This window comes from Taudactylus pleione, unplaced genomic scaffold (assembly GCF_031769625.1).
Source record: "Taudactylus pleione unplaced genomic scaffold, aTauple2 ptg000113l, whole genome shotgun sequence".
NCBI lineage: Eukaryota > Metazoa > Chordata > Amphibia > Anura > Myobatrachidae > Taudactylus > Taudactylus pleione.
Genome location: NW_028284515.1, coordinates 12,124,805 through 12,196,893, shown reverse-complemented (window position 1 = coordinate 12,196,893; position 72,089 = coordinate 12,124,805).

Genomic DNA, 72,089 nt, shown 5'->3' with positions numbered 1-72,089 from the left:
AACATAAATTTATCTCATATATGTACACAAACTTTGCTTGAGCCACAAAATTATTGAAAACATTGTGTAAAATGACCTGCAGGCTTGGTGTATAAGGTGTATATAACACATAAATGCATTCTATGTGTATATTGGGATCCCATTCCCAAGATATTTCATTATGAAATGCAATTATTCCAAAATACGGAATATTCCGTTATCCAAAATACCCCTGGTCCCAAGCATTTTGGATATGGGAGACTCAACCTGTATTCATTTAATTTGACTTTGTAACTGGTTTGATGACTGGCTCTGAGTGACCATAGAGTTTATTTATAATTTTATGTTTATGTATAATTCCTTATCGCCGTATATTGCATTAAAAATGATTTTTCGGGCTATTGATCAAAATTGTCTTACGTTCAGCTATTGTTAAGCATTCTCATACTAAATCATTAGGAAACAGCTGTTTCCTTATGCTTTTGGCTTAGTAAGTAGGCCCACGTTTTTACAGTTCTTTGTAGAGGGGACCTAAATATCCTTCCGTCCATTCAACAAACATATCCAATATACAAAAACACGGAACAGCTAAATAACAGCATTTTTGTACTCACAGATAAAACCTTTTTCTCCGATTCCAAAACATAAGCTTGAGGGAAAACTGCCATATGAAAATGGGCGATGGACTGTTTGGAAGCTGGCCAGCTGCTTTTATTAGCATCATAAAGGACAAACAGGTCCTTTTGTTTTGTAAGGCGTAAGTCCTATCCGCATAGCTCTGGAGCACACTTACTATACCTATCCGATCGGTTTCCGGTAAGGAAGGAGCCACAATTTCCCGATTGATATGGTAATGGAAAACCAGCTTTGGTTGAAATAAAAGTTTTGTTTGTAACATTGCTCCATCATCGTGGTAGATTAAGAAGAGTGATAGACAATAACCCCCAAGCATGTACACCCTACTGCCCAAAGAGAGGGTGGAAAACTGCTTTCCATGTTAACATTTTAAGCTCTACTGATTCCAATGGTTTAAAGGGGTGGGACTGGAGGTTGGATTTAAAGCAATCCATATAAAAATGCCTGAAAGCCTGATTCAGGTTTGGATGCAAATCCCGTCGTGACTGTGATTCCGTATGCAGCGTTACTGCAGAAATATACAAATGTTGCAGCCACTGGGATTTGTACAGAAAAGTCCATTGGTGGTGTCTCCGATCAGCTGCTTGCATACAAAGATGCAACATATGTCGCACCATCCATCCTCCGAACAACCATATGGAGCCACCAGAGTCATTGCAACTGTTGCTTGCCAAGACACACCTCTGAAACAGGCATGATATGTCTGCGTTTGGCTCATCACCCCCCCTCATTACCTCCCACAAATGCTTACTGATGATTAGTAACTCTGCGTCCGAATCCTCACTGTGACCACCATTGCTAATGAAACCTGGCGCATGAGCAGTGCGACTCTGACACATGTGCAGTACAAAAACATTTACTCAAATTCGCAAACATCAGCATTGCATTCACCTCTGAATCAGGCGTTGAGCTACTGGCATTACTGCAATTCTCTTCCAAAAGAAAACAAAGAACAGACACTGGCCTATACATTTATTTGCACACCCAATTCTAAACCGGTCTGAAGAAATAACAGAATCCTTGAAAGGTGAAATTCAGAAGGACTAAAGCCTCTCTCCTTGCACCAAGAAATCTAGGTTTTCCAAACCCTATGATATATCTTTACCAATCTCTGTTTCCTCACTTTTAACATCATCTGGGCCATACTATCGGCAAACCCCTTAGCCTTCAGGATAGTGGCCTCAATAGCCATCCCATTTAAGTCAACTGAGGCAGGTCCTTGTGAGGGAAGGGGCACTGACTGAGAAGAGGGTGTGGCACCATGGTGGGACTACCACCATCCTGACTGGATCCGCATACCAAGAGCTGTAGGGCCAGTCTGTAGCTATTAGAATTGAGAACACCCTTTCTTTATTTAGTTTTTATAGAACTCACAAAAGCATTGCTATTGGCGGGAAACTGTAAATAAGGGAGAAGGACCATGGTAATATCATCTAAGAGAAACACTGAGGGATCTCTTGTTCTGGTACAGTGCCTGGTCACCTTGGGGTTTACCCTGGAAGCCATCATGTTGCCTTCTGGCTGACTCCAGGGTTCCTCTCACTACTGGAAGACCATGGAATGGAGAGACTACTCCCCTGGGTGGATATCCAGGAGACATCCACCCAGGTAGTCCGCCTCCCAGTTCTCCTCTCCCAGAATAAAAAGACTGCTGAGAGAGCATAAAGGAACTTCTCCGCCCATCTCATAATTCTGTTTGTCTCACTCATTCCCTGGGAACTACTTTTGCCATCCTTGTGGTTTATATAAGTGACTACAGTCTCATTGTCGAACTGTACCTTCACAGGAAAACGCTGCAGGAGGAGCTGAGACTGAGTATGGGTCAAAAATACAGCTCAAGGACATTGATAGGGAGCTTTGAGTCCCTGGCCATCCAATGGCCCTGAAAGCTGCAATGAAGAACCAACGTTACTGCTGATTTTGCGCACCAGAACACCATGTGAATGACATTGTGAAGCACATGCATGGGACATAAAGTTAAAATTCAGTGCACACTGAGGGCCTGATTCAGAGTTGGGAATAGAGAGAGAGATAGCATTTAACTGTGTACCTGGACAAACCATGTTGCAATGCAAGGGGTGTAAATACATAATTTTGTTTTTGCATGTTGGGTAAATACTGGCTGCTTTTACATGTAACCCACAAATACTGCACAGCTTTATTATTACTCTACAATTTAGATGTCAGTTTGGACACCTCCCTACCAAATCTAAATCTCTCTGCACATTTGAAATCTGCCCCACCTGCAGTGCAGCATGGTTTCATCAAGATGATCAGTTGAGAGAGATATCTCACTCTATTCCCAAGTCTGAATCAGGCCCTAAGGGCAGAGAGCAGCTGTGGACTAGAGATCAGTCTCCCTTGTGGCCTACTCTGCATGATGGGCGGGGAAGAGGTAAGTACACTGGAGGAGGGGAAACTATATCCACAGGGAAGGGAATCAATAGTCATAGAGTAGGTGGAGGAGGGGGCAAATCTCTGCAGGGGTTTATTGTACTGGGGGGTTGGGGGTCCTGTCGAGAAAGGGTGGGGGTTAAAGCCACTGGGGGATCTATCACCACTTGTGTTGGAGCTAATATCATATTGGGGACCTATAGACCTTGGGGGTTGGGGGTGTTAGACTCACATTGGTGTACTTATTTCACTAAACTACTTAAATATGTTTTTAAAAAGATGTTATTGACTTAATTGACATAATTAAAGAAAAATATTGAATTTTTTATGTACTTTGTAAAACTAAAATAATGTTTAACCATTGCCTACAGACATTGAGGCCATCTATTTTAATTTAAGCCATGATATTTCTCATAGTCAGTTTTAAAGTCAGGGACAAATGCAGGATTTTTAAAGAGGGTCCCATATGAGTATACATATATGTATCTTATATATAAAATTCATTGGCCTATTTGTTTGTTTATCGGTCTGTCCGGTTATGCATTAGGACACCCCTGCACCAATTGGGATAAACTAATGCGAGGTGGTGTAATTGAATCCTGGCCAGGTTTTGGGGTGGTTAGGGTCCCGGTCGGACCTCTCGTAGGTATACGCTGGGCAGAACTTTGACCCCGGGGAGCCTGTTCTGAGCCTTCCACTGGATGGATTTTAACAAAACCTTCACAGAGTGGTAATATTGGATACCAGATGACATACTTGGGGGTTGAGGTCCTAGTCGGACCTCCCGTTGGTTTACGCTGGCAGAACTTTGACCCGGGGACACTGGGTAGAACTATGACCCGGGGAGCCTGTTCTGGGCCTTCTACTGGATGAATTAGGATGAAACTTCACAGAGGGGTAGCAATTGATCTGGGATGCCTAATGGAGTGGTTCCGGATGGACCTCAAGGCGGAGTTCATCGGGCAGAACTTGGACCCAGGAAGCCTTCCACTGGATGGATTTGGACGACATCACATAATTTGGATGAAATCTTGACCAATGGTAACTTTGGATCCCAGAAGACATACTAGGGGTTTGAGGTCCCAGTCGAACCTCCCGTTGATGTATGCTGGGCAGAACTTTGTCCTGTGAAGCCTGTGCTGACCCTTCCACTGGATGGATTTGGACGAAAAGTTCACAGAGTGGTAAAATTGGATCCCAGAAGACATACTAGGGGGGTTGAGGTCCTGGTCAGACCTCTTGTTGGTATACGTTTGGCAGAACTTTGACCCAGGGAGTCTATTCTGGGTCTTCCACTTTATTGGATTTGGATGAAAACTTCACAGAGGTGTGGCAATTGATCTGGGATTCCTAAGGGAGTGGTTAGGGTACCGGTCGGACCTCATGGTGGTGTGTGCTGGGAAGAACTGAGAGAGAGAGAGAGAGAGAGAGAGAGAGAGAGAGAGAGAGAGAGAAAGAGAGAGATTTAATTCAAATTAATTTATGCTGATGAAGAATTCTTGCTGTTTTGAAGGCAAAGGGTCATCGCACCTAATATTGAATTTAGATTTCTCTTCAGTTCATTCACTTTGCATTTTGTTAATTTATAAAAATAAACTATTAACACTTCTATTTTTGAAAGCATTCTTACTTTGCAGCATTTTTTCCACTCCTGCCTAAAACGTTTGCACTGTACTATATATGGGTTAGATACTGGATGCCGGCACTCGGGATCCCGAAGGTCAAATCCTGATGCTGGCATCCCGACAGGGCTAGGTTAGCGACACTTGCCGGTCAGTATCCTAACCCTCCTCCCCTCCCTCCTTAGTGCTTAAACCTAACCTCCCCTCCTATTGCCTAAACCTAGCCTCCCCCTCCCCGCACTCTAAACCTAACCCTCCCCCCCATAGTGCCTAACCTTAACCCTCCCCATAGTGCTTAACCCTAACCCCAGTATTTACCACCGGATTTCTGATAGGTGTTGGGATTCTGGTACCGGCATTCTAAGCGCCGGCATCCCAACTGTGTGGATTATGACCTGATCCCATATATATATGTGTATATATATATATATATTATATATATATATATATATATAGAGAGAGAGAGAACAGAGTAGGCACGGGCAGCACTCCTCCACATACAGCAACAATGGCAAGTAATCGCAGGTGCCCACCGTTGCAGCCAGAAAACAATCAGACAGCAAACTATAAACAGCAGCAGGATGGCGGCACTCAATGCAAAAAAAATGATTCTGCAGGCAGGTTGTTCACCAACGTTTCAATACGTGTTGTATTTTCGTCAGGGTGCCCTGTTGTCCTGAGGAAGGGGCGGAAGACCCCGAAACGTTGACTGAATAAAGTCCCTCAGTTGAGGGTGTTATATGGTTCACCAGTCTCCGAGTGCCGCCTATGTTTTTGGTGTATTATATATATTTCGACCAGAAAACCAAATGTATCCACACAACATTCAAAAAAACCCGCCGCTGATGTGCTCCACATGGCAGTGTTGTAAGCAACTAGTGATTGCTGTACAACACTGCCTCTCTGTTGAGCTACAGTGTGTGTATATATATATATATATATATATATATATATGTATATATATACACCTCACTTCATACTAGGGGTGTGCACCGGCCACTTTTCATGTTTTGGTTTTGGATCTGGATCTTTCTTCGTGTTTTGGATCTGGATTGGTTTTGCCAAAACCACCCTTCCATGTTTTGGGTTCTGTGTTTTGTGTTTTGGATCTGTATTTTTTTGAAAAAAAGCATAAAAACAGCTTAAATCACAGAATTTGTGGGTTTTTCTGCTCCTATGCAATTATTAACCTCAATAACCTTCACTTCCACTCATTTCCAGTCTATTCTGAACACCTCACACCTCACAATATTGTTTTTATGGCCAAAAGATTGCACCGAGGTAGCTGGATGACTATGCTAAGCGACACGAGTGGGCGGCACAAACACGTGGCCCATCTAGGAGTGACACCGCAGTGGCAGACAGGATGGCAGTTTGAAAAACTAGGCCCCAAACAGTACATAATGTAAAGAAAAAAAAGAGGTGCAAGATGGAATTGTCCTTGGGCCCTCCCACCCACCCTTATGTTGTATAAATAGGACATGCACACTTTAACAAACCAATCATTTCTGCGCTAGGGTCTGCCACATGACTGTGGCTGAAATGATTGGTTCGTTTGGGCCCCCACAAAACAAGCTGGCAATTAATGTGTCCCTGCACAAACTGGCTCTACGGAGGCAAGATGTCGTCCTCATCCTCCTCATCCACCGATTCCTTGGATAAAACAGGAAAAAGGGATTTAGGTGTCCCTGGACTGCTTACAGTCTTAGCCAAAGTTTCTGAACTTGACAGTAACTTTTTATGAACGCGCTGCAGGTGCCGTATAAGGGAGGATGTTCCTAGGTGGTTAACGTCCCTACCCCTACTTATTTCACCTTTAAGTATGGTACATATGGCAAGACAGTTGTTGTCCGGATTTGGATAGAAATATTGCCAGACCAAAGAGGTGGAATGTTTGGTCTTCTGCCCAGGCATGACCGTGATGGGCTTTTTCAACCCACGGACAGCAACTGTCTCCCCCGGAGCCTGATTTAAACAAACCACATCACCATCAGAATCCTCCTCGGCAACTTCCTCCTCAGTGCCAGCTACTCCAGTATCCTCATCCTGTTGTACTTCAACAGTGACATCTTCAATTTGCATATCAGCAAGTGGACTGTGGGTGCTCCTTTCAGCACTTGCAGGGGGCGTGCAAATGGTGGAAAGAGCCACCTCTTCCCGTCCAGTGCTGGGAAGGTCAGGCATCGCAACCGCCACCACACTTGGACTCTCCTTGGGGATTTGTGATATCTTCTTAGAACGCATAGTTCTTCGCTGTGCTTTTGCCAGCTTAGCTCTTTTGATTTTTTTAGCGGGAGGAGGGCTTCCATCGTCATGTGAAGCTGAACCACTAGTCATGAACATAGGGAAAGACCTTAGCCGTTCCTTGCCACTCCGTGTCGTAAATGGCATATTGGCAAGTTTACGTTTCTCTTCAGATGATTTAAATGTTTTTTTCAAGGTCATTTTCCTGAACTTTGTCATTTGGGATTGTATGTGCCCTCTACTATGACATTGGGCATCGGCCTTGGCAGATGACGTTGATGGCATGTTATCGTCTATGTCATGACTAGTGGCAGCAGCTTCAGCACTAGGAGGAAGTGGTTCTTGATCTTTCCCTATTTTATTTTTATCGGAGAAAGTTTGGTCCTCCATTTATGTTATATTGATATATACGTGCGGCTAAGGCGCACACAAACACAGAAAATATTTTTTTATTTTTGTTGAAGACTAGTGCACTTTGTGGGTTGCACCACCCTTTAAGAAATGAGCCAGCCGGCCCTTTACTTATGGGACACAGGCGCACGCTTGGCGCTGCTCCTTCGTTGATGCACGTGCAGCCACAGTGCACACAATTCACAAACACACAAAATTTTTTTAAATTTGGATTGGAGTGCCCTTTGGGGGTTACAGCACCCTTTAGCGGTTAATCCAGCCGGCCCTTTATTTATGGGACACAGGCGCACGCTTGGCACTACTTTGTTGATGCACGTGCGGCTACTGCGCACACAATTCACAAACACAAAAAAATATATTTTTTTATTTTGTTTGGAATGCCCTTTGGGGGTTACAGCACCCTTTAACGGACAAGCCAGCTGGCTCTTTATTTATGGGACACAGGCGCACGCTTGGCACTACTTTGTTTATGCATGTGCGGCTACTGCGCACACAATTCACAAACACAAAAAAATATATTTTTTTATTTTGTTTGGAGTGCCCTTTGGGGGTTACAGCACCCTTTAGCGGTCAATCCAGCCGGCCCTTTATTTATGGGACACAGGCGCACGCTTGGCACTACTTTGTTTATGCACGTGCGGCTACTGCGCACACAATTCACAAACACAGAAAATATTTTTTTATTTTGTTTGGAGTGTGCTTTGGGGGTTACAGCACCCTTTAACGGTCAAGCCAGCCGGCCCTTTACTTATGACACAGCCGCACGCTTGGCACTACTTTGTTGATGCACGTGCGGCTACTGCGCACACAATTCACAAACACAGAAAATATATATTTTTTTGTTTGGAGTGTACTTTGGGGGTTACAGCACCCTTTAACGGACAAGCCAGCCGGCCCTTTACTAATGGGACACAGGCGCACGCTTGGCGCTGCTCCTTTGTTGATGCACGTGCAGCCACAGTGCACACAATTCACAAACACAGAAAAAATATTTATTTTTTTTTAGCACTTGGGCGGAGCACCCCTGACGGACAGAGCACCCCCTGGACAACACTACCACACCCCTTTAGGACTGGGACACTGCACAGGACTTTGGAGTGGACACAGCCCCTATGGACAACTGACTGCACAACACAGTCCAGCCAGCCCCTATGGACTTTGAAGTAGTGGACACAGCCCCTATGGACAACAGCAGCACAGCACAACACAGCCAGCCCCTATGGACTTTGAAGTAGTGGACACAGCCCCTATGGACAACAGCAGCACAGCACAGCACAACACTACTCTGCACTACACTACACTACACAGCCCAGCCAGACCTAACTCCCACCCTCCCTCTTCACTGTCCACAGCCGAGTGAGAAAATGGCGCAGTCGCGGGTACCTTATATAGGATCCAAAACCCGCGAGACCCGGAAGGCGGGATGATGACGTTTTGCCTCGATTTCAGATCCGAGTCAGGCGGGAAAAGTCGAGCCTGACTCGGATCGGCCTCGGATCGGGGGGGCTCGGTGGGGTTCGGATTTCAGAAATCCAAACCCGCTCACCCCTACTTCATATTCATACACATAATGACGATTACATTGCCAAAGTCATTCACCAGCCTGCCCGGTTATGAGTAGAGGAGGGAACTAGCCACTAGTAGCCATCACATGGCAGATGGCATATAAGGATAGGTTGGGTAGGGCATCCTAAATATCAGAATCCCGATGGTCGGAATGCCGCCAGGGGAATGCCGGCAACGGAATCCTGATGGTAAAAATGCTTTCGATTTTCTGTAAGTATTATAAGGCTAACCCTAACCCGCCCCTCCAGCAGCCTAACCTTAACCATACCATCAAATCACCACAGCCTAACCCTCCCTTTTGGCACCCCAGGGGCAAAGGCTGGATTTCTATGGGGAGGGTCTCTAATATATATATTACGCATTGACATACGTATGTGTATGTATATATATATATATATATATATATACGCACATATATATATATATATACACACACATATATATATATATATATATATATGTATATATACACACACTTGCACATATATATCTATATATATATATATATATATACATACACATATATACACACATTTGCACATATATATCTATATATATATATATATATATATACATACACATATATACACACACACACACACACGCACTTACCTTGCAGTAGCTGCAGGTTGTAGATAGGGATGGGCATTTTGTCACAAGGTGGCAGGGCTTAATAACATGGTGCCTGATCTCGCCAACTCCTGGGGGGGATGGGGGGTTCTGGGTACTCAGAAACTGCCCCTGCATGCGCTGCTGCATTCTAGCCCCTCCCCCCCTCCCACACCCTATCCCTTCTCTCCCGCAGCCTACCCTTAATGCTCCCCTCCTACAGCCTAACCCTAACCCTTAAACCTCGGGATCCCGCAATCGGTATAGTGAGCTTATGTGTGCTGATCAATTGGGAGGCATACAGCTTTTTTGGGCTGGATGTTAAAGGTACAGTGTCATCATGTGAGGAGGGGAATATAGGCGAACAGGTATCTTCTGACTGAGAATTGGTGGAATGAGAAGGGTCCTCCAACAGCAAATGGTGGTGATATGAGGTTCCTATCAAACTGGTGCAGAAAACTGGTGCAGAAAACTGTTGTCAAATGCAATGACCTGCACCTCTCAGCACAATATGGATCTGGTCACGTGGCATGGCCATGTTTTGTGAGTAACATGTGTTGCGTCTCACACACACGCAGGGTGCTTTTTTAACACTGAAAACTGTTAGGCTGCCCCTTCTCTCCCTCCGGTCCCTTGCAATCACTGTCCCATGTAACGGTGGCAGGTGCTTGCAAAGCACATTCACCTTTTTAATGCATGGAGAGCAGTGGTGAATGGGTCATGCTGCCTGACAATACAGGGTAGAACGTGGTGTCACTAGGGTGGTGCGGGCCACACCGGGTGACACCATCAGAGGGGGTGACACCACAACAGCAGAGCTGTTCTGATAATTTAGCATCACCCCCTCGGATGGTGTCATGTAGACAGGTAATATGTACAGTTTATGAATAAATAAGTTGTCAAAAATATTTAGTTTAAAGATAAATTCTATTTATACATAAAAATAATTTATTTGTATTTTCATAGGAAAATATTCTACCAGTTACAAAGCTATTTATACTGTGGTACCCAGAATAATATATTAGCATTATTAGAGTTCATCTATGTCATTCATTTCCAGAAAACAAACTGTCATGGTAACAATTTGCACAACTGACATTGTTAGACACAACACGGTTTTTCCATTATTTTTCTCTTTTGAGAAACTGCTAATTGCTCTGGGATGCTTTTTAACAATGCATTAAGTCACCATAACAATCCCCGTTCCAGGCCTCAGTGGAATCACAAGTAAAGAGGCGAAAATATGATAGTCACAGTGATTTAACACACTCCAATTGATTTTTGCTTGTGTTTGTTTATGGTGCGTTAGTCATTGAACCTGCCCTTTGGTTCTGCATGGTCTGTGTTTCTTAGTTATCAGGCCAACCCTCCGTATTTCAATCCCCTGAATCCCTACATAATGGCAGGCAGATGGCAGAGATGATTGTCACATAAGCCTGCTTATATAGAGACTGGGAAATTGCTAAAAACTCATGCAACTTACCACTAGGAATAAAACATAGGACAAATGTATATTGTTTAATTTTATTATATTGAGTATGCCCCATTCAGAACGTTTATATAAAGCTTTACCCCCGCATAGGTAATTTCATTAGAAGAAAACAGTATAGTACCTCTGGAGAAGTGGATGCGTAGAATTAATTACTCATTCTATCTCATTTGTTGGATCAAAGTGACACAAATTACAATTATATCATCACTTATGGTTTGTAAGCATGGATGTATGGGACTAGCATGAATATATGGGACTATGCATTTATTTGCCTAGTGCCCACTTTGGAATATGATAATATCGCATCTTATGACCTGCACAGCTCTGGTATGGGGACAGATGTTGCATATTGTTACAGTTTAGGAGCTAGATAATTACAGAGATACGCTCCATGACAAGAAAATTACAGTGTCCAGTCTGAGATAAGTACACAGAAGGGTACCTTTACACCTTGGTAAAACCATGTTGCACTGCAGAGGAGGGGCAGAGAGACTTAGATTGGAGGGCGGGGGGGGGGGGCAAACTCACATCTAACATCCGTTATATATATAAGAAGCGAAACCTCAGTGGCACTCTCCTTAGAAAGCAAACAGTCCGTTGCCCTCCAAAGCTTCCACGCTGTGATGTGGAGGAAGTGCAATACAGATTTATGATTAGCAAATTACCCTGGCTGGGGGTTATATTTACTAAAGTGCAGATTTTTAGAAGTGGAGATGTTGCCCATGGCAACCAATCAGATTCTATTTATAATTTATCTAGCACCTTCTAGAAGATAATAGCTAGAATCTGATTGGTTGCTATGGGCAAAATTACCACTTCTAAAAACTCGCACTTTAGTCAATATACCCCTTGATGTGTATTATTTATAACAAGGGATAGTAAGGAAAGCATTGCTCGGTAGCAGTTGTGGAACTATAACTACCAGGATTCTTTGCTGACTAAGGCACTCCTGCTGGACATGTACATCAACAACAGCTTGTGAACCAAAACTTGCTTTCCTTAGTATGACAGTATCTTAGTGACTGAGGGCCTGATTCAGCTTTAATCGCAACTGCTATAACGCACGCAATCGGCCGATTGTTGCGTTCTGCGCATGCATCGCAGTGAGCGCACGCGAACCAGCCACTGAGATCGAGACTGCAATCACAGTGACTACGCAGACCCATCACAGAGTGATTGACAGGAAGTGCCGTTTGTGGGTGGTGACTGGGGGTGGTCGGCGAAACGCATGCGTGTCAGTGTGTTTGAATGCCGTTGCAGGGGTGTGCATAAATTAGCCACTGCTATGCTCTACGCAGCTTGAGGTCTCATAGTGTGCAATGAAGTTAGCAATTTCTGAGTAAGGTCGGACCTTGTGCAAGTGTGTGTGAGGCTGCGATGGTACACAATTGTACCGATGGTTTTGCAGTCCTGCTAAACATTACGGATGTGTGTAAGGTAAAGTGGACGCCCTTATGTAGTGCTAGCGATCGCAATGAAATAGCATACTATCACAGTTGAACTGTGTGCATAATCACTATTGCGATCGGTAGTGAATCAGAGTGAATAATTTCTGTTTTATGAACCAGTTCTACAATCTATATTCTGCTTTTTCATTTACTTTTTCAGAGCAGGGTAATGATATCATACTGATATGATTTAACATGTGGCAGGCCAACTTAATAACTAATGTATTCAATTTAGCAACTGTCAAGTCTAATTGTATGTAAGAATTACTAGATATGACAGATAATACTGAGGATAGAGAAGATACATTGTCACATTCAATGAAGACTGTGTTTGATAATAATGTAATTTATGGAAATATGAATAAAATTCAACATTATTGTTTTAACCTGAAACAAAATCCACCGGTATTATTAATGTCTGGAAAAAATACCACAGAGTAATACATTAAGCCAAAGCAGTTCTGTTACCTCTGCATTAACTGTACACTGGAGTAGTTAAACCACATCAATATATGTAAAATGTAACAACTTTAAACTGAAGGTGGGTACACACTAGGAAGACTGTCTAATGATTGGTAAGTGCATACACACTTACCAATCGTCGACCCGATGTGTTGTGCCTGAAGTCACAACTGTGATGAGAGTTGTGATGTCAGTCACCCGCCGCCTCTGCAACAAGTGTCCGGCTGCACAGCCGATGCAATGTGTCTGTGAACGCGTCGCTCACAGACATATCATCTATACACACTGGCTGATGCACACACGATATATCGGCTGTTCAATTGAACAGCCGATATGTCCCCCAACCTCCCACCCAGAGCCCTGGCATCTGCTCCATATGAGTGGGTGGACCAATCACAAGCTGCAATCAAGATATTGTGACTTGTGATTGGTCCTCCCTTTACACTCCCCTCCATGCCATTTTTAACTTAATTAAATTTGCCAGATCTGTATTACAGACCTGGCAATGCCCTGGAAAAATAACTACATGTATCGGCTTCGGGGAAGGGCAGATTCAAGGGGCCATCTTTCTTTTAAACTTTTAGATTGTCTAGGAATATGTGATTTCCCTCTCATTTGCGTACAATGTCAGGCGCAATACCTGTGGGTTGAAAATATGAAAGAATAGACAGATATAAAAATAAATAAGTAATACATACACAGATAGAAACAGTGAATAGCATAATAAGCAGTGGCAAAGGAAGTTAAAAAAGGAGTGATAGAGATAACAATAATTGCAAAAACTTATATAAATTCTATAAACATGAAGTCATCCTAGCCAAAGGCCAGCTAGGACAATATGTTGTAACTGGCACCTTTGTGATGGCAAAGACAGGCTGAAATACAAAGGGTCTGATTCAGCAGAGGATGGAATTACAAAGCCGCACACACAAGCAGCTTTGTAATTCCGTCCTTGCTAAAATGCAAGTGCAGCAGGAAGTGTCTGACGCCTCCTGCTGCATCTGCGATCCCAGCGCTGCGACCAGGGGTGTTTCTATAATGGGTGCAGGGTGTGCGGGGCACACGGGCCCCTGGGACAAAGGGGGCCCACACCGCACACTCTGCACCCGTATTTTTATTACTTTTCCGCCTCCGGAGTCCCACGTCGGTGCCGGTATCAATGTTGTCAAAATCACCAGGAAAATGGCCACCGTGACCATTTCCCTGGAGTTTTGTGCAGGCACAGTAGAGAAAACAATGGAAAATAAGACCTCAGCTTATGCAGGCTGGTTGGCATGCAAGGCCAGAAAACTACGTCCATAGACACACACCCTCTCCTTACCACTCCCGGAAAACGAGGGGGGGGGGGTGTAACACAGGCCGACACACACACTGCCCTGTAAACACCATTGTTAATCATGCAGAGACATACGGGGGCCTGGGTGCGATCACGCAGAACCTGTTCTGCACATGAGAAGAACGGGTCCTGCGCATGCACAGATTCCCGTCAGTCGGGAATATTCAATCAGCAGTGCTCTTGCATGCTGTACTGAATCAGGGCCTCTGAGATCGATGCAATGTCGATATTGAACGCAGTTGAGAGAATTTTTTCTTCTGTGTCTAAATCGCACTACACGTGTCCAGAGTCCGAGTCAAATTCAGTAAAGTCTTGAAAATGTAATGGGCGTACCTGAGCGGTGACTGGGAGGTGACAGAGAGGTAGCTATGCGGATGTACTGAGATGGTGCGTCTTATGGCCATGTTATGAGAGTGCCACAGGGGTGTCACTTAAGTGGTTGCAAACTGAGGCCATACACTGATAATCTGCACCTAGCATGGGGCTGGTGCAATGTTCGATGATGCAACCCATGATGGTGTCTAAAGATGCAACAAGCAGTATTTCAGCCTCTAAAGACACCCAAAGTGGGCGTCCCAGTCCTTGCACATGGAGATGCACGGCTGTACACCAGGGATAGGCTTGTAGCCATATTTGCCTAAAATCGCAGGACCAATACCGGCAAAAGATGCACACACGGACATGCAGCATCTGACTCAGAATCAGAATCAGTCTTGAACTATGATTTTAGTAATAACAGAATTGTAGTGTTTAATAAGGCATACAGACAATTTAGCATTTTTGGTAATGCTTTAATTTAGCGCTCTTTGTTCAGGTACAGGACATCTTACCCTAAAACCTGTCAGTGCTGTACTTCCTAATGCTAGTTGCCCCACCATATAGCATAGATAGCAAGCAGGCCGTCGTGGCTGTACAGAAAAGTGGCCACAGAAGCAACTGAATAAGAATCAGGCAGGTATTTGACTGGAAATAATTGTAAACGTTGGATCTTGTGTTTTCAGACCACAGTAGTATACAACCCCGAAAAGAACAGCACAGCAGAGACAAAATATCCTTTATTACTTGTGTATTCAGGTACACTACCTGCATGTAGTCCGCAGCGGATGCAGGACAAGAAATAGGATGCTGAACGTCTGCTGTGAGCACGTGACAGTTTGCACAAGCAGAGGTGATACAGCTAGCATTGGCGTTGTCTGACAGCAGCTCGAGAAGAAATAGCCACAACTGGATTTGATCACTTCCTGCAAGAGAGATACATATATCGAACACTGGACAGAGGAAGGATACCTATTGAAAGGAAACCTCGTTTTCTCATATGGACAGGTTCCATAGCGGACCCGATTAAGAAGAAAGAATATCCCTGACATTGGAACTCTTACCCCTGATGTGGTATCATTGGACTGTATTTTTTGAGTGATTATCTGTTATTATATTATTGTATGGTAGTGCGCAGTAGTGGGTATTGTTCATTTCTTTTGGTTGGATCATGTTGTAGGTGTGGCCAGTAGGTGGGGTCAAATCAACAAGAGGTGGACCACCAGTATGTATGCCACAATGCAGACAGCTGCAGGACACTATAAAATCTGCCACCCCCATTGAGACTAGAGATGTGCGGGTCGGTTCCCCAGAAATCCGAATCCACCCGGATTTTGTGAATCCGGGTAAATCTGAGTTGCGGTTCTAATCTCCTGAGGAGATCCGGGTAAATCCAGGTCGCAGCTCTGATATTTTTTGCGGTTCGGAATTCGGATTTTAAATCCTAATTTCGGGTTTTGGTTTGCATAAATTACATAATTTTAGCTGTTATTAAAACTTTTTATCTATTTTTTAGTTAAAAAATCCAGATCCAAAACCAAAACACTTGAAGGTGGTTTGCAAAACCAAATCCAGATCCAAAACCTTGAAAGAGATACAGATACAAAACCAAAACACGGGGGTCAGCGCACATCCTTAAGTGAGACCCCAGTACATGCACTTGGTTTAACATTGGAAGCGCCGTCTTCTGCTAATCACGAGCCAGACTGGCAGTACCAGGGGGAAGTGTTTTCATCTCCCTGCCAACCGGGGCTGAGATTGACACAAAGCGCTTCCAATGTAAAGTCACTTCCTTTTTTCTTCTCGCAAGGCTCTGATCTTTCTCTGCAGTAGTTCTTCTGTGTCTCTCTTATATGGGCTTATTTATTAATGTATATTTGTGGGATATCGATTTTCGTGGCTACCCGCAAATATTAAGTATCCTCAGGATATATGTACAGGAGACCGCAGCAGATATCATATCTCTGTTTTCGACAGCAAATGCAGCCTCCATAGGTTTCTGTACGACAGGGCCACAACTAGGGGGGCTAGAGGTGCACGTACACCGGGTGCCGGATTTGAGGGAGTGCTGAAGTGCTGACTCAGCCCCCGCAGACCCCGTGGTGGCTTGGGGGCTGCAGAATCTGCTGAAAACGGCCCTCCAAAAATGGCAGCTGCATAGGAGGAGACAGATGCTAGAGGTCCTACTGGACCTCTAGTGTCTGTTAGGCCAGCGCATAGCACATAGTGTTCCCAGAAGTGCCGGGAATGCTGGCACTGTCGGGAGAAGATGCAGAAAGCTGCATTTTCTGCAGTGAAACCCCTGGCAATGAGTGTAAAACCCTTGGCAATGAGTGTAAAACCCCTGGCAATGAGTGTGGAACCCCTGGCAACGAGCGTGGAACCCCTGGCAACGAGCGTGGAACCCCTGGCAACGAGCGTGGAACCCCTGGCAACGAGCATGGAACCCCTGGCAACGAGCATGGAACCCCTGGCAACGAGCATGGAACCCCTGGCAACGAGCATGGAACCCCTGGCAACGAGCATGGAACCCCTGGCAACGAGCATGGAACCCCTGGCAACGAGCATGGAACCCCTGGCAACGAGCATGGGACCCCTGGCAACAAGCATGAGACCCCTGGCAACGAGCATGAGACCCCTGGCAACGAGCATGAGACCCCTGGCAACGAGCATGAGACCCCTGGCAACGAGCATGAGACCCCTGGCAACGAGCATGAGACCCCTGGCAACGAGCATGAGACCCCTGGCAACGAGCATGAAACCCCTGGCAACGAGCATGAAACCCCTGGCAACGAGCATGAAACCCCTGGCAACGAGCATGGAACACCTGACAACAAGCATGAAACCCCTGGCAACGAGCATGAAACCCAGAGCATGAGACCCCTGGCAACGAGCATGAGACCCCTGGCAATAAGCATTAGACCCCTGGCAACAAGCATTAGCCCCCTGACAACGAGCATGAAACCCCTGACAACTAGCATGAAAGCCCTTCAAATAAGCATGAGACCCCTGGTAATGAGCATAATACCCCTGACATTGAGCAGGTAATTTAAAAGTAATTAGAAGCCTTACTGTGGGGCATAAAATGGTGTCAGGTGCAAATATGTAAGTGGCACTTTGGTAATTGGCATTACAGTGTGTGGCATAATGTGTAATGTGCATTATGGTGTGTGGAATAATGTAAGTCACTATACCAGGGACATCTGACTAATGCACTGCCTTATGGAGAAGCAAGGACCAAATCCAGGTATAGGAAGGGAGGGGGCGCAAAGTTACTGCCTTGCCCCGGGTGACAGAAATCCTAGTTTCGGCCCTGTGTGAGGACTGCTTTATTGTGAATTTACCAAGCTCTGGAATTTAAAACATTCTGAAGCTTGGCCTTAGAAGCTACAGTAGCTAATGCCATCTTCAGATGCCATGGCATGAGCCTTTGTAGCCTATGGGATTCCAGGATTTGTATTTGCCTTAGTGGCTACTACCTGGCACTGTGTGCTGGTTCTCGGCATCGGTGTATATCCCAAAAATTTTCTGCATTAAATTTAAGGTGCCATGTTGCAGCCCAGTCTTATCTAGCATAATACTATCTTGCTCTGTGTTAATAACCCAATGTCAGATACATTTGATAAGATTATGAGAACACCATTTTAGGCAGGAGAGTATTAAGTGAGGAGGGGGTCCATGTGCAGTCTCCACACAGCCCCCTCCTCTCTAGATGGCGCCACAAGCGGGTAGATTCTGGCACTGTGCGGCGGCCATTTTCCTGACAATTTTTCTACTGCGCATGCGCAGATTGCTGGGAAGATGGCTGCCGAGTAATTTTTCCTGGTAACATCAATTATAAGTGCAAGAGGCAGACTCATACCAGTGAAATAGGCTAATAAAAATATTATACATAAAAATATTATACACAATTATTATTATTATACGTAACACTGAGGGCAATGAGGTAGCATTTAATCAGTGTTTTCGGTGAAACTTGCTAATGTTTGTTGTTCTCAAGGTCATCTTGCTTATGATGAGAGGACAGAGATCTCCCTTCCGCATTCTGTTGAAAGAGTTGATTAATTGCTCTTTAATATTCTGATCAGATCTAAAGATGACCTACATTACAGCAGTGCAGAACTAGGGAACAGCAATTCAAGGTGTAATTATACATACTGACCAGCACCATTTCATTAGGTTCAAACAGCAAAACAAAGCCACAGAGATACTGTATCACCAACAAGTATATATCCCCCACCATCACCCTACGTATGATCATGGGGTTCAAATGGTCATTGCCAAGAAGAGGATGGACTTCAACCTATGATCAAGAGGAGAAGAGATATTCACCAGGACATGACCCTTGCGGCATAGTATTGTTCAGAATGACAGCTGACATTTTATGTCAACAATCACTTTTGTAAAGAAAAGGAGACCGGTTCGAATTCTGATTGTAAATGGTGATAAGAAATGTTGGGCAGGCCCCTGTATATCAGTTCCACCCGTGCCCTACAGGGAGTAGGAGGTGTCCTGGTTGGACATATATACAGTATTGGGAATCGACACTCTGCTTACCCAACCATGTGCTCTACTGGTATACAGGGTTTGGCTCTAACGAGTTCTATAAATAACTGTGTGAGCGGTTTTTAGCCTATTATGGAGGTGGCTGACATCAATTAACCAACAAAGAGATACACTTGGTGGTAGCAGGAAAGAATAGAACATACAGAGAGAGTAAATCTGGTTACTTCTACTGCCCTCCATCAGCTGTTACAAGGGGTAACTACGCAGCAGTATACTGTAACAGAACAGCAAGCTGGAGGTAACTTGGTAACCAATTCACTGTTCATTGTTCAGTTAAAAGTTTAAACTGCATCAATATGACTAGTGATATTTTCTCTAACACACTCTACCATCAGCATCTAGTTATCCTGTTATCTGTAGTGCAACTGATTGCTGCAGCTATAATGAGGTGCCAGCAACAGGATCCCGTGGCACTGGAATCCTGATCACCATCAGAAGACTGGCGACGGAATCCTGACATGACTGGGGATGCCGATGCTGGGATCCCGGCAGATGGCATCTCGATCATAAGGAGACCGGGGAAAGGTAAGTATCAGCCGCGTTAAGGCTCTAGACAGGGGAGTTTTATTCACTCTGTATAATAAGTGGGGGATATAAGGCCACTGATATATGGTTAATAGTTCTTATAGGTCCAATGCATTAATGGCATTTGGTTAATGTAGCCCAGCATATACAGTATGTTAATCACTCCACATTTGTATATCCAGTGCGCTATGGCATAAAATAAGTGTGATCCAGCTCATATATAATTGCTTCACACTTTTAGTCTTTCTGCCAATTGCAGGGGGCACACAGAGATATTGCTGTGGAGGTGGTGCGATGGGCACAGTGGTTTATAAGGTAAATTATACCTGTTAGTCCAAAGGGTAGTCCCGCTGTGTTGGTTGACCTTATACTCAGGTTAACTCCCTGCAGGGAGTAGCAGTGTATCCTCCAGGAAGTCCCAGGATGCATGGGGTTTGCCAGCAGACCATCCGAGTGAACCGCGATAAGGGCACTGTGGCTGGTGTCGGGATCGATGTATCCACAATTGACGCGTTTCACCTGAAAGGCTTCTTCAGGAAAGCAGATACCAGATCCCCTGGCTGGGGCTCTATTTATGCAAAGTTTAAACCTTTAGACCATCACAACACACAGGAGTGATATACTCTGATTATAATTAAGCACTGTAATGGTTTTAAATAGAGCAGAATGTTATAGAGACTTAGAATCTTTCATACCATCCAGTACACAAATGTATACAGATACAATACAGGTAACAGACAAAACTTCTGTACCCTATACCTTACATTAGAGAGACTATAAACCACCGAAATAAAACAATGGTGGGAAAGTACCACCCTTAGCAGATATCTAGAACAAAAAATTATACCCAGGGGATTAAGGATAATAAAAAAAACCACCTTCCACTCTAACAACGGAAATTTTTTGAAAAGGTGGAATGAAACCCTAGATACATGCTCCTATAACTTGATGAGGTTAATTGTGGAAGACAGAGTGCAGTCTATTAAATAAATTGAAAAAGAAATTGAAAAGATAAACAAAAAGGTAGAACGCTTAAAGAGACTAGAAGACTTCAAGAAACTAGAATCTTTGACCAAAAATAAACTAAGAAAAATAGAAGAAGAGGTGATAGGACAAAAGAAAAGAAAATTTGCACAGGACATAAAGGATTACAAACACGATTATAGAAATTGGAACACTGACAGAAAAGCTCACCGTTCTATAGTGAGACACTATCCGTATTGGAGAGATCAAGAAATTTGGAACACAGAACCATTGGATTTTCAGAATAAAGGTTCCGACTATGGACACAGAAATCAACAACCCGCGGAATGGTATCATCCCAACATTAAAAAAGAAAGACGACAGTCATATACAAATAAAGAAAACCACAGAGAAGAAAGAAGAAAGAATACGAGCTCCTTCCATTCAAGAGATACTAGAAATCAGAACAAAGAAAATGAACACACCAATATAATGACACATAGAAGAAAGACAAAAGAAGACAGCAGATATCCGAGCGAACAACATCTGATCCATAGCTTCAATCAAGGAAAAAGAAATATAGATGAAGAACAAAACCTATCCGCCCACACCCTCATGAATTGTCTGAACAATACAAACCCAAGTCTTCATTCACCTAAGGAACCCCTACTAAGCGAGGAGGAAGATGAAGCAGAAGGATACATGGATTATTTTTTAAATCTGATACAGAGCAACAAAGAAATCTACAAACAAGCAGGAGCAATTCCAAAAAACACGCAAGGACAAAAGAACAAGGGAAAGAGGTAAAAGCAAACAAGTTCCAATACAAGCAAGGTAAGCGAGGAGGAACTAAGAACAAAGAATACGAGCTCCTTCCATTCAAGAGATACTAGAAATCAGAACAAAGAAAATGAACACACCAATATAATGACACATAGAAGAAAGACAAAAGAAGACAGCAGATATCCGAGCGAACAACATCTGATCCATAGCTTCAATCAAGGAAAAAGAAATATAGATGAAGAACAAAACCTATCCGCCCACACCCTCATGAATTGTCTGAACAATACGAACCCAAGTCTTCATTCACCTAAGGAACCCCTACTAAGCGAGGAGGAAGATGAAGCAGAAGGATACATGGATTATTTTTAAAATCTGATACAGAGCAACAAAGAAATCTACAAACAAGCAGGAGCAATTCCAAAAAACACGCAAGGACAAAAGAACAAGGGAAAGAGGTAAAAGCAAACAAGTTCCAATACAAGCAAGGTAAGCGAGGAGGAACTAAGAACAAAAAGAAGGAACAACAACAACAACTACAAAAAAGAACCGAAGTACCAAAAGGCATACTCAACCTGAGTAAACATATACTCAGTGAGGCAGAAATAAGCATTTTACAAAAAGGCCTCAAATACGCACCTGCCAATAGATTAAACAAATTCAACACCTTTATTGATCTACATAAGTTTGTGCATAAACTTACTTTAAAGATATTTTTCAGCAACAAGCTAGTGAAACCAGAACCAGAGGTAGAAACACAAGATGGGTCTGGAAACTCATTTAAACATACAGAACTGCTGCCTAAATTGACTTTCTATCCCCAACACCTAAAGGGACCACTTATCAAGACATTTAAAAAATTAGTGGAACAGAATATCGAGAACATGACCAACAACATTAGTAAAAACAAAAGAAACTTCACGAAAAAAGAGAATGAGGCCCTTAGACCATTAAAAGAAGACAATAACCTGGTGATCAAACCAGTGGACAAAGGTGGAGGCATTGTCCTTATGCACAGGACAACTTATGATGAAGAGGCCATGAAACAGCTACAATATATCATCACCTATGAACCTTTCAATAAAGACCCCACTATAGAATATAAAAGAGAACTGGGAAGATTACTCAGCAAAGGTATGGATTTGGGGATCTTATCGACTCAGGAATATCAGTTCCTCAAGAAAGAAGATCCTATCATCCCAGTGTATTACCACCTGCTAAAGGTACATAAAGATACCAAAAATCCTCCAGGGAGACCAATTGTGGCTGGGATAGGATCCCTCACAGCGAATCTGTCTGGATATGTGGACAAATTTCTCCAGCCAATAGTGATCCGCCAACCAGGACATATTAGGGACACCACTCATATCCTGAATATTTTGAAAAACATCACCTGGAAAGAGGATTACCTACTGGCTACATGCGACATCAAAGCCCTATACACTTGCATAGAGTTTAGTTAAGGTTGCATAAATGTAAAAAAGACATTGGAAAAAGATTTGAACTTAGAACAATGGCAGATAGACTTCATTATAGAAGCAATCACCTTTATACTCAACCGCAACTTTTTCTGGTATGGGGACACCTTTTATGTTCAAAGAAGAGGAACAGCGATGGGAACCAAATTTGCGCCATCATACGCAGAGAACATTTGGAAAGACGAGCATTATGGAACAAAACTTAAATTATGGGCAAGATACATCAACGATGTTATTATTATATGGAAGGGAACAAAAGAGGATCTGGAACAATTAGCTAACCTGGAATTTACAAGTACTATCACTAAAGACACAGTGAACTTCCTAGACTTAACCATATTTATTGAAGAAGGACAGTTGCACACCAAAACATTTATCAAGGCCACAAAGTGCAAGAGCTACCTAGAGGCGTCCAGCAACCATCACAAAACATGGCTATCAAACATCCCAGGTGGACAATTGAGAAGAATACAATGAAATTGTTCAAAGAAAAGGGATTTTGAAATGCAATCAGAAGAACTAATAAACAATTTTGCAGTCAAGAAGTATAAACCACAATGCTTGGAAAAAGAAAAACTGAAGGGCAATACCCTCCAGAGAGAAGACCTTTTAACATATAAAGAGAATGGGGAATAAAACCCAGAGAACCTTGCATTTGTCTCAAATTATTCAGCACAAAGTTCACTATTGGAGGGAAGCATTAAGAGACATTGGCATATACTCCAGGCGGATGAAGATCTTAAGAAATATATACCAGAACGCCCGAAAATAGTCTATAGAAGAGCTCCGACTATCAGATCTTCTCTCGTGACCAGCCACTTAAAGAACACAGGCATTAGGACATCAATGACTGCAGGGTCCTCAAGATGTGGAATATGCACAGCATGTAAAAAAACAAAATGGAATAAATCACAGATTATAAAACAGGTATAGTTATTCAGCAACAACAGAAAAATCAATATTAAAGACCGGATAAGTTGCAAAACTGCGGGAGTCATATATATGCCCACATGCCCATGTGGTTTATAGTACGTGGGCAAAACAAAAAGAAAACTACATATCCGAATACAAGAACACCTCTGTAATATCAAGAATAAAAAAAGACAACCACAGAGTCCCACTACACTTCAATGACAAACATAACAGCAACCCAAGGGACCTACAGTTTATAGGACTGAAGAAAATTGTGGCCCTATGGAGAGGAGGAAATATGGAAGATCTACTAAGCAAAGAACCATATATGAAATGGGAACCCTCACACCTAATGGCTTAAATATATATATGGAAATCACGCCCTTTTTAAAAGAAAAGAAAATTAAATAAAACAATTACCTCAAAGGGGATCATATTTTAAGTTTTTAATCACCTTCTAGAAAACATACAAAACATATACTATATGATACCCAGTCTATTTATTGTTCCTTCTTTTGCCCACATGCAGCTATCAATTTATAATTATCATAACTATGTACTAATATGACGCTCCTCTTCTATCTTATTCTAGTTTACTTCATTCTATATGTTCTTATATACTAAACTATTTAAAACTAATGTATTAATTGACAAAAATAAAATAATTTATTTATTTATCTATCTATTAACTACCTCATTAATTTATATGTATATATGTATACGGATATCACCAATATATGATCCTTTATAATTAGTATCATTATGGCATACATGTGAAGACACTTGTACATTTAGACGCATATATTTATATATAATATATTGGAGCACTTAAAAGCTAGATTGCCATCATAAATATATTAAAAAAAACCCAGCTCCTAATACATTCATCATTTCATTATTTATGTATTAACTTATGCAATTCAACCCCAACTATATTTTAATGTGTATATAGAGATACATATATATATATATATATATATATATATATATGTCAGCAACAAATGGATGGCACTCAGGGTCTCATGTACGCTGAAAAAAACTCCCCAAGACTGGAGTACTGTGGGTCGACGTTTCAGGGTGCAAAACCATTTTTTTGTACTAAATGTATTTGCACTTTAGTGCATACATCCTATGCTGCTGCTCATATTTCTGGTCTCTCGCCTTACACCCACCATCTACAGTACATATTCAGTTATCCCGCTTAGAGCGACCTACATACAAAGGAGGCAGGCGTTTATTGAGCTGAACCTTTATTTGTAACAGCCTATCAATGGTCCAGGGTTCTGGGGCAACCATTAGGGGTTGGGGGGGAGGAGGTAATGAAAAAAACTGGGTAAATTTGAAAATCTACCATGTGTAAAAAAATATAGGAAATCTATGAAACATTTGTCACACAGCAGTGGCAGACAGAATGGCAGTTTAATGAAATATAAAATGTCAGGCAGCAATGCCCCAAACAGCACATAATGGAAAGAAAACAGGTGCAATATGGAATTGTCCTTGGGCCCTCCCACCGATGTGAGTAATGCCGGTGTCGCACCTGCCCATTTCTATTCTTGAATGGGTGGATGAACTATTAATGTGGCAGCATACAAAATGGGAGCTCAGAACAGAAAGTGGGCAGTGAGAACCGGACCCGCTCATCTCTAAGAATATCTAAATCTTATGTATAAAAATCATCGGTCTGTTTGTCTGTCTGTCTGTCTGGTTATGAATTTGGACACCCCTGCACCGATTGGGAGAAAATCAATGCGAAGTGGTAAAGCTGGATCCTGGACAGGTTTTAGGGGGGTTAGGGTCCCGGTTGGACGTTCCGTTGGTGTACACTGGGCAGGACTTTGACTCTGGTGAGCCTTCTACTGGATGGATTTGGATAAAAACTTCACAGAGTGGTAACATTGGATCCTAGAAAACATACTAGGGCTTGAGGTCCCGGTCGGACCTTCTGTTGGTGTACCTGGGCAGAACTTTAAGCTGGAGAGCCTGTTCTGGGCCTTTCACTGGATGGATTTGGATGAAAAGTTCACAGAGGGGTGGCAATTGGTCTAGGATGCCTAATGGAGTGGTTAGGGTGCAGGTCGGACCTCACGGCGGAGTGTGCTGGGCAGAACTTTGACCCAGGGAGCCTGTTCTGGGCTTTCCTCTGGATGGATTTGGCCGACATCACATAATAAAACTTAATAACTTGGAGATTTAAATTCAGGCAACACCGGGTACTTCAGCTAGTTATACTGTGTATATATATATATATATATATATATATATATAATTATATATATATATATATATACTGTATGTGGCTATTAAATAACGAGACTGTACTGTACTACACCGATGGGAGTAATGCCGGTGTCGCACCTGCCCATTTCTAATCTTGAATGGGTGGATGAACTATTAATGTGGCAGCATACAAAATGGAGCTCAGAACAGAAAGTGGGCAGTGAGAACCGGACCCGCTCATCTCTAAGAATATCTATATATATATATATATATATATATATATACTGTATGTGGCCATTAAATAACGAGACTGTACTGTACTAGTAAAAAATAAATCATACTGTGCAAGTTAAAAGGGAGTGGGAGGACATTGACCTTGGACTATCCCAAAATGGTTTTGCAAGATTCACCCCTATCGCACAGATAGTTTGCTGTCACAGCGTTCAAAGAAGTTATGTTTTTCCTGTGCATCGTAAAAATGCTTAATTCAAAAGTAGAGCAACGTTTTTGTTTTAGTTGAACAAAACGCCCACCGAATCTTTCCGTATGCTAACCGAGGCTTACTGGGCAGATTGTATGTCACATGCATGTGTGTTTGAGTTGCACAACAGATTTAGTGACGGTCGTGAGGATGTCAAACATAATGAACGTCCCTTGCACATGGAAGGCCTTGAACATCAAAAACAAATAAAAAAATTTAGAAAATTGTTCGAATTGACCATCGACCCAGCATTCGAATGATGAATCAAAATTACTACAAAAATCTTCTAGCAACTTTGCGGGAAAGAACCAGAAGAATTAGAAGAAAGAGGCTAGAGTTGTGGAAAAACGGTTTCATCCTCCATCAGGACAACACACCAGCCCTCACAGCTCTCTCTGTGAAGCAGTTTTTGGCTGATAAACAGATTGCAGTGCTAAAACATCCTCCATACTCGCCAGACCTAGCACCATGTGACTTCTTTGTTTTCCCTATAGACAAATCTGTACTCAAGGGAACCCGTTTTGTATCAGTTACTGAGGTAAAGAAGAAAACGATGGAGCTTATGAGATAGCTAACAGATAATGAGCTACAGCACGGCTTTTTCTTGCACTTGCAGAGATCAGCCATAGAGTTCTCAGAGGTGGAGGGAGGACTAAGTTCCCCTCCTTGCACTTCGATCCCCGGTGCATGTGCTCCAGAATGCTGTTCGCACAACATTCTGGTCTGGCAGTGATGTCAATGGTCACAGACCTACCTTTCGGCAGCCAATTCGGCACTGCAGGGGGCAGGGCTGGGTAGAAGTGGGCGGGTCTGGGGGCAGCGATGGGCAGGGCTTGATGGAGGTGGGTGAGTTTGGGATGGGTGATGACACAATGACGTAATGTTTGCTTCATTGTATCACCGCCTCTACTATGCAATGTCGAGATGACCGGCATTGTGGAGCAGGGGGTGGAGCGAATTGCGCCATCGGCTGCCTACTTTGCTGGGGAAGTGGCCCTAAATCAATGTGTGATTTAACCCGAGAAACACATTATCGATTTAGATGAATTTAGATCGATTTAAATTGACCTTTTGTAAATATACCCCCTCAATAGAGAATATTAGGCACTCTAATGTTGTTTTATATTTTTAGAATTATTTAGAAGTCGGTGACACAAAGGTAGTGACATCACAGTCTATTTGCTGACCACCCACACCAAGATAAAAGGCCATTTTTGGAAGTGACATTTTCACAGTATATATTTTTCCCATATACTTTATACCTTAAATGTCGCTATTTAACTATATAGAAGACTCACAGATTAGGGTAACTACTTGCATAGTATAACAATGTGCAATCCCTGTCTTTGTGCACCTGGTTTTAAGGCTGGAGTTGTGGACCTGCAGTGGGGAAACATTTTGAAATCTGTGGATGGCAGGAATGGAAAGGATCAGGATTGTGTCTTGTTGAGTGAATGTGCTTACCTATACCATGCTGCCTAACACAAACGGGCACAGCATTTTTCGTCCCTGCAAAATTACTATACTAATGTGAGTAAATCCGAAGATGCTGTAGCCCTGCTACCACTCCCAACTGCAAGTCCAAGTGGGTGCGAGTTCATTCATTGGAGCCTATAGGGTAACAAAGTTTTCCAATGGTGCTGCAACCACTATACTTTAGTAAGGCTACATGGTGGGCATACTTTACAATACAGCGCATATAGCCAATGGGTATTTTAATAAATCTTACTTTTTGTAAGAATTTTTTATAAAATTTACTAGAAGTGTAGGACCTATGCAGATCTGTATTATGGAATCTGTTTACCTCCAGTTAGTGCGGAACTACAAGCCTCAGCATGAGTGGTATGCTGGCACTTCATAATTGGTGCAAGGTGTGCGGTGCTAATGGGCCCCTGGGTTAACTCTGCACCCAGAACGTCATGCCTGCAGCGGGTTCCTCCCTACTTTTTGATGGCCGCGCCACCTTTCATCTGACATATTCTAAAAGAGGGCACGTGGGCAGGTGATAGTAAAGACTACACAGGTTGCACAATACTGGACTGCTCAAGAAGAGAGTTTAAATAAGTTTTGCTGGTTTGTAGGTGGTCCTAATCCGGATGTGACTTGCAATGGTTTAAGTCTATTAGTGCTGCTAGTTTATGTTCCAAGGGAAATGTTTATATTACTGGAAACTTCACAGAAGACTCTTTAAAATCTATTGTATCTTTGTGAAAGCTCTTATTATAATGTCTTAAGTGCCATTCAGTATTACATGCAATTATTATTATTTGTTCTTTTCAAACTTTGATTATTCATGACTTGGAAACTTGACACAGAAAGAAAAATATCATTGCTATCCTTGGAGTGTTTTCACAAACAGAATAAAAGTATCTACAAGGGGAAAAATAATCAGGTTTCCCCATATAGTGAAGGCTACATTGTAGGTTTACGTATAAACCTGAAAGATCTTACTATATCCTGAATGTAGCTAAAGGCTCTATTTAAATATCAAGTGGATAATTGATATTTTACATTAGAATATGCTCTCAACTGCCACAGTCTTATTATATTGCACATATTAACCACAATAATTTTAATTCAAGTGATATAATTTACATATATAATGGGTCTATTTTCCAGTCACATAACAAAGATGCTTTGAATATCCTTCAATTGTTCACTATTCAGCAGCTCCTGGTATATATATATATATATATATATATATATATATATATTAGGGGTGAGCGGGTTCGGATTTCTGAAATCCGAACCCCCCCGAGCCCCCCCGATCCGAGTCCGATCCGAGTCAGGCTCGACTTTTCCCGCCTGACTCGGATCTGAAATCGAGGCAAAACGTCATCATCCCGCCTTCCGAGTCTCGCGGGTTTTGGATCCTATATAAGGTACCCGCGTCGGCGCCATTTTCCCACTCGGCTGTGGACAGTGAAGAGGGAGGGTGGGAGTTAGGGCTGGCTGGGCTGTGTAGTGTAGTGTAGTGTAGTGCTGCTGTTGTCCACTACTTCAAAGTCCATAGGGGCTGGCTGTGTTGTGCTGTGCTGCTGTTGTTAATAGGGGCTGTGTCCACTACTTCAAAGTCCATAGGGGCTGGCTGGACTGTGTAGTGCAGTCAGTTCTCCATAGGGGCTGTGTCCACTCCAAAGTCCTGTGCAGTGTCCCAGTCCTAAAGGGGTGCTGTAGTGTTGTCCAGGGGGTGCTCTGTCCATCAGGGGTGCTCCCCCCAAGTGCTAAAAAAATAATATATTTTCTGTGTTTGTGAATTGTGTGCGCAGTAGCCGCACGTGCATCAACAAAGTAGTGCCAAGCGTGCGCCTGTGTCATAAGTAAAGGGCCGGCTGGCTTGACCGTTAAAGGGTGCTGTAACCCCCAAAGTACACTCCAGTCCAAACCAAAAAAAAAATTATTTTCTGTGTTTGTGAATTGTGTGTGCAGTAGCCGCACGTGCATCAACAAAGTAGTGCCAAGCGTGCGCCTGTGTCATAAGTAAAGGGCCGGCTGGCTTGACCGTTAAAGGGTGCTGTAACCCCCAAAGTACACTCCAAACCAAAAAAAAAATTATTTTCTGTGTTTGTGAATTGTGTGCGCAGTAGCCGCACGTGCATCAACAAAGTAGTGCCAAGCGTGCGCCTGTGTCATAAGTAAAGGGCCGGCTGGCTTGACCGTTAAAGGGTGCTGTAACCCCCAAAGTACACTCCAGTCCAAACCAAAAAAATTTATATTTTCTGTGTTTGTGAATTGTGTGCGCAGTAGCCGCACGTGCATCAACAAAGTAGTGCCAAGCGTGCGCCTGTGTCACAAGTAAAGGGCCGGCTGGCTTGACCGTTAAAGGGTGCTGTAACCCCCAAAGTACACTCCAGTCGAAACCAAAAAAATATATATTTTCTGTGTTTGTGAATTGTGTGCGCAGTAGCCGCACGTGCATCAACAAAGTAGTGCCAAGCGTGCGCCTGTGTCATAAGTAAAGGGCCGGCTGGCTTGACCGTTAAAGGGTGCTGTAACCCCCAAAGTACACTCCAGTCCAAACCAAAAAAATATATATTTTCTGTGTTTGTGAATTGTGTGCGCAGTAGCCGCACGTGCATCAACAAAGTAGTGCCAAGCGTGCGCCTGTGTCATAAGTAAAGGACCGGGTGGCTTGACCGTTAAAGGGTGCTGTAACCCCCAAAGTACACTCCAGTCCAAACCAAAAAAATATATATTTTCTGTGTTTGTGAATTGTGTGCGCAGTAGCCGCACGTGCATCAACAAAGTAGTGCCAAGCGTGCGCCTGTGTCATAAGTAAAGGGCCGGCTTGCTCATTTCTTAAAGGCTGGTGTAACCCACAAAGTGCACTACTCTCCAGCAAAAATAAAAAAATATTTTCTGTGTTTAGCCGCACGTATATATCAAATCGATATAACATAAATGGTGGACCAAACTTTCTCTGATAAAAATAAAATAGAGAAAGATCAAGAACCACTTCCTCCTAGTGCTGAAGCTGCTGCCACTAGTCATGACATAGACGATAACATGCCATCAACGTCGTCTGCCAAGGCCGATGCCCAATGTCATAATAGAGGGCACATACAATCCCAAATGACAAAGTTCAGGAAAATGACCTTGAAAAAAACATTTAAATCAGCTGAAGAGAAACGTAAAAACTTGCCAATATGCCATTTACGACACGGAGTGGCAAGGAGCGGCTAAGGTCGATCCCTAGTATGTTCATGACTAGTGGTTCAGCTTCACATGACGATGGAAGCCCTCCTCCCACTAAAAAAATCAAAAGAGTTAAGCTGGCAAAAGCACAGCGAAGAACTGTGCTTTCTAAGAAGATATCACAAATCCCCAAGGAGAGTCCAAGTGTGGTGGTGGTTGCGATGCCTGACCTTCCCAGCACTGGGCGGGAAGAGGTGGCTCTTTCCACCATTTGCACGCCCCCTGCAAGTGCTGAAAGGAGCACCCACAGTCCACTTGCTGATATGCAAATTGAAGATGTCACTGTTGAAGTACAACAGGATGAGGATACTGGTGTAGCTGGCGCTGAGGAGGAAGTTGGCGAGGAGGATTCTGATGGTGATGTGGTTTGTTTAAATCAGGCTCCGGGGGAGACAGTTGTTGTCCGTGGGATGAAAAAGCCCATCACCGTCATGCCTGGGCAGAAGACCAAACATTCCACCTCTTTGGTCTGGCAATATTTCTATCCAAATCCAGACAACAACTGTCTTGCCATATGTACCTTATGTAAAGGTGGAATAAGTAGGGGTAGGGACGTTAACCACCGAGGAACATCCTCCCTTATACGGCACCTGCAGCGCGTTCATAATAAGTTACTGTCAAGTTCAGAAACTCTGGCTAAGACCGTAAGCAGTCCAGGGACACCTAAATCCTGTTGTCCTGTTGTATCCAAGCGCCTGCAAACCACACCATCAACTCCCTCCTCGTCAATTTCCTCCTTAGTCAGGATCGGAAGTAGTCCTGCAGGCCATGTCACTGGCATGACTGACTCTCCTATCCGGGATTCCTCCGGAGGATCCTGCATTGCTACGCCTCCTGCTGCCACTGCTGCTGTTGCTGCTGCTGGGAGTCGTTCATCATCCCAGAGAGGAAGTAGGAACACCACTACTTTTACTAAACAATTGACCCTCCAACAGTCCTTAGCGAGGAGGATGAAGTACGACAGCAGTCATCCTGAAGCAAAACGTATAACTGAGGCCTTGACTGCTATGTTGGTGTTAGATGTGCGTCCGGTATCCGCCATTAGTGCAGTGGGATTTAGACAATTGCTGGAGGTAGTGTGTCCCCGGTTCCAAATCCCGTCTAGATTCCACTTCACTAGGCAGGCGATACCGAGACTGTACAGAAACGTCAGAAAAAGTGTCCTCAGTGTCCTGAAAAATGCCATTGTACCCAATGTCCACTTAACCACGGACATGTGGACAAGTGGAACAGGGCAGACTAAGGACTATATGACTGTGACAGCCCACTGGGTAGATGTATCACCTTACGCAGCAACAGCAGCAGCGTCAACAGTCGCAGCATCTCAGAAACGCCAGCTCGTTCCAAGGCAGGCTACGCTGTGTATCACTGGTTTCAGTAAGAGGCACACCGCCGACAACCTCTTAGAGAAACTGAGGGAAATCATCGCCCAGTGGCTTACCCCACTTAGACTCTCCTGGGGATTTGTGATATCTGACAACGCCACCAATATTGTGCGGGCATTACATCTGGGCAAATTCCAGCACGTCCCATGTTTTGCTCACACAATAAACTTGGTGGTGCAGAATTTTCTGAAAAGCGACCGGGGCGTGCAGGAGACGCTTTGGGTGTCCCGAAAAATTTCAGGCCACTTTCGCCATTCAGCGACTGCGTGCCGAAGACTGGAGCACCAGCAAACACTCTTGAACCTGCCCCGCCATCACCTGAAGCAAGAGGTTGTGACGCGGTGGAACTCAACCCTCTATATGCTTCAGAGGATGGAGGAGCAGCAAAAGGCCATTCAAGCCTATACATCCACCTATGACATAGGCAAAGGAGGGGGTATGCACCTGACTCAAGCGCAGTGGAGAATGATTTCCGTGTTGTGCAAGGTTCTCCAGCCCTTCGAACTTGCCACACGTGAAGTCAGTTCAGACACTGCCAGCTTGAGTCAGGTCATTCCCCTCATCAGGCTTTTGCAGAAGCAGCTGGAGAAAGTGAAGGAGGAGCTAAGACGGAGCGATTCCGCTCGGCATGTGGGACTTGTGGATGAAGCCCTTCATTCGCTTTGCCAGGATTCCAGGGTGGTCAATCTGTTGAAATCAGACCACTACATTTTGGCCACCGTGCTCGATCCTAGGTTTAAAGCCTATGTGGTGTCTCTCTTTCCGGCCGACACAAGCCTGCAGAGGTGCAAAGACCTGCTGGTGAACACACTGTCAGCTGAAGTGGAACGTGACACGTCAACAGCTCCTTCTTCATTTTCTCCCGCAACTGGGGCTGCCAGGAAAAATCTTAGGTATCCTAAGCAACCCGCTGGCGGTGATGCAGGGCAGGCAGGACCAAGTTTGGACATCTGGTCCGGACTGAAGGACCTGGCAACAATTTCTGACATGTCTACTGTCACTGCATATGATACTGTCACCATTGACAGAATGGTGGAGGATTACATCGGTGACAGCATCCAAGTAGGCATGTCAGACAGTCCATACCTGTACTGGCAGGAAAAAGAGGCAATTTGGAGGCCCCTGTACAAACTGGCTCTATTTTACCTGAGTTGCCCCCCTCCAGTGTGTACTCCGAAAGAGTGTTTAGTGCAGCCGGGAACCTTGTCAGCGAAAGGCGTAGGAGGTTGCTTCCACAGAATGTGGAGAAGATGATGTTCATCAAAATGAATTATCAGCTCTTCCAGGGAGCCCAGCCTCCAGAACGTACAGAGGGACCTGTGGTGGTGGATTCAAGTGGGGACGAGTTAATACTTTGTGAGGATGAGGATGTACACATTGAAGAGGGTGAGGAATCGGTGGATGAGGAGGATGAGGATGACATCTTGCCTCCGTAGAGCCAGTTTGTGCAGGGACAGATTAATTGCCAGCTTGTTTTGTGGGGGCCAAAACGAACCAATCATTTCAGCCACAGTTGTGTGGCAGACCCTGGCGCTGAAATGATTGGTTTGTTAAAGTGTGCATGTCCTGTTTATACAACATAAGGGTGGGTGGGAGGGCCCAAGGACAATTCCATCTTGCACCTCTTTTTTTTCTTTGCATTATGTACAGTTTGGGGCCTAGTTTTTCAAACTGCCATCCTGTCTGCCACTGCAGTATCACGCCTAGATGGGTAACGTGTTTGTGCCGCCCACTCGTGTCGCTTAGCATAGTCATCCAGCTACCTCGGTGCAACCTTTTGGACATAAAAACACTATTGTGAGGTGTGAGGTGTTCAGAATAGACTGGAAATGAGTGGAAATTAAGGTTATTGAGGTTAATAATAGCATAGGAGCAGAAAAACCTACAAATTCTGTGATTTTAGCTGTTTTTATGCTTTTTTTCAAAAAAATACAGATCCAAAACACAAAACCCAGAACCCAAAACACGGAAGGGTGGTTTTGGCAAAACCAATCCAGATCCAAAACACGAAGAAAGATCCAGATCCAAAACCAAAACACGAAAAGTGGCCGGTGCACACCCCTAATATATATATAATAATATATATATATATATATTAGTCCAATGCTCTTCGATGAGAGGTGTGAGAACCCACCAGGGGTAGAACAAAACAAAGGAGGCACTCCCTGAGATAGTAGAAAAAACTTGTAATATAGTTAAGACATGTGAATTTCAGTACAGATGTGTCAACGTTTCAAGGTCCGCAGACCTTTTCGTCAGGACTGTACAACAGGAATCAAACAAATTGTGACAAGTGCTTACCTTATATACAGAATGTGTATGTGCTGGAAGGTGCTGAAGGGAAAGAACGGCAGCGTCGGGCGTCCCAGCCGCAAGGTTCGTGCTGGCATCCGGCGGAAGCAGGGGATTCCACGAGTGGTAGCCTGGCAACGCCGATGCACATCCAGTGACGTCATCGGGGGACCCGGCTGCCGCGATGAACAGCGAAAAGAGAGAGCCGGGGGTGTTCAGTGAAATAAGATAGCCGTGCAATCCAGCTGTGGATAAAAGAATAGAATGTTACTGAACAGTGATGTGAAGTAAAACATGAGTGGTGTTAAAAGAATGTATTGTAAGTTTAAAAAGCAGTGCATAATAAATGGTTATGGAAAACTGCTGTAAGGCAAAGTATAAGGCTGGATATGGAATGTCAGAGACAGGAGAAAAATTTATGAGAGATATATGTGAAAAAAACCGTGTCAAAATACACAAAAAGGATGAGGATGACCAAGTTACTATGGTATCTCGCAAAGAGGAAACACATTTAGATGCGAATGTACTATAAAAAAGAGGAAAGAACAGCTGCATGGCATAATCACGTATATAATCACGCAATCGATAAAGAAATGTGTATGGTACCAGGAACAAGACACATTGGCAGGAGGGGTTAGAAACAGAAGAGACAAGTGAGTCATAGAGCGATGAGAAAAACAGGACATGGGCAGGGAAGGAAAAGATAGGGAAGGAGGGAAGGGGGAGGGGGGGAAAAGAAGGGAGAGGGGAGGGGAAGAAAGAGGGAAAGTGGAGGAAAAGGGGAAGAGGAGAGAAATGGAAAAAAAGAGGGGAAAGGGAAAAAAAAGGAGAAGAAAAGGGGAATAAGAGTGAAGAAGAAAGTGTAGGTACAAGAAAAGGACAAATGGGGAAACTGAAAAAAATATAGGTAAAGAAAAGAAAATAACAAGCAAGAAAAAAGAGCAAGTACGAAAACACAGGGGTAGGAAATCAAGGAATATGAAAATAAATCATGATCAAAATATCAATGGTGGAGAAAATGTATGTTACAAAAAAATGTTCCAAGAGAATTTTTCATTTAAACCCTTTGGGGCAATGGTGTCCAATCGGTAAATCCATCTTGCTTCCAATTGGCTCAGACGTTTTGCGCGGTCACCGCCGCGAATATCGATTGGGACATGATCTATGATCTTATCTATCGTAGAGAAGATAACTGATGTCTGGCATGTTTAAAATGTCTGGCAACAGGCTGTTCCATGTCTTTGCCAGAGAGAGCCGCTCTGATGGCGGATCTGTGTAGAGCCATCCGTTCGCGGAACGTGCGAGTGGTCTGGCCCACATACATCAGACCACAAGGACACATGATGATATATATAATGAATTGAGACGTACAAGATAACACATGTCGTATTAGGAACTTATGTCCCGTGTGAGGATGTTTAAAATAATGACCACTCTCCATATAATTACAGGTAGTGCATGATATGCATTTATAACAGCCAGGTTTTTTCTTTTGTGTAAGAAAAGATGAAGAGGAAGAAAGATTGGAGGGGAGACTGGAGATGTTTGTTTTGACCAAAATGTCTCTTAGATTTTTACCTCTGCGGTATGCAGGCATCAGTCTCTTATTCCTAAAAACTGGTAAATCCTTGTCTCCTGGTACGATGGGCCACAGACCCTTGGCGGCCCTTGGTAGTACTGGGCAAGCTAAATCATATTCGGTGATAAGAGGGATCTTCTGATCATGGGATGTAACCCTTGTTGATGGTAGAAGTAACCGTTCACGTGGAGTATGCAGTACTTCATTTTTAATTTTCTGAAGTTCAGAAGATATGTAACCTCTTTGTAAAAATTTAGACGTCATAGATTCTAAAGTATGTTCCAGGGTATTGGGGTCACTAGTAATGCGTGCGGCCCTAAGCATCTGGGATTTAGGGAGCGACTTCTTAAGGGCTGGTGGGTGGCAACTACTGTGGTAATCATTTTAATCATTTTTGTGATCACATTTTCTCATGCACCCCTTTTAACTAGTTATCTAACTTGTGTCAGCTGTTTTCCTAGGTGCTTTGTAACAGGTGTGCTTGGTAACTGTCTCACATTTAAAAGCAAAGTTGCTGTGATCTTTAAACCTTGATAGCATACCCTGAGTTTAACACTAATGTGATGGCTATGTCCATGTTATAATTCTGAGCAATAGAATAGGGACTTGCAGTAAAGTGGGGTCCCGTGACGGGGGCTGCAAGCTTAAATGCATTGATCAATTCATGAACCAAAACCCCACTGTTTATTATGTTTATTATTATTGTTATTATTGTGAGTGCAGAGCCCCTGTGATTTCTATTTAAACAATGTGGTCACATACCATGTTGCACCCCAAATCTAGGAATGGTGAGTGCCGTGGATTAGAGCTTTTTTTTATATATATATATATATATATATATATATATATTTACATATATATATATATATATATATATTGTGATAGGATCACTGGTAAAGTGGTCTGTGGCAGGTACATTTGTCCCAGATTCCTGTCTTATGTGTTTTAAACCCCCAGGAGAAAGTCTGCAGTGTAGCATGCTTGAGTCTCGGCTTTTTGAAAAGCCGGTTTGGGACCTGGGGGTTGTGGGTGAGAGGAGAGGGAGGGCTCCACCCACGGCCACTCCAGGTTTTGGTTCTCGCAGCCTGGTAACAGGCTTGTTAGGGTTCCCACCTGAGAGTGGCCAATATAAGCCTAGTGTGTTTAGGGCTGAGGGTCTCACCTGGGAGAGCAGGCAGGGAGTTTGCTCAGAGACACTTGAAAACCTATTTGTAAGTGCTGTGCTGTGCCTTTGTTGCTGGCGAGGGCATTAGGCCCTGCCAGGTTCTTGTAGTGAGGGAAGTCACTTGTGAAGTTAGTGCCCCGACAGGGCTAGGATTTATGTTTTGTTTTCTTTATGTTATTTCTGACATTGTACAATAAAGATTGGCGCCGACCAGCTTGTACTCGAATCCAGTCTGGAGTACTGTTTCCCAGCTGCTGTGTGTGAAAGGAAGGAGTCCTCTACCCAGGAGAGGGACCCCCTAACCTGACTGTGTCACAATATGGTGGAGAATGCGGGCAACCACACACACTGAAGTTGCAGCGAGAGGAAAACTTTTTGTTTAAAAATTAAAGGGACAGACACCCAATTTGTGAGTGTGGAAATAACACTGTGTCCTTGGAGTCCCATAGAGGAGGTGTCAGCCAAAGCTCAGAGAGGCAAGGTTCAGCTTCCAACCTACACCCCAGGACAAAATGGAGGAAATTATTAAAGCCTTGCTCCAAGCTACAGCAGCTCAGCAGGAATCTACCAGGGCTCAGCAGGAAGCTACAGCAGCTCAGCAGGAATCCACCAGGGTGCAACTGTTGGCCTTGGAGACAGCCCAGAGGCAACAACAGGTCGCCATCGAGTAAACCCGCCAGGCTTTAGCGGAAAACAGCCAGGCCATAAAAGAGGTGGTACAGCACCTGGTTGCCCGGCCCAGAGATGTTAGTACTGGTCCTCCCACCACCATTCACTCCATACGAGCCAGTCACTTCCTCCAAAAGATGACTTCGGGCGATGATGTGGAGGCCTATCTCACCGCATTTGAAAGAACGGCCGAAAGGGAGAGTTGGCCCAAGGCGCAGTGGGCAAGTCTGGTGGCACCTTTTCTGTCTGGGGAGCCACAAAAGGCCTATTTTGACTTATGCCTGGCTGATGCCAAGGACTATAAAAAACTAAAACAGGAGATCCTGACTCGCTTGGGAGTCACCCCCTTTGTTCGTGCCCAACGGGTCCACCGCTGGGAGTTCCATATGGACAAGCCTCCATGTTCACAGATGCATGACCTCGTCCATCTGTCCTCAAAATGGCTACAGCCCGAGACGCTGACGGGACCACAGATCATGGAAAGGGTCGTGATGGACCGGGACCTGCGATCGTTACCTGCGACTCTGCGCAAGTGGGTGAGCCATGCAGACCCTAAGTTGGTCGAGCTGGTGGAGAGGTACGTGGCGGCTGAGGAGCTGATGAGTATGCCCCACCGAGCCCCGATGGCGCACAGGCGAACTCCCACAGACACTGGTAAGACTGTTCCAGGGGTGAAGGGTTCGGGGTGGTGGAATGTACCTAAGACTGAGGGTGTAGAACCTGGAGACAGGCCCACCAGGCCCGGAAGGTTCTTGCCCGTAAACGAATAGACATTAATATGACTCAGTGTTTCCGATGTGGTGACTTCAGCCATATTGCCGCTAATTGTTCACTTACAACTGAACCTATGCAATGTGATACTGCTCATGTCTACCGCAGGGTGTCTTTCTTTGCACAGACAGCCTGTACGGCTGACCGGCAGGCTGAGACTGATAAGCACACGTGTGTACTCACTGTAGATGGCAACCGAGTAGAGGCACTGTTAGACTTTGGTAGCTTGGTGACACTTATGAAAGCTGAGCTGGTGAACCCCTTGAGGCATAAGGGGAAAACTGTTGGTGTGACCTGCATACATGGGGATACTCGATATTATGTTACTGCCGAGGTGAACATCGAGACACCCTGTGGCTCTGCTATAGTTTCTGTGGGTTTGGTGCCTGGTCTGATGTACGATGCAATATTGGGGAGAGACTTTGCTCACTTCTGGAAGTTGTGGGAAAGCCGTTTTGTTCCAGAAGTGAACAACCCTGGTCCATTTGAGAAGGTTGTCGATGTAGTGGAGGAGGGAGTTTCTTCTGAGTCAGAGTTATTCCCTTTTTCTACTATGGTTGGCGAACTAGAGAATGCGGAGCGTGACGGTGGCCCGCCAACTGATGTGCCTCCCATTGAGGTGGGAAGTGTTGTTGGGCCAGTGGATCATCTGCCTGATTTAGAGGTCAGAAGAGAGGTCTTTGCCGTGGAGCAGTTGAATGACCCTACTTTGGTAAAAGCCAGGGAGAATGTAAAAGTAGTTGATGGTAAACCCGTAGACCCTGATAGTCCTTTGTCCTATCCCCACATGGCAATGTGTCAGGATTTGCTATATCAGGTGACTAAGAAGGGGGAAGATATTGGGGAACAACTAATAGTTCCCAAAGCTTACAGAAGAACAGTGTTGGATCTGGCCCATGGTCATATAATGGCAGGCCATCTAGGGGTAGAGAAAACCACTGAGCGAATAATACAGAGGTTTTTCTGGCCCGGGCTCCATAAAGAGGTATCTGACTTTTGCGTATCCTGCCCTGAGTGTCAGTATCATGCTCTCAGGCCACATTTTAAGGGTCCACTAGTTCCATTGCCTATTATAGAGGTGCCGATAGTGAGAGAGCACCTGGAACAGGCTCAACAGGCACAGCAGAGGGTATACAACCGCAATGCTCGGTTACGCAGCTTTGCTCCTGGGGACAGAGTGTTAGTGTTGGTTCCCACTGTGGAAAATAAACGTTTGGCTAAATGGCAAGGCCCCTTTGAAATCTTAGAAAGAGTGGGACAGGTCAATTACAAAGTTTACCAGCCGGGGAAAAGAAAGCCGGAACAGATATACCATATAAATCTGTTAAAGCCCTGGAAAGATAGAACGGTACTGTCGGCCATCCGAGCCCCTCCAGTAAAACCAGGGCCCTTAGTTCCTGAAGTGACAGTGGCAGAAACCCTGTCGGCAATTCAACAACAAGAGGTCAAGGAGTTTCTGATCAGAAATAGGGTGCTGTTCTCTGACGTACCTGGGAAAACCTTGGTCGTTAAACATGACATCATCACTGACCCAAGGGTTAAAGTTAATCTAAAACCCTATAGGTTACCAGAAGCACAAAGAGAATCGGTGTCGAAAGAAATTAAAAATATGCTAGAGTTAGGGGTTATTGAAGAATCACATAGTGAATGGTCAAGTCCAATTGTGTTGATTCCAAAGCCCGACGGGAGTGTGCGTTTCTGCAATGACTTCCGAAAGTTGAACAGTGTTTCAAAATTCGATGCCTACCCGATGCCACAGTGGAGAAGGAGGCGTTGGCCGTTAAGTGGGCGTTAGAGGCTCTCAGGTACTACTTGGTTGGAAGAAAGTTCAAATTGATCACTGACCATGCCCCTCTGAAGTGGATGTCCGAAAATAAGGACAGTAATGCGAGAATTACGAGATGGTTCTTGGCGTTACAAACTTTAAAATTTTCAGTGGAACACAGGCCAGGAAGCCAGATGGCCAATGCAGACGCGTTGCCATGCGTTCATTGTTTGGGGGCTTCAGTTGTTCCGCCCCACAGGTCGAAACAAAGGGGAAGGATATGTGATAGGATCACTGGTAAAGTGGTCTGTGGCAGGTACATTTGTCCCAGATTCCTGTCTTATGTGTTTTAAACCCCCAGGAGAAAGTCTGCAGTGTAGCAGGCTTGAGTCTCGGCTTTTTGAAAAGCCGGTTTGGGACCTGGGGGTTGTGGGTGAGAGGAGAGGGAGGGCTCCACCCACGGCCACTCCAGGTTTTGGTTCTCGCAGCCTGGTAACAGGCTTGTTAGGGTTCCCACCTGAGAGTGGCCAATATAAGCCTAGTGTGTTTAGGGCTGAGGGTCTCACCTGGGAGAGCAGGCAGGGAGTTTGCTCAGAGACACTTGAAAACCTATTTGTAAATGCTGTGCTGTGCTTTTGTTGCTGGCGAGGGCATTAGGCCCTGCCAGGTTCTTGTAGTGAGGGAAGTCACTTGTGATGTTAGTGCCCCGACAGGGCTAGGATTTATGTTTTGTTTTCTTTATGTTATTTCTGATATTGTACAATAAAGACTGGCGCCGACCAGCTTGTACTCGAATCCAGTCTGGCGTACTGTTTCCCAGCTGCTGTGTGTGAAAGGAAGGAGTCTTCTACCCAGGAGAGGGACCCCCTAACCTGACTGTGTCACAATATATAAATATATATATATATATATATATATATATATATATATATATGCCGCTGCAATGGACTGGCACTCCCAAAAAGACTTTGAGTAGCTGCTGCCGGTGCCCTCACATGAAATCAAGTAGTCAAGCAGGCAGGGTGCGGCACTCGTGGCATATTCCAATGCAGACAATAAACGGTCAATGTAGATCAACGTTTCAGTTCAATAGGAACTTTTTTCAAGATAACAAACAAAATACAAATGACATACCCTAAATACATCTTGCTGCACCTCGTGTGAAGCCGCTCCACCGGAACTGGGACTACGCACTCCTATATTGGAAAGACGGAGCGCAAATTTAAAGAGCGCATGGCGGCACATCGCTCTTCTATACGACAGGCTCTTGAAAGTGGTACTAGTGAGCAGCCGGTAGCACGGCATTTTGTAATTTGTAAGCACTCACTAAATAGTATTCGTTATCGTATGATTGACCATATACCCCCTCTTCTACGGGGTGGCGATCGTGCTACTAAACTATTGCAGTGTGAAGTCCGCTGGATTGCCCGTCTGGATGTAGTTCATCCTAGGGGTCTAAATGAAAATATTTCATATACGTGCTTTCTGTAATGAACCTTTAATAATCTCTGGCCGATAAGGGTACACTTTAAGACAACAAGGTAATTAGATTGCTGACGCCTGATATCATTTATTCACAGGGTACATTGAGGGCTATGTTGGTAGCTCTTCTGTTTCGTAGTAAAGTCTGGAGTGGAAAAGAGAATTTAGATTTTTTAAAGATCCTTGATACCATTAGGGACTCTAGATTTTTAGTTAGTGCAATAGCAATAAGATCTGTAAGGCAGTTATTTGTATTTATATTTGTAGTGTTTTTTATGTATATGCACGTAGATGTTATTGAGGTATCCATGGTGATGGTGACATGACGCAAACCTGCGCTGACCTGCATGATGATGTCATCTGCCAGCGCCGCCGGAAGGGTGCGTAGTCCCAGTTCCGGGGGAGCGGCTTCACAAGAGGTGCAGCAAGATGTATTTAAGGTATGTCATTTGTATTTTGTTTGTTATCTTGAAAAAAGTTCCTATTGAACTGAAACGTTGATCTACATTGACCGTTTATTGTCTTTATTGGAATATGCCACGAGTGCCGCACCCTGCCTGCTTGACTATATATATATATATATATATATATATATATATATATATATATCAGAGATGTGCGGTTCGGTTCTCCAGAAATCCGAATCCACCCGAATTTCGTGAATCCGGGTAAATCCGGGTCGCAGTTCTGATCTATTTGCGGTTCGGAATTTGGATTTTAAATTCGGATTTCAGTTTTGGATTGCATAAATTACATGATTTTAGCTGTTTTAAATTGTTTTATCTATTTTTTATTAAAAAAAAAACCAGATCCAAAACCAAAACATTTGAGGGTGGTTTGCAAAACCAAATCCAGATCCAAAATCTTGAAGGAGATACAGATCCAAAACCAAAACACGGGGGTCAACGCACATCCATAATATATATATATATTAGGGGTGTGCACCGGACACTTTTCGTGTTTTGTGTTTTGGTTTTGGATCTGGATCTTTCTTCGTGTTTTGGATCTGGATTGGTTTTGCCAAAACCACCCTTCCGTGTTTTGGGTTCTGGGTTTTGTGTTTTGGATCTGGATTTTTTCTTAAAAAATAAAAAAAAAACGCTAAAATCACATAAATGGGCCTTTTTTTGTTCCTACGCTATTAATAACCCCAATAACATTAATTTCCACTCATTTCCACTCTATTCTGAACACCTCACACCTCACAATATTGTTTTTAGGCCAAAAGGTTGTACCGAGGAAGCTGGATGACTATGCTAAGCGACACAAGGGGGCGGCACAAACACGTGGCCCATCTAGGAGTGGCACTGCAGTGGCAGACAGGAAGCCAATCAGCGTTATGGTGCCCATTTGCATGTAGCACGAACCCGGGAGATCCGTGCTACATGCATCTGTGTGATTGGCACAGAGCAATGACAGGTCCGTGAGACCCGTCTGTGCTGCTGTGGTAAAAAAAAAAAAAAAAACCTGTGTAAAAAAAGAAAAAAATGGCGTGCACCCCCCCAAAAAAGAGCAACCAGCCCCGGGCATTAGTAACCCAGTGCTGGGTGTGCTTAAATACAGGGGACAAACGACATAGGGGTCCCCTGTACTTAAGCACAACCAGCACCGGGCTAGTCAGAACCAGCGCTGGTTGCCAAAATACGGGGGACAAACGACGTAGGGGTCCCCTGTATTCTGCGCAACCAGCTCTGGGCTCTGATCCGGTCCTGGTTCTGGAAATATAGGGGACAAAAAATGAGTAGGGTTCCCCTGTATGTTCCAGAACCAGCACTGGACTTTTTCTAGCGGGGGGCTGATGCCACAGCCAGGGGAGCCCTTTCACCGGGCCCCCCAGCCGCAGCATCAACCCTGACCGCTAGTCAGCCCAGGCCGGGGATCCCTGGAGAGCTGGGGACCCCCCCAATAAAGGGGTCACCCTCTCCAGGGCACCCCAGGCCCAGGCTGATAGCCCGGGGCTATCCCCGCCACCCCTGGTGGCGGTGGGTGGCGGGTTGATTGTGTGGTGTGGTGTAAATAAAGAATATCAAACATTGTCTTTACAAGTAGAACTGCAAGTCCCAGCTAGCCTGCCCCGCATGCTGGTACTTGGAGAACCACAAGTACCAGCATGCAGGGCATTAAGGGCCCACTAGTACCTGTAGTTCACCTGTAAAAAAAATGTTTAAAAAAACACAGGACACACACACCGTGACAGTATAAGTTTATTAAACATACATACACACACACACATGTACACATACTCACCTATGTAACCTGTAGCATCGGTCCACTTGTCCGGTAAAGTATCCCTAGGGGACCTGTGAAAAAAAACATACTCACCATCTCCTATGCGAGGTTCTGTCCTCTTCGTTCCAAAGTAGGCATCCCCGGACTTGGCAAAAAAAAAAAAACGAAAACGCGATCCACGAACTTAGTACCGTTCTATAGAACGGTACTTCCCGAATGAGAGCTTAGCGGCGGGGTATCACCATGGAAACCCCGCTGCTAAGCGTTCATTGGCTGAGAGAGGTCATCTCCCGTCTCTCAGCCAATGAACGGCTCCCTCCATTGTAGTCAATGGTGGGAACCGCAGGGTAAACTTTAATAACCTTGCGGCTCCCAGCATTGACTACAATGGAGGGAGCCGTTCATTGGCTGAGAGAGACGGGAGATGGCCTCTCTCAGCCAATGAACGCTTAGCAGCGGGGTTTCCATGGTGATACCCCGCCGCTAAGCTCTCATTCGGGAAGTACCGTTCTATAGAACGGTACTAAGTTCGTGGATCGCGTTTTCGTTTTTTTTTTTTTTGCCAAGTCCGGGGATGCCTACTTTGGAACGAAGAGGACAGAACCTCGCATAGGAGATGGTGAGTATGTTTTTTTTCACAGGTCCCCTAGGGATACTTTACCAGACAAGTGGACCGATGCTACAGGTTACATAGGTGAGTATGTGTACATGTGTGTGTGTGTGTGTGTATGTATGTTTAATAAACTTATACTGTCACGGTGTGTGTGTCCTGTGTTTTTTTTAAACATTTTTTTACAGGTGAACTACAGGTACTAGTGGGCCCTTAATGCCCTGCATGCTGGTACTTGTGGTTCTCCAAGTACCAGCATGCGGGGCAGGCTTGCTGGGACTTGCAGTTCTACTTGTAAAGACAATGTTTGATATTCTTTATTTACACCACACCACACAATCAACCCGCCACCCACCGCCACCAGGGGTGGCGGGGATAGCCCCGGGCTATCAGCCTGGGCCTGGGGAGCCCTGGAGAGGGTGACCCCTTTATTGGGGGGGTCCCCAGCTCTCCAGGGATCCCCGGCCTGGGCTGACTAGCGGTCAGGGCTGATGCTGCGGCTGGGGGGCCCGGTGAAAGGGCTCCCCTGGCTGTGGCATCAGCCCCCCGCTAGAAAAAGTCCAGTGCTGGTTCTGGAACATACAGGGGAACCCTACTCATTTTTTTCCCCTGTATTTCCAGAACCAGGACCGGATCAGAGCCCAGAGCTGGTTGCGCAGAATACGGGGGACCCCTACGTCGTTTGTCCCCCGTATTTTGGCAACCAGCTCTGGTTCTGACTAGCCCGGTGCTGGTTGTGTTTAAGTACAGGGGACCCCTATGTCGTTTGTCCCCTGTATTTAAGCACACCCAGCACTGGGTCACTAATGCCCGGGGCTGGTTGCTCTTTTTTTGGGGGGGGGCACGCCATTTTTTTCTCTTTTTACTAGGGATGTGCAGGCTCGGATAGGTTCGAGTTTGCACGTGGAGTTCGGATTTTTCCCTCCAAAAAAACGGAACTCAGAACGAGGCAAAACGTCATCTTACATGGACGAACATCATCATTCCTGGACAAAAGACCAGGAATGATGATGTTCGTCCATGTAAGATGACGTTTTGCCTCGTTCTGAGTTCCGTTTTTTTGGAGGGAAAAATCCGAACTCCACGTGCAAACTCGAACCTATCCGAGCCTGCACATCCCTACTTTTTACACAGGTTTTTTTTTTTTTTTTTACCACAGCAGCACAGACGGGTCTCACGGACCCGTTAGTGCTCTGTGTCAATGACACAGATGCAAGTAGCACGGATCTCCTGGTCCGTGCGTGCATCTGTGTCATTGAAATACACAGCAGCACAGACGGGTCTCACTGACCCATCTGTGCTCTGTGTCACTGTCAATCACACAGATGCATGTAGCACGGATCTCACGAGTCCGTGCTACATGCAAATGAGCACCATAATGCTGATTGGCTGAGAGCCGTGACAGACGGCTCTGTCAGCCAATCAGCACTTTGCCCATTAAAGGCAAAGGCATTTTTTTTAAAATGGCCGCTCGAGGCAAAACCTCGAGATCCGACAGCAGATCTCGAGGTTTTGCCTCGGGAGAGTGATCCGGGGCAGACAGGGAGATCCGAGCTTGGGCTCGGATCGCCCCGGATCCCCGAAGTTCGGGTGGGTTCGGTTCTCAGGGAACCGAACCCGCTCATCCCTAATATATATATATATATATATATATATATATATATATATTAGGGATATATTCCCTAATATATCCCCTACGTCGTTTGTCCCCCGTATTTTGGCAACCAGGGCTGGTTCTGACTAGCCCGGTGCTGGTTCTGGTTAAGTATGGGGGACCCCTACATTGTTTGTCCCCTGTATTTAAGCACACCCAGCACTGGGACACTAAAGCCCTAGGCTGGTTGCTCTTTTGGGGGGGGCACGCCTTTTTTTTCACACAGGTTTTTTTACCGCGGCAGCACAGACGGGTCTCATGGACCTGTCAGTGCTCTGTGTCAATGACACAGATGCAAGTAGCACGGATCTCCTGGTCCGTGCATGCATCTGTGTAATTGAAATACACAGCAGCACAGACGAGTCTCACTGACCCGTCCGAGGTCTGTGTCATTCACACAGATGCATGTAGCACGGATCTCCCGGGTCCGTGCTACATGCAAATGGGCACCATATCGCTGATTGGCTTCCTGTCTGCCACTGCAGTGCCACTCCTAGATGGTCCACATGTTTGTGCCACCCACTTGTGTCACTTAGCATAGTCATCCAGCTACCTCGGTGCAACCTTTTGGCTTAGAAACAATATTGTGAGGTGTTCAGAATAGACTAGAAATGAGTGGAAATTAATGTTATTGAGGTTAATAATACTGTAGGAACAAAAACAGGCTCATTTTATGTGATTTTAGCTGTTTTTATGATTTTTTAAGAAAAATTCCAGATCCAAAACCAAAACCCAAAAACAAAACACGGAGGTGAGTTTTTCTCAAAACTAGGGGTGAGCGGGTTCGGATTTCTGAAATCTGAACCCCCCCGAGCCCCCCCGATCCGAGGCAGATCCGAGTCAGGCTCGACTTTTCCCGCCTGACTCGGATCTGAAATCGAGGCAAAACGTCATCATCCCGCCTTCCGGGTCTCGCGGGTTTTGGATCCTATATAAGGTACCCGCGTCTGCGCCATTTTCTCACTCGGCTGTGGACAGTGAAGAGGGAGGGTGGGAGTTAGGTCTGGCTGGGCTGTGTAGTGTAGTGTAGTGTAGTGCAGTGTAGTGTTGTGCTGTGCTGTGCTGCGCTGTGCTGCTGTTGTCCACTACTTCAAAGTCCATAGGGGCTGGCTGTGTTGTGCTGTGCTGCTGTTGTTAATAGGGGCTGTGTCCACTACTTCAAAGTCCATAGGGGCTGGCTGGACTGTGTTGTGCAGTCAGTTCTCCATAGGGGCTGTGTCCACTCCAAAGTCCTGTGCAGTGTCCCAGTCCTAAAGGGGTGCTGTAGTGTTGTCCAGGGGGTGCTCTGTCCATCAGGGGTGCTCCCCCCAAGTGCTAAAAAAATAATATTTTTTGTGTGTTTGTGAATTGTGTGCGCAGTAGCCACACGTGCATCAACAAAGTAGTGCCAAGCGTGCGCTTGTGTCATAAGTAAAGGGCCAGCTGGCTTGACCGTTAAAGGGTGCTGTTACCCCCAAAGTACACTCCAAACCAAAAAAATATATATTTTCTGTGTTTGTGAATTGTGTGCGCAGTAGCCGCACGTGCATCAACAAAGTAGTGCCAAGCGTGCGCCTGTGTCATAAGTAAAGGGCCGGCTGGCTTGACCGTTAAAGGGTGCTGTAACCCCCAAAGTACACTCCAGTCCAAACCCAAAAAATATATATTTTCTGTGTTTGTGAATTGTGTGTGCAGTAGCCGCACGTGCATCAACAAAGTAGTGCCAAGCGTGCGCCTGTGTCATAAGTAAAGGGCCGGCTGGCTTGACCGTTAAAGGGTGCTGTAACCCCCAAAGTACACTCCAAACCAAAAAAATAATATTTTATGTGTTTGTGAATTGTGTGCGCAGTAGCCGCACGTGCATCAACAAAGTAGTGCCAAGCGTGCGCCTGTGTCATAAGTAAAGGGCCGGCTGGCTTGACCGTTAAAGGGTGCTGTAACCCCCAAAGTACACTCCAGTCCAAACCATAAAAAAAATTTTTGTCTGTGTTTATGAATTGTGTGCGCAGTAGCCGCACGTGCATCAACAAAGTAGTGCCAAGCGTGCGCCTGTGTCATAAGTAAAGGGCCAGCTGGCTTGACCGTTAAAGGGTGCTGTAACCCCCAAAGTACACTCCAAACCAAAAAAAATATTATTTTCTGTGTTTGTGAATTGTGTGTGCAGTAGCCGCACGTGCATCAACAAAGTAGTGCCAAGCGTGCGCCTGTGTCATAAGTAAAGGGCCGGCTGGCTTGACCGTTAAAGGGTGCTGTAACCCCCAAAGTACACTCCAGTCCAAACCAAAAAAAAAATTATTTTCTTTGTTTGTGAATTGTGTGCACAGTAGCCGCACGTGAATCAACAAAGTAGTGCCAAGGGTGCGCCTGTGTCATAAGTAAAGGGCCGGCAGGCTTGACCGTTAAAGGGTGCAGTAACCCCCAAAGTACACTCCAGTCCAAACCAAAAAAAAAATTATTTTCTGTGTTTGTGAATTGTGTGCGCAGTAGCCGCACGTGCATCAACAAAGTAGTGCCAAGCGTGCGCCTGTGTCATAAGTAAAGGGCCGGCTGGCTTGACCGTTAAAGGGTGCTGTAACCCCCAAAGTACACTCCAAACCAAAAAAAAATTATTTTCTGTGTTTGTGAATTGTGTGCGCAGTAGCCGCACGTGCATCAACAAAGTAGTGCCAAGTGTGCCTGTGTCATAAGTAAAGGGCCGGCTGGCTTGACCGTTAAAGGGTGCTGTAACCCCCAAGTACACTCCAGTCCAAACCAAAAAAAAAATTATTTTCTGTGTTTGTGAATTGTGTGCGCAGTAGCCGCACGTGCATCAACAAAGTAGTGCCAAGCGTGCGCCTGTGTCATAAGTAAAGGGCCGGCAGGCTTGACAATTAAAGGGTGCTGTAACCCCCAAATTACACTACAAACCAAATAAAAAAATATTTTCTGTGTTTGTGAGTTGTGTGCGCAGTAGCCGCACGTGCATCAACAAAGGAGCAGCGCCAAGCGTGCGACTGTGTCCCATAAGTAAAGAGCCGGCTGGCTCATTTCTTAAAGGGTGGTGTAACCCACAAAGTGCACTACTCTCCAGCAAAAATAAAAAAATATTTTCTGTGTTTGTGTGCGCTTTAGCCGCACGTATATATCAATATAACATAAATGGAGGACCAAACTTTCTCCGATAAAAATAAAATAGGGAAAGATCAAGAACCACTTCCTCCTAGTGCTGTTGCTGCTGCTGGGAGTTGTTCATCATCCCAGAGAGGAAGTAGGAACATCACTACTTTTACTAAACAATTGACCCTCCAACAGTCCCTAGCGATGAGGATGAAGTACGACAGCAGTCATCCTGAAGCAAAACGTATAACTGAGGCCTTGACTGCTATGTTGGTGTTAGACGTGCGTCTGGTATCCGCCATTAGTGCAGTGGGATTTAGACAATTGATGGAGGTAGTGTGTCCCCGGTTCCAAATCCCGTCTAGATTCCACCTGCATCCTCAAAGCAGCAGCGACAAGCGTGCGTCTGTCTGTTAAAGGATGGTGTAACCCTCAAAGTGCGCTCCACAAACAATAAAAAAAAATTCTTCCTATTTCTGTCTTTGTGAATTGTGTGGGCTGTAGCCACACTTGCATCCTCAAAGCAGCAGCGACAAGCGTGCGTCTGTCTGTTAAAGGGTGGTGTAACCCTCAAAGTGCGCTACACAAACAATAAAAATATTCTTCTTTTTTTTTCTGTCTTTGTGAAATGTGTGGGCTGTAGCCGCACCTGCATCCTTAAAGCAGCAGCGACAAGCGTGCGTCTGTCTGTTAAAGGGTGGTGACACCCTCAAAGTGTGCTACACAAACAATAAAAATATTGTTCTTTTTTTTCTGTCTTTGTGAAATGTGTGGGCTGTAGCCGCACCTGCATCCTTAAAGCAGCAGCGACAAGCGTGCATCTGTCTGTTAAAGGGTGGTGACACCCTCAAAGTGTGCTACACAAACAATAAAAATATTGTTCTTTTTTTTTCTGTCTTTGTGAAATGTGTGGGCTGTAGCCGCACCTGCATCCTTAAAGCAGCAGCGACAAGCGTGCGTCTGTCTGTTAAAGGGTGGTGACACCCTCAAAGTGTGCTACACAAACAATAAAAATATTCTTCTTTTTTCTGTCTTTGTGAATTGTGTGGGCTGTAGCCGCACTTGCATCCTCAAAGCAGCAGCGACAAGCGTGCGTCTGTCTGTTAAAGGGTGGTGACACCCTCAAAGTGTGCTCCACAAACAATAAAAATGTTCTTCTTTTTTTTTCTGTCTTTGTGAAATGTGTGGGCTGTAGCCGCACCTGCATCCTTAAAGCAGCAGCGACAAGCGTGCGTCTGTCTGTTAAAGGGTGGTGACACCCTCAAAGTGTGCTACACAAACAATAAAAATATTGTTCTTTTTTTTTCTGTCTTTGTGAAATGTGTGGGCTGTAGCCACACCTGCATCCTTAAAGCAGCAGCGACAAGCGTGCATCTGTCTGTTAAAGGGTGGTGACACCCTCAAAGTGTGCTACACAAACAATAAAAATATTCTTTTTTGTTCTGTCTTTGTGAATTGTGTGGGCTGTAGCCGCACTTGCATCCTCAAAGCAGCAGCGACAAGCGTGCGTCTGTCTGTTAAAGGGTGGTGTAACCCTCAAAGTGCTCCAAAAAATAAAAAACTATTTTTTAAATGTGTTTGTGACTTGTGTGCGATGTAGCCGCTCATGCATCAACATAGTAGCAGCGCCAAGCGTGCGCCTGTGTCATAAGTCAAGGGCTGGTTTGGACATCTGGTCCGGACTGAAGGACGTGCCAACAATTTCTGACAAGTCTACTGTCACTGCATATGATACTGTCCTCAAAGCAGCAGCGACAAGCGTGCGTCTGTCTGTTAAAGGGTGGTGTAACTCTCAAAGTGCTCCAAAAAATAAAAAACTATATTTTTAATGTGTTTGTGCCTTGTGTGCGATGTAGCCGCACTTGCATCCTCAAAGCAGCAGCGACAAGCGTGCGTCTGTCTGTTAAAGGGTGGTGACACCCTCAAAGTGTGCTACACAAACAATAAAAATATTCTTCTTCTTTTTTCTGTCTTTGTGAATTGTGTGGGCTGTAGCCGCACTTGCATCCTCAAAGCAGCAGCGACAAGCGTGCGTCTGTCTGTTAAAGGATTACATCGGTGACAGCATCCAAGTAGGCATGTCAGACAGTCCGTACCTGTACTGGCAGGAAAAAGAAGCAATTTGGAGGTCCCTGTACAAACTGGCTCTATTTTACCTGAGTTGCCCCCCCTCCAGTGTGTACTCCGAAAGAGTGTTTAGTGCAGCCGGGAACCTTGTCAGCGAAAGGCGTAGGAGGTTGCTTCCACAAAATGTGGAGAAGATGATGTTCATAAAATGAATTATCAACTCTTCCAGGGAGACCAGCCTCCAGAACGTACAGAGGGACCTGTGGTTGTGGATTCCAGCAGGGACGAATTAATACTCTGTGAGGATGAGGATGTACACAACACTGAAGAGGGTGAGGAATCGGTGGATGAGGAGGATGAGGACAACATCTTGCCTCCGTAGAGCCAGTTTGTGCAGGGACAGATTAATTGCCAGCTTGTTTTGTGGGGGCCCAAACGAACCAATCATTTTAGCCACAGTCGTGTGGCAGACCCTGGCACTGAAATGTTTGGTTTGTTAAAGTGTGCATGTCCTGTTTATACAACATAAGGGTGGGTGGGAGGGCCCAAGGACAATTCCATCTTGCACCTCTTTTTTTTCTTTGCATTATGTATAGTTTGGGGCCTAGTTTTTCAAACTGCCATCCTGTCTGCCACTGCAGTGCCACTCCTAGATGGACCACGTGTTTGTGCCGCCCACTCGTATCTCTTAGCATAGTCATCCAGCTACCTCGGTGCAACCTTTTGGACATAAAAACACTATTGTGAGGTGTGAGGTGTTCAGAATAGACTGGAAATGAGTGGAAATTAAGGTTATTGAGGTTAATAATAGCATAGGAGCAGAAAAACCCACAAATTCTGTGATTTTAGCTGTTTTTATTCTTTTTTTTTAAAAAAATACAGATCCAAAACACAAAACCCAGAACCCAAAACACGGAAGGGTGGTTTTGGCAAAACCAATCCAGATCCAAAACACGAAGAAAGATCCAGATCCAAAACCAAAACACGAAAAGTGGCCGGTGCACACCCCTAGTCAAAACCAATCCAGATCCAAAACCAGGGGAGATCCAGATCCAAAACCAAAACACGGGGGTTGGCACACATCTCTAATATATGTGTGTGTGTATATATATATATATACTGTATATACACATATACACACACCGCCCCCCCCCCCCCTAAAGCAAGAGTCTAGATCCGACCCTGGTTAGTGCTGCAGTGTGTGCGTGTCTGTGTGTGTGTGTGTCTAGAGCTGTTGTTGTGTACATTCGTGCTGTAGATTGTGTGTGTGTGTTTGGGAGGCATTGGTGTACTGTGGAGGGAGATACAAGGTACCTGCATTATTGAGAAATAAAAGCTAACCCATCAACTTAGAAAGTTTCATCATATAGTATAGGTTAGGCCTGGACAACCTGTGTATCTCCAGGTGTTGTGAATCTACTGTACAAGTATCATGCTATGCCATCTGTTAGCAGATAGTATATGCTGGGGCTGGGACTTGTTTCACAACACCTGGAGAGTCACAGGCTGTCCAGGACCAGTGTAGATATCATTGCAAATGATGACACTGGTAATCCTATGCAGAAATCTGATTAACTTCATTGAAAATTCTCCAGTGTTGAATATCGATGATACTGAATATCAGGGCCGGCTCCAGGGTTCTGAGCACCCTGTGACGGCTCTTGAGAGAGCGCCCTAAGCTCGAGCGTGGCTTCACCGCGCGCGACCGAATTTGGGGGCGTGGCCTAATTACCATAGGCCACGCCCCCTGCGTGACTTTATTTGGAGGCATGCCCGCATGGCACGCCTCCAAATAACGTCAGGCTGGGGGTAAAGCCCAGCACTCCGTCACTGGCTGGGCTTCCCCCAGCCCTCTCCTGTCAGTGAATGGTTGCCGCGCGCATGCGCGCGGCATCCATTCACTCTCTGGGGGTCCGGCACCGCTGCACAGCTGTGGCGGTGGGGGTCCCCAGCCTCCCGATTTGACCACCCGTGGGCCACTTCGGCCCGCGTGTAGTACAGCTGGACAGTACTGTCCCTCTGAAATCGGGATGCTGGGGAGGGGTGCCGCCCTCTATGGGTGGCGCCCCTGTGCGACCACACTGGTCGAACACCCCTAGAGCCGGCCCTGAGTGTGAGGTAATGATGGAGGTACTGTAGTGTGAGGGTAGAAGTGGTATTGTTTATAGTATGTGAGTGGCAGTGGCAGTGGTATTGCTGTGGTGTGAGGGTGGCCACGGTAATGCTGTTGTGTGAGGGTTGTGGTGATATTGCAGTAGTGTGAGGTAATGGTGGTACTACTGTAGTGTGAGGGCAGCAGTGGTATTGTTTATAGTATGTGAGTGGCAGTGGTATTGCTGTGGCATGAGGGTGGCCATGGTATTTCTGTTGTGTTAGGTGATATTGCTGTAGTGTGAGGGTAATGGTGGTGGTACTGTAGTGTGAGGGTAGCAGTGGTATTGTTTATAGTATGTGGGTGGCAATGGTATTGCTGTGGTGTGAGGGTGGCCGTGGTATTTCCATTGTGTGAGGGTTGTGGTGATATTGTTGTAGTGTGAGGTGATGGTGCTACTACTGTAGTGTGAAGGTAGCAGTGGTATTGTTTATAGTATGTGAGTGGCAGTGGTATTGCTGTGGTGTGAGGTTGGCCGTTGTATTTCTGTTGTGTGGGGGTTGTGGTGATATTGTTGTAGTGTGAGGTGATGATGCTACTAATGTAGTGTGAGGGTAACAGTGGTATTGTTTATAGTATGTGAGTGGCAGTGGTATTGCTGTGGTGTAAGGTTGGCCATGGTATTTCCATTGTGTGAGGGTTGTGGTGATATTGTTGTAGTGTGAAGTGATGGTGCTACTACTGTAGGGTGAGAGTAGCAGTGGTATTGTTTATAGTATGTGAGTGGCAGTGGTATTGCTGTGGTGTGAGGTTGGCCGTTGTATTTCTGTTGTGTGAGGGTTGTGGTGATATTGTTGTAGTGTGAGGTCATGATGCTACTACTGTAGTTTGAGGGTAGCAGTGGTATTGTTTATAGTATGTGAGTGGCAGTGGTATTGCTGTGGTGTGAGGTTGGCCGTGGTATTTCTGTTGTGTGGGGGTTGTGGTGATATTGTTGTAGTGTGAGGTCATGATGCTACTACTGTAGTGTGGGGGATTATTTATAAAGTGTGAAGATGACGGTATTGTTATAGTGAGAGGGTAGCAGTAGTATCGTAGTGTGGAAGTGCAATGACCCAATACATAAAATCAGCATGGAATTTATTTAAGCACAGTTCAAAATTCAGACCATACCAACTTTATATCAAAGTAATCCTCTAAACAGAAGACAGAGAGCCTACTAATTCTATGAAAATTTTAATTACCACGATAAAATGCACCAACTGAGTGTAACATCACTATGGCTCACAATGTCATCAAACCCAGCATAGCCACAATACATAAATGGTGACTGCAATCCTACAAGGCAGAACTTGTCTTTGGAGATAAGAAGGGAAGACAGTGAAAAGGAAAGAAAAACCATGACCCATAAACCCTGGGACATTCTACAATATTATTATAACTCTGACCAGGAAAATCAGGCTTGTAGGATGACCCAGGGGGACAACTACTGAAAGCTGGTGCACCAGAAAACAGGTGCAAAAAAATATCACACAATTTTATAAGTGAGATATGTCTTTCCCTCCCTTTGTAGCTGGTCCACTGTATCCATTATCTGCCAATTGGATGCAGCCATAATACCGACCACGGGGATTCTGGTGCTCAGAACGCTGGCATTGGAATCCCGACACCTGTCAGAATGCAGGCGCCAGCATCCCGATGGTAAGTAGCGGGATTAGGCAGGGGGTTAGGCACTAGTGGGAGGGTTAGGGTTATGCACTAAGGGGGGAGGGTTAGACACTAGGGTTAGGCACTAGGGGAGGGTTAGGGTTAGGCACTAGTGGGAGGGTTAGGGTTATGCACTAGGGTTAGGCACTAGGGTTCGGGTTAGGCACAGAGGGGAGGATTAGGGTTAGGCACTCGGGGGAGGGTTATGCACTAAGGGAGGAGGGTTAGGTTTAGGGTGCAGGGAGGGGGAGGTTTAGGCACTAGAGGGGAGGTTAGGTTTAGTCAGTAGCCTAACCCTGACAGGATGCCGGCATCAGGATTCTGACCACCGGGATCCCGAGTGCCAGCATCCCGTACCCGGTATGCGGTCACATTGCCGACAGGCGGAATGCCGGGTGTCGATATCCCTACAACCGCATCACACCGCCTGGCAAAATGCTGGTGATGATATCCGACAGTGAACAGGATACCAACGCCGGCATCTCGAAGCTCCAGGATCCTGATCGTCCAAACAGGTAAGTAACGTCAAATTTCCCAGGGAAGGGGGGGGGTTAGGTTTAGGCAACACTGGGGGGATGTTAGGGTTAGGCACCCCCATGGGAGGGTTAGGGTTAGGTTAGAGGAAGGGGGGGTTAGGGTTAGGCGCCACTAGGGGGGAGGTTAGGTTAGGCACCCCCCAGGAGGGTTAGGTTTATGGTGCGGGGAGGGGGCGTTAGGTTTATGCACCACTAGGGGGTAGGTTAAGGTTAGGCACCCCCTCCAGAGGTTAGGGTTAGGCGCCACCAAGGGAGGGTTAGGTTTAGGGGGGTAGGGGTAGGTTAAAGTACTTACCGCTGCCAGGATTCTCAACCAGCCGGGCTTCCACTGCCGGATTATCATACCGATCCCCCGTGCCAAACCCCTGTCAATAGATGTATTTTGAGGCCTGGTAACGACACACAAATAACATCAGCACTGATCTAACATAGGAGAGGCTTTAAATAGAACAATATGTAACATTATGTATAGGAGCAAACCAAAAGTTCTGCAGATTTGCCGCTGTAGCTATGTCTGATGGAGCATGGCTGAGTGACAAGTGTGGAGAACTCATACAGTATCTGGAGTTTATAGCCTACAGTGTTCTGGATTTTTTCCATTTGGAATGTACAGTAGGGTGCTATGTCACAAGTGTCACTACCTCTTTTTTTAAAAATCTGTCAGGCCAATATCTGCTCGGCCGTGGTTTTCACAAGTGATCGCTATATTATTTGCAGCTAGTAGAGGTAGCAATATAACTCATATGTAATGCTGCTAGAAAAGCTACAAACAACAGTAATTCCACATTATTGTCAATCAAAACACGGAACTCTGTTCTCCATCCCCTCACCAGCTGTCCTTCACTGTACATATCCTAATCTGCCTAATGGAAGGGGAAGACAAACACACCAATAAACTACATTTGCATTGCCTGAATAAACTAGCACCAACTAATATTTTATCTCAATTACTTGTTCCTATTTACTTTCTATTTCCTGTAATTAGTTTACTAACCGCTGATCTCCGTTTGCATTCTGTAGATACTCACAGCCATTAGCATGCATTTTTTTAAAGCATTCCTATCAGCAGAGAAAAGAATTAGCATATCATAATTCTCTATTATTCAAACCACAGGGTTTTTTTATTGCAGAAATGCACCAATCATATCTTTTCCCCTCATTAGCTTTGAAGAACTTAATTGTTTCATGGGTGGAATGTCAAAGTAATTAACACAAGAGAAGCGGCCTGGTATAAATCAAACAGAAAGAAAAGAATGCAGCTTAAATATTGCACACATGAAGTTTGGGAATATTATCCATGTACCTGTCTACTGCAGATCGCCTAAAGGCTCAAGCAGATAAGATCAGAGACAGTCTCTCATTCAAATGTGTATTTTGGGCCTCACAATCCTATATAGCGACAAATTAACACTTTATTTATTTCTTTACAGCCTGTTCTTTGCCAGGAATATAAACCGTAGTAATGTAATTAGATGGGTTATTTTTGGCTGGCATAAAAGTGCACAAACAAATTCATTGTTAAGTGTGAAGCCTTTTGCAGCTATTTTGTAGGTGTGCTAAATTTACTGGGTTGGGTACGGGATGCTGGTGCTCGGTCAAAATCCAGACGCCGGCATTCCGACAGGATTAGGATACCGACACCTTTCGGTAGGTATCCCAAACCTTCTCCAACCCCTAACCCTCCCTCCCCAGTGCCTAAACCTAACCTCCCATTCCCCGCACCCTAAACCTAACCCTCCTCCCTAGTGCCTAAACCTAACCTCCCCCTCCCCGCACCCTAAACCTAACCCTCCCCCTAGTGCCTAAACCTAACCTCCCCCTCCCCGCACCCTAAACCTAACCCTCCCCCCTAGTGCCTAACCTTAACCCTCCCCCTAACCCCAATACATATCTCTGGGATGCCGGCAGTTGGGATTCCAGCTCCAGTATTCTAAGCGCCGGCATACCCTTTGCCGGAATATTGACCGTATCCCATATTGCTTACTGGGAGCCATTGCACAGAATTGCACACATCTCTGTTTGTGGGCTGTCCCCATCCATGTGCTCGGTCTCATAGCTATCATCATTATCAGAGACACTCTCACCAGCACTAACCAAAGTGCAAAGATCTGTCTAAAAATAGGCATAATTATGCATATGTGCAACACTGCCTTTCCCACAATTCATGCCCTCACTAAACATAGCCTACATGCCAACACGCCATTACCACCCAGCCACTCCATATGTGTACCCATATGTCTATATTTAGCAGTCTTTTAAAATAATTTTGAACAGTGTAAGTGGATTCATAGTGTCAAGATGTGTATCTCTTGTGGGTGTTTGACCCCTGGAGAAAAGATCCTCTATAATCTTAACCTGCCGTACTAAAATAAAAGGAATGCCCCTGGCATATCTTCATGATTGAGGGAGACAGCACCCCTCAAGCTTGACCTCCCCGATCTCCTGCCTTCCCAGTTGAGTTTCCCCTTGTGAAACGGCCTCATTCTCCGTCCTTTTTGGGATCCCCCCTTGATATATGATGTTGTTCTTTGCCTAGACATATTGATTTTCTCTACTCTGCTTTTCATTTATTGTGTAATTGCAACCTTGCAACACTCCCCCTCCCCTCTTTTTCCTTGCTGTATCGCCCCCCCCCCCCCCCAATTCCCACCCATTTACTTTACAGAAAATTCAATAAATATTATTGATGATAGAAAAAAGGAATAACAATAAATTAAACTAAATAAGGAAATAAATAAATCACCCCCCTCAAAAAAAATAAAAAAAAAAGAGTCAAAGAGCCACCCACCGAGAAGGTGAACTTGGCATGTTCTTATCATGTGCCCTGCCTTATACTATATATCTAATTGCATTTTGCACTTCACTGCTTTACTTTAATTTAAAACATAACTTGTACAGCGTGCAATGCCAAATGTACAGTATGCAACACACCAATTTTACCGATTTACAATCTCACTGAAAATAATAGTTAGCAGGTCTCTGCAACATTGCTGACTCCTGTGCAGAATTCAAAATGGTAGAACCATACTAATGTCACATTATCTAACTATACACAAAATGCAGCCAAAGAAAAATATCTATGTATTATTAGACAACAATGGGAAATACTGAAATTCATGTAAATTGGTACCTTAACAATCGTGTAATTTTTCTGAAATATTCTGAATGTATTTTTTAAGCATTTGTCCCTAATTACTATTTGTTAAAATAATGAATGTTCGTGTGAATGCAGTGTCCCTTGTATCCCTTTTGTTATGCATACAAAACATTTTGTATTATAATTCCTGTAACATTTTCAGGTGCAGTGATGGCTGAGCTTTTAAAATAAATGCCATCTAAGTAATGTACTTTCATTCACTCCTGTTTCCCATTGCTTAGGTTTGCAGACATAATTACGTATACAACAATGAATATGATTTTTCTAAACAGAATTACAAGCGGCAAGCAGTAGTATAATTTATTCATAAAAACTACACTATTAACTAGAACTGCGTAAATTAATATTTTTTTCGTTACTTGTTAAGATATTGTAACAAAAAAAGTTAGTATCACTAAAAAATTAATATATTATTAAGAATAAATGTACCAATATTTATTACAAAGTTGTTTTTCATGTGCATTTTTGTGACCTGCAGATGTCACTGTTGCAATTGCCATCTATGGTCAAGATTAGCCAGGGCTTAAAAGCTCTGCATACACAGCAATAGCTGCAGCCACCAAGTCAACAACACTCTCGTGCAAGACCTAAGAGCATATGCTGTTCACTAAGGACCTGATTCAGACTTGCTCGCTAGATGTGTACGCTCACTAGATGCGTATGCAAATTCGGCAAGGCAGGCGATCACACAGCAAGGCATTAGCACGCCCACTATGTCTTGGCATGCGATCGCACTGTGTATGCAGATGCCCACCAGCCTGTCTTAAGATGTCCACTTGCGCACGTCATCTCCTGGAAGTGTATGCAACCATCGGTAACATCGATTACCATCGGAAGTGAATGCAGCGCTTGTGGTTGACCATACCCTACCGCAAGCACTGCGAGCACTTCAGTGTATGTGACGTGTACCATGACTCTGCCTCTTAATTACGCACGCCTCTGAAACGGCGGTAAGACACTCAGGCATGCCTGCGTTCACACCTCCACTCCCCCGTTTCTAGTGGCCAGCCCTTGTCATCACGCACAAACAGCTTCTCCTGTCACTCATTTAGCTGGGCCGTCCATGCGCAGCAAGTGGACGCATCACGATCTCTCGCACTGGTTTGTGCAAGCGCACTGCAATGCGTACGCATGCTCACAATGCAAACATCGGCAGTCTGCACGCAGACGCTTCTTAGTGAGCGGGTCTGAATCAGGCCCTAAGTTCAGCAGAGCACAAGCTATTGTCCACTGTTACCAGTGCTGCTATGTTCTTCAATAGAATGACAAGGTTTTTGTCACCTGTAATATTGTGTCTAGAGTTGTGCCGGTTCGGTTTCCAGAGAACTGACAATAAATTAATTTAGATGTTCTGTGTCAAACGGAGTCCGAGTTCAGAATCACTTTGGGGTACCAAGTCGAACCGTGCCATGGTATGGACCTTCTCGTGGTTTGGAACTCAGATTTTAAAACCAAATTCTGGTTTTGGATTGCATGTAAACAGGTCAACATGACAAAGTTTATTTTTATTTTTGAGAAAATACAGATCCAAAACCAAAACACATGAGGGTGGTTCAGGGCTGCCATCAGAAATTGTGGGGCCCGGGACTGACACAAAAGGCAGCCCCCTCTTTGTTTTTCTGCAACTTCAACTCCACAGTGTCTCCCCAGCCAGCACCCCTTCCCCTTCTGTCTTTCCAGGCAGCCTCTGCACCTGGCCCTTACAGCCCACAGACACTTACCTTCTCCTGTGTCTTCTGGCTGCTTCTCTTCACGCTGCGGCTGGTTCCTCTGTTGGTGGTGTGGCGCATGTCATGTGATGACATCACATGCCCCTTGTCTAAATAAGAATGTGTTCCCACCACATTCCCCTCTCTCAGCGATCCACCCACATTCCTCCCTGTCTCAGTGACACCCCAATACATTCCCCTCTCTCTGTCTCAACGATACCCTGCAGATTCTCCTCTCTCTCTCAGAGATCCAACCTCCACATTCCCCTCTCTCAGCGACGCCCTAATCCCCTCCACATTTCTTCATACCCTCCAAATGATCTTTACACACATTCCCCTCTGCCTGTCAGTGAAACCCCCCCAAACACACACTCCAGTGGCGTAACTAAGGGGGGTTGAGCAGGGCATGTGCCCTGGGCGCCGTAGGACCGGCGGCAAAGGGGGCGCCGCCAGCCATGGTACCGGCCCGGCCCATCCTAGTTAGCCAGTGTAGTGCTGACCACAATAAGTGTCAGACTGATTTCCCCAAATCTGACAGCACTTTTCGCCTGTTTGAGTTTTGCCACGATGTGTTTTTGCATCCTTTGCAATTGAATAGGGCGAATAGCTGGGACGAGTGCGATTCTTTTCCGGAGGGCAAACCAGCGATGACGGCGGAAAGTGTACCATGTGAAAAGTCCGGGACTTTTCAGCGGCAATTGAATACAGGCCTAAAAGTCAGAGGAGTGCTGCTAGGTGAGGCTGGGAACTTTGCCCTGCAACCTGGCTGCTGGACGATTTTTATGCAGTAGCGGTCTCAGTTCTTCTTATATCACATCAAGACGTGCATGTATCAGAGCGTGACTGCACTCCCTAGAGTGGTAAATCTATTACGTGTATCTATCTATATATGTGTGATCTGTGACGCATAAGGCCAAAGGGAGCCTCCCACACCTTCCGAGATGGTAGTGTAGTATGAATGAGGTTCAGATAACAGGGGTTAGTAAATCAGGCGTGGGGTGGGAAATAATGCGCAGTCATGTGATTTAGAGGTGCAAAGAGCTGTTGGTAAGCAAATTGTCAGCTCAAGCGGCATGTGAGGCAACGATGGCTTCTCCTTCAGTTTCTCCAGCAAGTGCATCTGCCGAAAAAACCCTAAACTTTCCCAAAAGACCCACTGGTGATGCAGATGAGTCAACACAACCAAGTTTTGACATCTTGTTGGGTCTAAAAGAATTGCCTACAATTAATGAGACCTCTACCATGACTCCACCTGATACGGTCACCATTCAAAGATTGGTTGAGGACTATTTTACAATTTGTAATGATAGCGTCCAAATAGGCATGTCAGACAGTTCATTTGACTACTGGCAGGAAAAAAAATGGTAATTTGGAGGCCCTTGCACAAACTGGCTTTGCTTTACTTGAGCTGCCCAACCCTCCAGGGTGTACTCAGAAAGAGTTTTCAGCACAGCCGGGAACCTTGTCAGCGATCAGCATAGGAGGCTACTTCCTCAAAGTGTGGAAAAGATTATGTCTATCAAACTGAACTACAAATTCTATGCCAATTACATCCAAAAATTACAGAGGCATCTGGAATGGTGGATTCCTGCAGGGGGACAATTTAATATTGTGTGAAGATGATGTACACACTGATGAGGGTGAGAAATTGGATGATGATGGTGACAACTTCTTGCCTCTGTAAAGCCAGCTTGTGCAAGTAGAGATCATTGCCAGCAATGTCAGCTGCCAATTGGTAGCTTGTTTTGTATAGGCCCAAACAAACCAATCGCTTCACAATTGATATTGTTGATGAAGGTGTTGGTTGTGAAGATGGCAGGTGCTTGGATCTAGCAGAGAGAAGGAAGCTAGCTGATGCTGGACTGCTTGTTGGTACTTTTTTAGCCAAAGTTTCTTAAATTTGGAAAAACTTTTTGGATGGATGTGCTGCAGATGATGTAACAGGGAGGAGGTTCCTAGATGGTTAAGGCTCTTACCTTTACTTACTCTGGTTTTATAAAGGATACAGATGGCTTGACAATTGTTGTCTGGTTGTGGGTAGAAATAACTCCACACATAAGAAGTGGATTTTTTTGTCTTGTGCCCACGTATGACAATGGGCTTTTCCTTATCATGGGTAACAACTGTTTCTTCCACTGGTGCCTGATTTACACAAACAACATCCTCATCAACAACATCCTCATCATCAAAATCCTCATCAAGAACATCATTATTAGCATTAGCTACACATATATATCCTGCTCATCATAGTGCACTTTCCACAGAAGCATCCGCAATTTCTATGTCAGCATTTTCACTTGTGCTTACATCATTATAAGAGGCAGAGCCACTGGTCATAAATAAATGCCAAGGCCTTAGCCTTTCCTTGCCACTTTGTATGGCAAAAGGCATATTGCCAATTTTATGTCTTTCTGCAGCTAACTTTCCCTTTGATGCTTTTTCTTTACCACTGTAAAAGATTGGTTCTTTGATTTTAGATGCATTGACTTAAGCCCTGTATGCCCTTGGTCATCGGTTTTAGTAGATGATGTAGACAGACTAGTATCGTCATGACTGGTGGCACTGGCAACAGCTCCACCACTAGTATGTTGTTCCTGCTCTCCTCTCAACTTATCGTTCTCCATATCAACAAACTGAAATGAAGTGGGATACAGCACACACGTCAATTTGTACCAATTTTAAATATTACACAGCAGTATCAATGATCTACAGTGTCACAATATTTTTTATGAATAAGAAAAGAATAACACACTGATCTGCCACAAACAGTGATATCATGTTTCATATATTACGGATGTTATTTAACACTTTGTTGTGGTCTTGTAGTCGGCATGTAGACTAATCATTTATTCACAATTGAGGAAAGAAGTGAAAAGTTTAATATTACACTGCGCTACCACTTAAAGTGTCACAAGATTTTTTATGAGTAAAACACTGCGCTACCACTCACAGTGTCACAATATTTTTTATGATTTATAGTGTCATAACTATGACTTATAGTGTCACAATATGTGGATGATAAACTGCGGTCTGGCCGGCGGTGTCACTGAACAATAATAGCGTAACTACTAGCTACAGTAGCCCACACACAAAAAAAAATCCCAAAAAATCTTTTTTTTTTTTTTTTCTGGAATGATAATTTTATTTAACTTTTATTTTTTTAACACTGGGGAAGAGCATCCCTGGATTGACAGAGCACCCCTGGATGACACAGCACCCCTTCATGTACTGCAACCCAAGCCGTTTGATGGACAGGACAACACAGCATCAACCCTTTATGTGCTGCATCCCCAGCCTGACAACACTGCACCCTTGAACAACAATTCAGAATTGCAATGTTCGGGTGGGTCCGGTTCTCTGAGAGCTGGACCCGCTCATCTCTAATATATCTAAACAGGAGGCAGCCAGCGTTGTTATGTTAGAGAGTATTGGATGCAATAGGGGAAAAAGGGAGCATTTAGACTATTAAAACGAAAAGGGACTGAAAATTCACTATGGACTATGAGGATATTTTAAAAACATTGTTGAAAAAAATACATAAAACAGGAAATCACTTAGCAAAGATTGATGCTGAATGGTAATTGAATATATTTATTAACAACTAATTTAAATAGCAGGACAGAAGTAGCCGTGGTGCACAATGGCAGAAGCTCAATGGAGCACCCTACAAGAGGGCAAATACCGTGTATCTGAGTCTTGTATCTTCTCCTTCTTCTCAGTTCCTATGTTTAAAAAGATTACAAGTCAATTTAAAGCAAATAAGGAATATTTTCCTGAGCCTGGCATCAAAGTGCAAAAGAAGAAGGTGTGTTCATTTTATATTGAAAGTGCTATGTACTGTACGCACGTGTGCATGCAGCAAATGGGAAGGTGTCTATGTGCTACAGCTGTTGAATTACCCCTACTTTAGCGCTCAGATGTTGAAAGCATTCTACACTGGCAGCAGGGAGCCACTCTGAATGCAATGTAATGGTCTGCACCCTTGGTGTCTGATTCAGTGGTCGAAGTGAGGCGATATACGGCGGTATGACATACCACCACTTCCCGGCCCCACTTCATTTTAGCCACAGAAGAGAATGTACCAGCGCTGGGATCTAGTGTGGGATCCCAGTGCTGGAGCAGCGGCGGCAATGTGTAGAGATGTGTCCTGCAGGGGACACATCTCGATCGGCGGAGGCACTGGCATGTAGCCGGGACAGAGCATCAGGTCCCGGCTACACTGTAAAGTAAGCAGCACACCACGCACTGGCCGCCGGCCAATCACGGGGCTTGCTGGCCACCAGCCAATTGCGGGGCTTGCTGGCCACCAGCCAATCGCGGACCTCGCTGGCCACCAGCCAATTAGAAGCTGCCAAGTGGCAGCTTCTCATTGGCTTGCAGCAGTGCCAGATTAAACTGCAGCAAGTGCACTACTGCAGCAACCAAGAAGACCCGATGCTCCCGGCGGCTCCATTCCAGGCTCGCAGGTCAGAGGCAATTAGAGAGAGGGGTGGGTGTGAGAGAGGGAATAGAGAGAGGAGCAGACAGATGGAAACAGGCAGTTAGTATTGTAGGGGGTGAAAGAGAGGGAATCCGTTAGTGAGAAGGGCAGGGTGTGAGAGAGGGGAGCAGACAGGGAGAAGTGTGAGGGTGAGAAGTACAATGGAGTGATATGGAAGCAGGGGTCTAAGGGGGGGGATTCAATCTCCATTCCCCCATACTCCATATCTCCATACCCCCACCTCTAAATTCCCACTTGGAGCACTGGTCTGATTACTATACAATGGCAATTCTGAGGGGTCAATTATTAAATACCAACATGAATGACTGACTCCTCCAAATATCTCTGTATTTTGAGACACATACATTCACATTATCAAACATTAACTAGAACAGTGAGGTCATCTGTCACACATTTTCACACCAAGTAAGCCCCCACTGTTCTAAGCTGCTCAGCTACCACAGTGTGCCAAAGAGCCCAATTTACTCCAATCCGCATTTAAACTGCAGTTGTAGTATGATATTTTAATATCACATGGAACAAAGCTTGCAATAAAGCTCTGTCCCTGCGAATCCCGTCCGTAGTCTTCTCACTGTATTTTTCGCTAAAAATACAGTGAGATGGTGCTCGCGCATGCGCCAACCGGCTCACCATACCCCCCCTTGCCCTGCGACCGCCCCCCTCACTTTCACTTACCTCTGGTGATTAGTTCACCAGACCGGAGCCCCAGAGGACATCACCGGAGCACCAATCACCCTGGATGTATATACATATATAAATGTACATATATAGTTAACTAGTTATTTAGTTATGTGTAAATATATATATATATATTAGGGGTGAGCGGGTTCGGATTTCTGAAATCCCCCCGATCCGAGGCAGATCCGAGTCAGGCTCGACTTTTCCCGCCTGACTCGGATCTGAAATCGAGGCAAAACGTCATCATCCCGCCTTCCGGGTCTCGCGGGTTTTGGATCCTATATAAGGTACCCGCGTCGGCGCCATTTTCTCACTCGGCTGTGGACAGTGAAGAGGGAGGGTGGGAGGATGGGCTGGCTGGGCTGTGTAGTGTAGTGTAGTGTAGAGCAGAGTAGTGTTGTGCTGTGCTGTGCTGCGCTGTGCTGCTGTTGTCCATAGGGGCTGTGTCCACTACTTCAAAGTCCATAGGGGCTGGCTGTGTTGTGCTGTGCTGCTGTTGTTAATAGGGGCTGTGTCCACTACTTCAAAGTCCATAGGGGCTGGCTGGACTGTGCTGTGCAGTCAGTTCTCCATAGGGGCTGTGTCCACTCCAAAGTCCTGTGCAGTGTCCCAGTCCTAAAGGTGTGCTGTAGTGTTGTCCAGGGGGTGCTCTGTCCATCAGGGGTGCTCCCCCCAAGTGCTAAAAAAATAATATTTTTTCTGTGTTTGTGAATTGTGTGCGCAGTAGCCGCACGTGCATCAACAAAGTAGTGCCAAGCGTGCGCCTGTGTCATAAGTAAAGGGCCGGCTGGCTTGACCGTTAAAGGGTGCTGTAACCCCCAAAGTACACTCCAGTCCAAACCAAAAAAAAAAATATTTTCTGTCTTTGTGAATTGTGTGCGCAGTAGCCGCACGTGCATCAACAAAGTAGTGCCAAGCGTGCGCCTGTGTCATAAGTAAAGGGCCGGCTGGCTTGACCGTTAAAGGGTGCTGTAACCCCCAAAGTACACTCCAAACCAAATCACAAAATATTTTTTCTGTGTTTGTGAATTGTGTGCGCAGTAGCCGCACGTGCATCAACAAAGTAGTGCCAAGCTTGCGCCTGTGTCATAAGTAAAGGGCCGGCTGGCTTGACTGTTAAAGGGTGCTGTAACCCCCAAAGTACACTCCAAACCAAATAACAAAATATTTTTTCTGTGTTTGTGAATTGTGTGCGCAGTAGCCGCACGTGCATCAACAAAGTAGTGCCAAGCTTGCGCCTGTGTCATAAGTAAAGGGCCGGCTGGCTTGACCATTAAAGGGTGCTGTAACCCCCAAAGTACACTCCAAACCAAATAACCAAATATTTTTTCTGTGTTTGTGAATTGTGTGCGCAGTAGCCGCACGTGCATCAACAAAGTATTGCCAAGCGTGCGCCTGTGTCATAAGTAAAGGGCCGGCTGGCTTGACCGTTAAAGGGTGTTGTAACCCCCAAAGTACACTCCAAACCAAATAACAAAATATTTTTTCTGTGTTTGTGAATTGTGTGCGCTGTAGCCGCACGTGCATCAACAAAGGAGCAGCACCAAGCGTGCGCCTGTGTCCCATAAGTAAAGAGCCGGCTGGCTCATTTCTTAAAGGGTGGTGTAACCCACAAAGTGCACTACTCTCCAGCAAAAATAAAAAAATATTTTCTGTGTTTGTGTGCGCCTTAGCCGCACGTATATATCAAATCGATATAACATAAATGGAGGACCAAACTTTCTCCGATAAAAATAAAATAGAGAAAGATCAAGAACCACTTCCTCTTAGTGCTGAAGCTGCTGCCACTAGTCATGACATAGACGATAACATGCTATCAACGTCGTCTGCCAAGGCCGATGCCCAATGTCATAGTAGAAGCCACATACAATCCCAAATGACAAAGTTCAGGAAAATGACCTTAAAAAAAACATTTAAATCATCTGAAGAGAAACGTAAACTTGCCAATATGCCATTTATGACAAGGAGTGGCAAGGAATGGCTAAGGTCTTTCCCTATGTTCATGACTAGTGGTTCAGCTTCACATGACGATGGAAGCCCTCCTCCCACTAAAAAAATCAAAAGAGCTAAGCTGGCAAAAGCACAGTGAAGAACTGTGCGTTCTAAGAAGATATTACAAATCCCCAAGGAGAGTCCAAGTGTGGTGGCGGTTGCGATGCCTGACCTTCCCAGCACTGGACGGGAAGAGGTGGCTCTTTCCACCATTTGCACGCCCCCTGCAAGTGCTGATAGGAGCACCCACAGTCCACTTGCTGATATGCAAATTGAAGATGTCACTGTTGAAGTACAACAGGATGAGGATACTGGTGTAGCTGGCGCTGAGGAGGAAGTTGGCGAGGAGGATTCTGATGGTGATGTGGTTTGTTTAAATCAGGCTCCGGGGGAGACAGTTGTTGTCCGTGGGATGAAAAAGCCCATCACGGTCATGCCTGGGCAGAAGACCAAACATTCCACCTCTTTGGTCTGGCAATATTTCTATCCAAATCCGGACAACAACTGTCTTGCCATATGTACCTTATGTAAAGGTGGAATAAGTAGGGGTAGGGACGTTAACCACCTAGGAACATCCTCCCTTATACGGCACCTGCAGCGCGTTCATAATAAGTTACTGTCAAGTTCAGAAACTTTGGCTAAGACCGTAAGCAGTCCAGGGACACCTAAATCCCGTTGTCCTGTTGTATCCAAGCGCCTGCAAACCACACCGTCAACTCCCTCCTCGTCAATTTCCTCCTTAGTCAGGATCGGAAGTAGTCCTGCAGGCCATGTCACTGGCATGACTGACTCTCCTATCCGGGATTCCTCCGGAGGATCCTGCATTGCTACGCCTCCTGCTGCCGCTGCTGCTGTTGCTGCTGCTGGGAGTCGTTCATCATCCCAGAGAGGAAGTAGGAACACCACTACTTTTACTAAACAATTGACCCTCCAACAGTCCTTAGCGAGGAGGATGAAGTACGACAGCAGTCATCCTGAAGCAAAACGTATAACTGAGGCCTTGACTGCTATGTTGGTGTTAGACGTGCGTCCGGTATCCGCCATTAGTGCAGTGGGATTTAGACAATTGATGGAGGTAGTGTGTCCCCGGTTCCAAATCCCGTCTAGATTCCACTTCACTAGGCAGGCGATACCGAGACTGTACAGAAACGTCAGAAAAAGTGTCCTCAGTGCCCTGAAAAATGCCGTTGTACCCAATGTCCACTTAACCACGGACATGTGGACAAGTGGAACAGGGCAGACTAAGGACTATATGACTGTGACAGCCCACTGGGTAGATGTATCACCTTACGCAGCAACAGCAGCAGCGTCACCAGTAGCAGCATCTCAGAAACGCCAGCTCGTTCCAAGGCAGGCTACGCTGTGTATCACCGGTTTCAGTAAGAGGCACACCGCCGACAACCTCTTAGAGAAACTGAGGGAAATCATCGCCCAGTGGCTTACCCCACTTAGACTCTCCTGGGGATTTGTGATATCTGACAACGCCACCAATATTGTGCGGGCATTACATCTGGGCAAATTCCAGCACGTCCCATGTTTTGCTCACACAATAAACTTGGTGGTGCAGAATTTTCTGAAAAGCGACAGGGGCGTGCAGGAGACGCTTTGGGTGGCCCGAAAAATTTCTGGCCACTTTCGCCATTCAGCGACTGCGTGCCGAAGACTGGAGCGCCAGCAAACACTCTTGAACCTGCCCCGCCATCACCTGAAGCAAGAGGTTGTGACGCGGTGGAACTCAACCCTCTATATGCTTCAGAGGATGGAGGAGCAGCAACAGGCCATTCAAGCCTATACATCCACCTATGACATAGGCAAAGGAGGGGGTATGCACCTGACTCAAGCGCAGTGGAGAATGATTTCCGTGTTGTGCAAGGTTCTCCAGCCCTTCGAACTTGCCACACGTGAAGTCAGTTCAGACACTGCCAGCTTGAGTCAGGTCATTCCCCTCATCAGGCTTTTGCAGAAGCAGCTGGAGAAAGTAAAGGAGGAGCTAAGACGGAGTGATTCCGCTCGGCATGTGGGACTTGTGGATGAAGCCCTTCATTCGCTTTGCCAGGATTCCAGGGTGGTCAATCTGTTGAAATCAGACCACTACATTTTGGCCACCGTGCTCGATCCTAGGTTTAAAGCCTATGTGGTGTCTCTCTTTCCGGCCGACACAAGCCTGCAGAGGTGCAAAGACCTGCTGGTGAACACACTGTCAGCTGAAGCGGAACGTGACACGTCAACAGCTCCTTCTTCATTTTCTCCCGCAACTGGGGCTGCCAGGAAAAAACTTAGGTATCCTAAGCAACCTGCTGGCGGTGATGCAGGGCAGGCAGGACCAAGTTTGGACATCTGGTCCGGACTGAAGGACCTGGCTACAATTTCTGACATGTCTACTGTCACTACATATGATACAGTCACCATTGACAGAATGGTGGAGGATTACATCGGTGACAGCATCCAAGTAGGCATGTCAGACAGTCCATACCTGTACTGGCAGGAAAAAGAGGCAATTTGGAGGCCCCTGTACAAACTGCCTCTATTTTACCTGAGTTGCCCCCCCTCCAGTGTGTACTCCGAAAGAGTGTTTAGTGCAGCCGGGAACCTTGTCAGCGAAAGGCGTAGGAGGTTGCTTCCACAGAATGTGGAGAAGATGATGTTCATCAAAATTAATTATCAGCTCTTCCAGGGAGACCAGCCTCCAGAACGTACAGAGGGACCTGTGGTGGTGGATTCAAGTGGGGACGATTTAATACTTTGTGAGGATGAGGATGTACACACTGAAGAGGGTGAGGAATCGGTGGATGAGGAGGATGAGGATGACATCTTGCCTCCGTAGAGCCAGTTTGTGCAGGGACAGATTAATTGCCAGCTTGTTTTGTGGGGGCCCAAACGAACCAATCACTTCAGCCACAGTTGTGTGGCAGACCCTGGCGCTGAAATGATTGGTTTGTTAAAGTGTGCATGTCCTGTTTATACAACATAAGGGTGGGTGGGAGGGCCCAAGGACAATTCCATCTTGCACCTCTTTTTTTTCTTTGCATTATGTACAGTTTGGGGCCTAGTTTTTCAAACTGCCATCCTGTCTGCCACTGCAGTATCACGCCTAGATGGGTCACGTGTTTGTGCCGCCCACTCGTGTCGCTTAGCATAGTCATCCAGCTACCTCGGTGCAACCTTTTGGACATAAAAACACTATTGTGAGGTGTGAGGTGTTCAGAATAGACTGGAAATGAGTGGAAATTAAGGTTATTGAGGTTAATAATAGCATAGGAGTAGAAAAACCTACAAATTCTGTGATTTTAGCTGTTTTTATGCTTTTTTTCAAAAAAATACAGATCCAAAACACAAAACCCAGAACCCAAAACACGGAAGGGTGGTTTTGGCAAAACCAATCCAGATCCAAAACACGAAGTAAGATCCAGATCCAAAACCAAAACACAAAAAGTGGCCGGTGCACACCCCTAATGTATATATATATATATATATCAATTGTATTTCTTAAAGAAAAGAAAAAAAGCACTCTCCAGATTTTCAGCAACATTAATCAGCTTTTAATACCAATGTAATTTGCCAGCCAACGTTTCGGTCCAACATGGACCTTTGTCAAGGCATTGGGTTTCTAGACATCATAGTAACTGCAAGGGAGTACATATAAACAACGTCAGCATGCAAAGTCTAACAGGCCCTTCAATCATACATGTGTATAAATGCCATAATCTCTGTGTTTATAAATGGATCATGAGAGCAGTGTTCAGCCATATAATGGAATAATGAAAATGATCTAGCACGAAGGCTGTCCGTGCCGGCAGATATGGCCATAAAGTATATGTCTATTCGTAAATCACACACATA